A 61,216-nucleotide genomic window follows, 5' to 3' on the forward strand; every position below is an offset into this window, starting at 1 on the left:
TTAGACAAACAGCTCACTAATTCTTTTTTTAAAGGTATGAACTAATCATCTCCAGTTACCTCTTATGAAGCCATTGCTATTTAGGTTTTTTTAATATATCTATAAGTCTCAAATCTTTGAGTGTTGCACACCTGTCAGCTACCATTAATGCGATTCAAGGCTCTGTTCACGTCTGTTTGTTTGATAGGCTTTTTTAAAGTTTAAAGGAGTTAATTTCCTCTCGGCTTGCTCCTCCGTGTTAAGCCTAACATCAAAAAGAAAAACTCACTCCTTTCTTAAAAAATCCTTCATTAATTTCTTTGTCAGCAGAAAATATATTTCCTTTACACAAATATTTTTGCATATCGTCACTGTGACAGCCAGCTCCTGCAGCAGTAAAAATATGGTCCTTCTCCTCTTCCACTGCTTCATCCCTTCCTTTGGATCTTATGTGCACTAGACTGGAGCTCAACTTAAAGGCTCTTTTCCAAAACAGATCACCCCAGACAACTTTCCTGGGTAAAGCTGACTGGTTCAGATTAAAACCTCAGATTCAGATACACTCAGAAAATTGCTCTTGCTTGAGCCAACTCATCTCAGCCCCACACAGGCAGAAGAGGAAGCTGTTCTTGGCATATGAGAAGAGCTATTGCACCCTTGTTAAGAAATTTTGAGAACAAGGAAATATTCTATCAGAATGAACAGCTTATTCCTAAACCTTCAGCCTATGTGGATAACATAAAGAAGAAAACATTTCTTCTGGGTCAAAAGCAGATGCTGCTAAAGGCTGGCACAGCTGTAAGCACTGGTGCAGCAGAGTGCTTTTGACTTCAGATCTCTCTTCCTTTGTTAAAACAGCAAACTTGAGTAATTCAAAATACTGACAAAGCTGAGATGCAAAAGTTTACAAAACATGTCTAAAAGCAGCAAATTACCCTTCCAGGAGAGATCTCAAAAAGATGTCAGCAAAGGACACTACAGGCACTAACTTTGTTTTGTAAATATATTCCCATATTCATCTATGCAGACACTAAATCAGTCTGTGCACTTACTGTGTTGTCTGTGTTTGGTTGCAGTTTTACTTTAGAGTGAAGCATACTCAATAAACCAGATAAAAGGAAGCTATGACAAAAATGGGAAGATGCTAAACCAGGGTTGAAGTCAGCAAAGAATATAGGCCAGATTTAGAAATAAAACAGTATGGATTTATTTTGGGGAAACTGAGTATCATAGGATTAAATAATGCAGATGGATATAACACTTTAGTGTGTGGATCTCAGATTTTCAGTCCTTTCTGATCTTCAAAAGACATTAATTTACAGGATCTGCTCTGGTTTCCACTTTTTCATTCAAATATGACTTCCTAAGGCTGTGGGACCAGTCAATGTGAAAGCAGAAAAGTGGGAGATGAAAAGAGCCTTTACCCACTGCAGAGGCTAAATATTTGCTCAGAACTGGACTCTCTTTCCTTAAGGGACTTTGGAGGAAGAGACTGCAACCAAGATACAAGATTCATCTTGTTTGTTTCAGCCTCTTACACGGCTTCAAGACAGCACAAGTATGTGCAAAATGAGGGAAGACCTGTTGAGTCACCAGCTTTTGTGACCAGCACAGAATCAGTGTTAGATTTTTCTTTCTTTTCCCTTTGAGAGATGAGAGACAGAATTTGGCATCTGAGATCATTTTCTTGTGGTATGATTTTTTTAACTACTGCCTTTGCAATATACCAAAAAGAATGTGAGTGCCAATGTTTCCTGAGGTTTCTTCTGCATTTACCTTTCCTCATTAGAATTTATCTAAATAATCATACATCACTGCAGAGCAGCAAAAACGTGTCCTTGTTTCTGTCAGAAATATTGCACTTAGTATGCAAAATTGTTTTTAATTTTCAGATTGGTTTGCATACTTATAGATAGCGCCTTGCAGCATTGTTTTTGCAGCCTTAATGGGGAAAATGTACACATTGGGTCAAGTAATTGGATTTCAGCTGAGAAGCAGCATTTGAATGAAATCAATAAAGATTCTGTCATCTAATATTTTAAGTTTGGTACAATGTGTATACTGCAGGTCAGTGTAAATTCATTAAAAAGATCAATGCGATGAAATTTGTCTTGGGTGCCTTGAAATATCCTAGGGTGACTTGAGAAGAAGTTGCCAAGGAAACAAGAGATGCAACTCAGACAAACATTTAGGTGTTTGAAGTTGATGTCTGAATTCTACTGAGTTTCTAAGATAGTATAAAACAGTAAATTGTCATGGAAACAAAATTCAACAAGTGGTTAATGAATAGCCAAGCTGGGCAGTTACTGCAGGTGGCTGTGTCAAACAGTTTGGACTAGAAAACCCTTAAAAAATGAGAACACTCCACAGATCCTTGATTGTTGTTTTTAACAGCAGATAAAAAAATGAAATGGTGCTAGGCACCAAAATGGCAGATGCATTAGCAAAACTGCTAACAGACATGTTTGTAGGCAGGGTAATTCAGATAATATAAATCAAAACTCCTTAACTAGCATCTAGAAGCTCTTCAATAGGTAATAGACTTGCTTTGAATTTTGGATATACTTCTCTTGTATTATTTTTCATATTAAATGGAACATTGTAATTAGAAATACTTTTAATATTTGATTTGTGTCTTGATCGGTGTCTTTTCTTGGCCAAAGGCTTTCATTTGAAGGGATGTTTTTGTTTTGCTTTTTTACCATAGGTTTAGTCCCATGTCTACTTTTCTTCACCAACATAACATTGCTGAAGTTATTTTAATACCTGTAACAGAAGATAACAGTTATTTTCCAGGATCATGCAAGCATCAATGTTTTCCTACCTTTGTTACTCTGTTTCAACTCCTTAATTTTTTGTCTCATTAGGTCTAAGGCATTTCTTAGCATGTGTACAGTGCTTTAGGGTTTCAACACTAATGTGAAAACTCATAACTTTCTATCAAATTCAAAGGAGAAATCTAAGAACATATCCAGTACTATGCAATCCATATTGTTTTCTAATGCGTTGAGGAAACTATGGCATTGGCGCTCTCCAGGAGATTAGCTGATAGAGGCACCATAACTTGAGCATGCTGAAAGCACTTCATTCTGTTATATGCAGACATCTATATATCTACACACACATAAATACATACACATATATAAAGATCCACATATATATATACATGCACATATATGAAGACATATATATATACTTCGTTCTGTTATATACAGACTACATCTAACGTATGGATAAGATAGATAAGGTAACACTTCTGCATGAAAATTCCTTTCACAAAGCTACTCAAAATTCACAATAATTTTACTTCCCCAATGAAATCCTGGTTTTAGCCTCAAATACTTGTTCCTGGGAAGGATTCCCTATCTAGCATTCATACTAAGAACATCATGCTATTTAATTTGCTAAAAAACTTCCACCCATTGTTCTAGAATCAGCCTGTCACTTGTTAAAATAACAGCTCTTCAAAATGTTTCACAAACAGTTTTGTCTGCCCTTAATAGCAAGGAATTAAGATGCTGGATGACAGCATTTGCAGCTTACTCACCATTTTAAGTTATAGCTACAGTTATAAAATTTACATTTTGTCATTTCCCCCAGGTACACACAGACAAATTGTACATTTTGAAGTGCATCTGTGCTTGAACAGGAATGGAGGTAAAGAAAACTTGTATCCTTTACTTGGCCATTAGAAATGCTGTACACTTTTAATGAAAGTTAGGTTTTTCATGAACATACAAAACTCTTCCCTTTGATCCTTTCACACCCTCCTCACCACTGTACTCCAAGAGTGACAGAGGCTGGTGGAGTACCCACACACCCTGTGGTCCTGTCTGCCCTCTGCCTGCTGCCCCAGATTGTTTTTCATTCAGTGCAGCTGCAGTGATGTTGGACAAGAGAAAAAAGAGGAAATCCAGTCCAAAAATACAAAATTTCTAGCCCAGCAAGACCATGCCAATTTGCTGTGGAGTTGTTTGTTTGGAGGATTTTTGACCTAAAGAAAGGGAATACAACTTTTATATTTGTCTTCACAGCAGCTTCAAGGACCCAGATGGATGATGCGATAGAAGAAAAAGGAGAATCCAACTCGCACAATCTCCTTAAAAGTTTTGATCAGTACTTTCACGGAACTTTGAATAATGATTTCCAGGGGAATTTCAGCTTTTATGTAAGTTTCTAGACTTCATGGTCATGTAGAAAAGGTGCTTAAAAGGTTTAGAAAGAGAGGACAAAAGACTGAGCCATGTATAGGATTTTTGAATGATTTTTTTAATATCTACATATTTTTGAGAGGCTTAAATCATAATACATGAATGACTGGGACTGGTCAAGAATCAAGACTCTAAATGTGAACCATATTTAACATGAATGCATGTCCTTGGAAACCACACAATTTCTTTTTCCATCAATTCTCCTAGCAGAAAACTAAATAGAACTAGGATTTCACCAAGCACGAGATGCTGTCCCTGAGCTATGAAGGGTACAGTAAGATGAAGAGCAAAAATAATTCATTGTCATTCACAACATTGTAGTTAAACTTACCTTGCCCTTAAATGCATTTTGCAACCTGTATGATTTAGTTTTGTGGTAAAAATAATAAAATAACCTTGAGTTGTGCTTCATAGAAACACAATCAATTAGCTACTTACATATGGACAAACACTTGAATATATTGTATTGCGTCTGGATGCTGTGCTATATTTCTCTCATGGACTGCATTCAATTAACTCAAGGCTGTTGTTAGTTCTGAGCATGCTGCAGAATAAAGTCCTTCACAGAACGGGCATTTGCCTCTTGTGCATTAAGACATTAAAACTTTAAACTTGAATAAATCCTCTGGAAGTTTAATTTCAACACTATTTGTGCTAGAAAGCCTCTTTTTAAGGCCTGTTGCAGTTTAAGGCAGTTGAGGAAGCAAATCAGACTCTGGCTTATTGCTCACTGCCCAAGGATAGTGTAGTCAGATGGATAAAGGCAAAAAGGCATCTTTGTTTTCCAGGTATGCTACACAGTCAAATGCCAGAGCTTGTCTCGACAGTTTTATAGTATTTATAAAATGTATAGTTATTCACTTCCTGAGATCATAAGTAAATGCGCATGGGAAACCTTAGTTTTTTCTTTGTCTTCTCTACTATTTGTATTAGCTAACAAGAAAAAAAAATCAATTTTAACAACAATGTTTTCCCAGCAACTGATTTTTCTTAATGTTCTGCAAATATAAGCTAAAGAGATATTGAAGCTATGGAAATTTTGGGATACACAGTTACGCTACTTTACTGTCTGTCCTTAAATGCTCATATGGGTTAACATTTATGCAAGAATCAGTGGCATTCACTGGGTTTTCTTGCATACTTTGTAATGACCAGTGCTACTAGATTCCCTCAGGAGTAGCAAATTGTGCTTTACCTAACTAACACAACCATCATTTCAGATTTTGAAAATTCACAAAAGGCTATTTGCATCCTTTAAAAAATATTCAGGCTGAAATATGTACAGAAATTTAATGCTTGTACCTGTGAAATTTGCAGCAGTTCTATAAAGAAAATGGCAAAACTCCTCAAATGATTCTTTATGAGTGATCTTTCCAATGGTAAATGTGAAAATTGAACCTTAAAAAAATTCAGCAGTTCTTTGCCAATTAACATAACTTTCAAAATGAACAGGTTTGTGGCTTTTTATTCTTGAAAAATGCAGCTGAACCAAGGAGACAGCCAGAGCTATCTTCCCAGGAGAAGTCTGTTAAATAATAAATATAAACGCCAATAACTTTCAGGCATATTAAACCAAGCATAAAATACAGAAAACTCATAGTAGTTGGTCAGTACATCAGAACCAGGGATTCAAGCCATTTTTATTTACTTGTGCAACTCAAGGCAGCTTGTTTCTCACTGAAGTGCTGTTTACACAAAGCATCCACAGCAGAGAAACATTTTAAACACCTTGTGTATGGTACTTCCCATTACGAAACACAGACTGTGATATGGCAATTTAATGAAAATAAATTAAATCTGTACATGACCCTCTAAAAGGCAGAGTAAAGGAAGGCTTCCCAGTGCTTTGGGGAAAATTCTCCCATTCCTTACATTCTCTTTCAGAAGTTTTCAAGCCTCCTCTAATCTTGCAGACATCCCTGCATCTTCACAGTATGGACTCATTAATAAATTTAAGCCTATAGCCAAAAGGCCTAGCAGGGATTGAGCAAGGAAAGACTCATAAAAGGGTGAAGGTATAGCATTAAGACAACAGCTGCACACTGCAGGATGTGAGGGTGCACACACTTGAGCCAAGGTTCTGGCAAAGCCGGCATGGTCTGGTCTCGGTGAGCAGTGGAGGGAGCATAGAGGCAAGGCTTTAAATGCTGGTAGTCACTTGCTGGGGTGCTGCAGTGTCTGGGATGGACACTTCAAGCAGTGGCACCAGCTTCTCCTCCAACTGAGAAACCAGACTACCTAGCCTCAAACCCACCTGGTGCAGGGTCTGCTAACCCTGACTGTAGCATCCTTGATTCCAGGCAGAGGTCTTTCTTTCTCTCCCAGCACTTTTCAGCCATTCCCTGCCTTGGACTGGCAAGGCAGGCTGCATTGCTGAGTCAGACCACCTTTCAGCAGAGATCTTGACTTTAGACTGTGTCCGTCACTGGGCCAGCAGAAATCTGTTCAGAGCTCAAATAAGGCAAGGTGAAAAGTTTAAGTGCACTCCTGACAGAGAGATTTGTACTAAAATGAAGTTAGGAGCCTAAGTTAAGCTTCTGGTGAAGACATGCTCTCAGTCTAGATATTCCATCACAAGAGTGACAGACCCAACACGCATCAATTTGCACACATCCAATCACAATGTTGCTAGTGTCAGGAAAGAAAAACAAATAAAGCAGAGAGGTAAGGACAAAATATGAGTGAAAATACGTATGTGCATCCATAAGCACATGTGCCCTCCCCACACATACACTGCATACTGTAATTACATTTCCCATGATAACACCTTTAGGGAGATAGTTCAATTTCAGTCATAAAATACAGATCCAGTTTTTTGAGTATGTCATACATTTCAACTGGCAGTACACCACTTGATAGGTGGAGGCTGAAGGAAACACTTTCATTCATTTCACTGAGGGTAATCATGGTGTGCAAACCCACTGATTAAAATGATAACCTTAAAGAGGGCCAGAAGTGAGAGAAAATCTCTCTGCTCCCTCCTGCCTCTACTGACTTCCCATTACTCAGCTCTGGATTCCTTAACCTTTGCCACAACTTGCTGGTAAATAGTCTGGGCTAAAATTAGATATATAGCAAAGGGTAGGTGTTACCATCTGCTGCATGTTGTTAATTCTTGATGGCCTGATAACATCTATTTTTGATGTTCTTTATTAGCTTTCTTGGCAGGAGACTAGAGGGATAGGGCTCTAGTGCCACCATCAGTGGTTTTCAGTATTTGCTGTTTTTCTCTTCAGTTTACAAGAAGAACCTTTACCACAACAGAGGGGTTTTAGAAGAAAGTGCCAGGTAAGACAGGAGACCATGGATAAACACACAATAAAAGAACGGTCAGTGACCTCTGGATCTCCTTTCAGTCCATTCGGCATCCAGAACAACTTCTTTTATGCAACTGTGGATTGTTTTCTTTGCTGTGATCTTTTGCTGTTGTTGCAAGCTATAGTCAGAGCAGAACAGAATAATACTAGATTGTTCATTCACCTTGGTTCCCTGACAAGACCAAACCTCTCCCAAACACCGAGCACATTTAAAAACCTATACACAATGCAAATGTAAGCTTAGACTGGCACTTGAGTGACTGATGGCTGTTACCTGTTAAGCAAAATAATGTTCCCAACCAAAATAAGTATTATACTGTTCTATTAATTGGCTGGGAAAGTACCAACTGTACCTAGTAAACATTTTTATTGCTTAGAGCTAAAGAAATACACTACTCTTGTTTCAGTTGGATTCTCAAGACAACTATATTTTGTTACATTCAAAATCATGTGCCAGCATAAATAAATCTCAAGGAAGTCTAAGTGTGGCATGACATGAGGTCAATTGCGGTGAACACCACAACATATCACAGCACTGCCTAATATAACATTGTTAAATTACAATATTTTAGACATTATCCTTCACTGCAGTGCTTCTCCTTTTTCTCCTCTGGTTCTGAAGTATTGGGGTTGCCCTTTATTGAGGTAATGTAGACTCGTTTAGCGGTGGTCAGAGGAGGCAGAGACAACTCAGGCTGCAGTGTGATCAGAAGGCTCACCCAACACAAAGGACTTTATTTTTAGTAACAGCTTCACTTTTATCTACTCCTATATATAACATGCCAGTACATTATTGGTCAGTAGTTCATCTAACATATATGGAAAGATTCTACTGGTTACACGGCATCCACGTTCTACAGGTGGTTCTCTGGTCCTTAAGGATGCATTCATTAATCACCTCAGACCTTAAGAGATACACACACACATTGTCACCCCCACATGAACCCTCCATTTCTATTCTCCACCTACCACTGTGCTCCTGAAGATGGAGTAAACAAACCAGAAAAGTGACTTAGCGTACATGACTCTCAGCTTCTTATTTTCATCATAGGTCAAATTTTTCAAGAAATAAATTAAAAGCTCATATTTTACAGATTAGTAGTGGAGGGTATCCTTTTTAATACCAGCTTGGCATGCATTACAAGTTTGCACCAGGAAACCTAACCTTCATACAGGCCCTTATTTTTTTTTAAATTCAGACTGTATGTAGATTTCTTACGTTTATCTTGGAAATTCTCATAAAAGTTCTCTCATTGTATGCTACCAGTCATCTCTTCCTAGAGTTCATATTGGTCATACTCAACAATGCTTTCTTCTAGGTGCTAGAGATTCGGTCTGACACCAGCCACAAAAATTAAGTGCTTCCTCCTCTACTGAACCAGAGGATGCAGCAGTCCAGCTCTCACTCCTGTTGAGCTGCTGTCCTGGTTGTGTCCCTCTGCCATCCTGGCCAATCTGCCCAAAGCACCTTCCTGAGAAGGCTTAGTTGTGTTCTTCCACCTACATGAAAGAGACGACCAACCAAGCACTGCTATTGGGACTGGCAAGTATATTTGTTTTTAGTTTCTCTGTGGTGAGTCAGTGAGACAGATGTACTGTCGAGGGCTAGAAAAGTCACATTGCCTTTTTTATGAATAGCTGAGATATTCAAAACTGCAAAACAGCTTCCCAAAGGAGGCGAATGTGCCCCAGCCTGAGACAACGCAGGCCCTCCTGGAAGGCTCACTATGTGAAAACCTTAGGAGGTAAGAAATATCAACAGCAACTGTAAATGTCAAAGAAGAGAGTTACTATTCACAAGTGATACATTAAAGATCCTCATCCACTGGGAAAACTGTATCTGATATTAAGCTCTCCCCAGACACAGAGCTCTGCTAGGTAGAGATGGAATACATGTAACTGAAGTAGATAAATGCTTTGGCTGCTTTTAGAAAGCCTCCTGAATTATTTGCCTTCTTCAATCTAAAGAGATTTGTATCTCAACATGAGCAAGCTATACCAGGACAAGCAGAAAAAGAGGACTGTCTGCCAGTGAAAGTGTTACCATAAAAGAAAAGCATAGCTCCAACACACCATATGACCTAGAAGCAAGAACTGCTATTTAGCTCAGTATTTCTAAAACTGTAGTCTGTGATGTTTCTAAGGGTCAATAAAAGATACAAAAGATGTTAAAATGTTACATAACAGGAGCAGCTGTAGTTCACTTTTAAATGAGGTGGGTTATGAATGTGGATTATAACATGAGGCTGCTACATTCACAAGATGGGGAACTGCAAATACCCTTAACTGATAACAGCAGCTAAACTCCTTCAAGGCAAAGGATTAATTAAAAACCCATGTACCTGGCAATTATGGTTTGGTTTGGTTTGATGCCCCTGTAAGACATGGAAGGAGCTATGTCTGATATAGTGATTAAAAATGCTGGGTTACATGGAAAAAATTAGTGAAAAAATAGCCACAGATGGTTTGGAAAATACTATGCCAGCCTTATGGGGTTTTGTTTTCTACAGTCTGAATAAGCTGATAAATTCACAGAAGGCATCATCAGAGATGAGGAAAGTGGACACCAGAAACTGTCAGGCTAAGGGCTAAGACTTTGCTCATGTAATCTTGCACAATTTCAACAACTTCCCTGAAACTTCCCACATTCATACCAGCTGAGGACCATTATGTCTACCTCCTGCTATGAAGAAAGGTAAGAAAGAATAAAGGTCTTGCAAAAATGAAATCAACACCAACAGTACCCATTCAGAGAAAGAAAATACTTGTATCTCTAAATCTCACTCACATACTCCCTTCTCTCACAAACACACAGACACATAGAATATGCAGAAGGATAAGGACTGTTTGCTAATCCCTGGCTATTGCAAAGGAAGATAAGTAATTCTCTGTAATCAAATCTGTATGAAGCTTTCCTTTTTTCATAATAAAACATTCATGTTACAGATGCCCTGACAGATTTTACCATCTTGCCATTTTATTGATTCTTAAATAGGAAAGCTATCATACTTCTGACTGCTTCTCATGAGGAGACTAATTAGATTATTTCATCATCTGGTTCATCAAAGCAGGAAATACTTAAGTGTCACAGCTGGTCTCAGACTAAATATCTAGTACCAAGATTTTAAATGAAAACTATTACATCTTCACTGGGTAAGAATTTCATAAATGGCTAGACACTAAAAAAAATTATGAAGATAACAGATATCATCACACATCCCTGGGCTGCAAAGGGAGTCTTAACTCTACCAGTGCATTTGGATTTATTTTCTTTGGCTTTTGCTACTACTGTCATCAAACAGGCTTTGCATAATGAACAAATCTGGAAAACTGCGAGAGCTATGTAGATTTCTGGCAAAGATTTATGACTGAGAATTGAAAATTCTAAGGCAACATCCTTATTTTAAGTGAATTCCTTGTTATTGATGCAATCTTACCAAGTAGAGTACTCACTACCATGGAGGGATCAACTATAAGGATCCCCCGTGAAAAGGACCCCCATCGTACAATCGCTATTCACTGTCCAACAATCCTTTCTGAATTTGTAAGAGATCTTCTTCTTTTGCACACACGACTGTGTACAGTAAGCAAATCCTTCTGTAAAGAAACAGAGGACAAGAATAAACCGCTACTTATCTGAAAGAAGAGCTTGTTCACCATGGGGATTTGTAGTGAAATTGCCACCTATCACCAGCAGACGGTTAGCAAAAAACCTAGGCTTTGGCGGTCTATTTAAGACCTCAAAAAGAGCAGCTTGATAATGAGTAAATAATTTCCTTTAAAGAGCGTTCTCATGAAAATCATATGTAAAAGCAGAGTCTCTGTATAATACCAAAACCTCAGTAACTTTGTTATGAAATAATATAATCCTATTTCTCGTACAGACCTATAATGTCATTATGTAAATGGCTATACAAAGCCATGATTATATCAACAAAATGAAATTGTTGTGTAAGACAGTTCCCAGTCCCTGTAAATGAGGCTTTTCAGCACTGTAGAACCAGAAAGTTTCCTCCTATAATGCTAGCAGTAATGTTAACATTGTTGATTCCTGTTGCATTTTTAAATTTGAGGGTTATCACATTCTGGAAGAACACGGGACAAAAAAAGTAATACATATGTGGAAGTTGCATCATGCAGTGAAAATTGTAATAATATTTAGATTCCTCTTATGTTCTGCACTTCCTTGACCTTACTAGAAACTTAGAAATCCTTGTAACTTTGCCTGTCAGTTAGCTGGTCAGAAATAGATCTCTGTAATCTAAACCCTCTTGGTTTTTATCAATAAGTTAGGCTGTAGGCCTCATAAAATTTTAGATGGAAGTTTTGACTGGGTCACTTTGATGTGGAAAATTGTAATTTTTATGTCAGAGCTATCTTTTTGAAGTTATATGAAACAATAGATGAACCATGAACCTCATAAAAGGACACATACTTTCTTTCTGAATGCAGCCTAACTTTTGGAGTGCACAGAGTAATGAAAGATACAAAGGTCACATATTTTAAACCACACGTGGAAGAGTTTGAGGGCAGCAACACTGTCATAAAAATGTTTTCAATAAGCTGTCTCCTGAATTAATAGAATACAGCAGTTACAAGACAATGCTATTAAACAAACTAGTAAAATTTAGCTGCAAACTTCAGTTAATGATCCTGTAAAATCATGACCCATGATGCTGCTGTTTTTAGCTTATTACATTATTAGCTATTCTTTCAATTTCTAACTCATATACAATAATTTCTGATTTTGTGCAAGTTTTATCTGGGATGCAGTTCACTTTCTTCATAATAGCTGATATGGGGTTATGTTTTGCATTTGAGCTGAAATAAAGGTCAGAAATGAAACTCAGATTTTTCTACCATTCTGCAACAGATCTGTAACCAGCAGTGTGCAAAGTCCACTGTGCCAGCAATGCTGGCTGGGGGAACTGCACTCACTCTTCTGTTTTGAAAAATGCTTCCATCTCCAAAACAGCAAAAAAATGAAACTTTACAGATTCTAAAGTCTCAAATGTCTGTATGAGCTTGTGCATAAAGAGGTGATTTAGAGAACCATGAGCACCAGCTGTGAAGTGTACAATTCTCATTATTCCATTGCATTTTGGGCACCGGTTTCCACTTTATCTGTTATTTCCTCTTTACAGTCCTTCATTTTCTTACATATTAAAGGTTAAAGAAATTCTGTTTATGGAAGGAAAGAGAATGGAAAAAAGAGGAGGTCTAACACAGGCCAAGATGAGGAGAGTCCCATCAGTTCTGGATGCTTAGAGGACTGCAGGCTCCACAATGTGAAGCAAATAGAGGCAATGTTACAGTCAAAACAATAATGTCTGACCTTCTTCCTTGGGAGAAGGTATTGTTTGGTTTTTACACAAGAAAAGGAAAACTGAATATAGCTGCTCAATATTCCAACTAGAAATAAGCAATGCTGCTATTTTATTTTAAGACAATTTACTCACTGACAGGGGAAAAAAGAAGACATGCCATTGCATATTGAATGTCAGGGGCAAAACTCTTATTCAAATATTTGCCTTCATAGAATTTTATTAGTAGTATTTTAACCATGAATACTATCTCTCTAGATGACCTGGAAAAAGTCATGTATATTCAGAGCCAGGGTTATCCATCTGATGATCCTTTCCATTAAGGTCATCAAATGAGGTCTCACGTTGTTCTTTTGTTATCAAACAGGTAGCACCAGGGAACATATAAATAAAATTCCTCTTGTGCAAAACAGTCCTGCTACAGTAATGTTGTTCTATTTAACTTATTTACTGCTGATTCTTTTCTATCCTCATTCCCACAAATTAGGCAACACAAAGATCAGCAGATAAATCACACCTTTCTCTCATGTGGCTTGCACATTTTTATACCCCTGTGGCAGCAGCCAGTTTCACTATTGCCACAATTTCCCATCCTCAGCTCCGAGTGTGGCCACATGGCACTTCAGGTGCCTCAGGACAGCCACCCTTGCACATTCAATGATGCTGTTGCTAACAGTAAGCAGCCCCTCTCTCTTGCCTCACCTCCAGCTACTGGGGTTTACAATTCCAGGCTACACTCTGTTATGTACAGTTGTTTGTACAAACAGGTAATAAATCAATTCAAACCACACAATTTTACAGCCAAGCTTTCACAACAGTTAAAAGAAATCTAAAACAATTCCAGTAACACCAGTGAGACTATGAAGTTACTGATTTGTAGGGGAATCTTAGATTGAAACAAATCAGTTGAGAAATAAATGGAAAAGGTGAAATTAAGAAGAACTAAACAGCAATAACCAGAGCTTATGGAAAGGCAGATTTATTTTGTTGAAAGTAAATGACAAACTACCAACTGAAATATGAAAATGCTTTGAAAAAAGTATTGGAAATTTCAGATTTTCCCATCACACAGAAAAGATTAAAAATCCCACATTTCTTAAGAAAACACAGAGTCCAGCGCCAACACCCCACCTGGCCTCCCAGCCCTTTTTTATATAAGACTGATAGGGAGCTAAAAAGACAAAAAGCCAGAAGAGAGGACCACTGCAGAACTCTGCCTGCTGTTTGGCAGCCAGAGTGCTTCCAAGAATGCTGGGATATCTGGAGATGAGGAACATCTTGGATCTCAGCCCCACAGAGCCAGCCCCGTAACTCTTTAATCCCAGGACTGCCCATGTGGCAGGTTCAGACTCAATGCTGAAAGCCCAGGCTCTGCAGCACATCAACAGAGTTCAGCAAGTTTAATAAAAAATGTATGCAAGTGAAAAGCAACTTTCTTCAGAAAATTTTCAATCTGCTCAAAGAACAACCCTGATGAGGTGATACCTCACTTCCTTTATGCCAGCAATAAAAGACCCCATAGCTAGACTACAAGGCAAGGTGACATAGCCTCATTAGAGCCGCTGAAGCCACCGAAGGACCAGTGAAACCATGCACTTCCTCAACCCTCTGCCTGCTTCCTATGCTTTTGAGATGTGGCCAAGGGTCATGGGAATCCACCTTGGCAGCTACTATGCTTTCCACTTATCAGTGTTAATGTCATGCTTTTGGAAAAACATCAAGCAAAAATGTATCCATCACGCAGTCTCCAGACAAGCTTTTAAACCACGTATGTTATTGGGGCATCTCTAACCAAATAAAGAGTACTTTTCCCCTATAAATTAATAACATTAAGACACTGACAAATAAAAATATGATCTTTCTAGCAATGCACATTGTAGAATTTCTTAGAGAGAATGGAAATGTGAGCAATCCTGCCTGTTTGCATTCTCTGAAGCTGGTGGAGAGATAAACCAAAGCAGGACACCTGCAGTTAGAGATGAGAAAGAAGTAGGCTAAACAACTCCCAGATGCCTTTGGGGGGTTTAATGTACACATTGTATTCATGGATTTTCGATGTAACCAATGACAAGTGTTATTCTGTCCCATGAACATACTCATATAGCCAGTCTGCATAAGAAAGGGGGCACATGGACAATGTTTTGGGTTATAATAGGCACTTGTGCGAGCTGAAAAAATGGCATTCACCTGATCATATTGGTTGTCATGTGGTGTCCATTTCATCATCCACAACAGCACATCTCATAATTCAAAGGACTGTATACCATGGATTCACACTACTCTAACAGACCAGCTTTGCATGCAGATGCACATGCTCAATTTCCTCTACACCATACTGGCAGGCCAGTCACTCTCCCAGTACTGCCTGATCACAGCCTTACAAATGTTCTTCTCTCAAGGCAGACTGTAAACTCAGCAGATGTTGCCATACCCTCCCACATCTGAACACTGGACCATAAACAGAGTATACCTGTTTTATTCTGAGGGGATCACCATTTAGTTCAGAGTACCCGAGGTACCTTCCCCAGCAGCAAAGAGCACTTGTGGCTGAGTCACAGAAACAGCTTTCCAGACAGTCCTTAGGAACAACTTTTAAGATCCAGTTTAGGAGCACTGTCTTTCAGGAACTTCCAAAAGTCTCTGGTTAAGACTGGTCCATGCAAGTTGCTTCTGACAATCAAAATCTCCATTCACTCCTACCCGCATGGTGGTGTGCAACTGTCGGCTCAAGCTTTGTCATTGTAGGAAAGCAGATTTTGTCCCCAACAAGACATATGTCCCTCACAAGACAAAGACCATGGCTTTGTTTTATGTGTACCAGCCAGTTTCTCCCACTGGTTGTTTTTTTCTAACTTCACACTATTCCTGAAGTAACATCAGCATTCAGTTACCACCACTAATGGAAAATACCTCATCATTTTAGAGAAGGGATTTCATGATACACACTAGGGAACAGAATGTACCTCTTTTACCAGTACAGCTCTGACCAAAGCACCGTGGGTCTCCTCCTGGTCCTGGAAGTCTTTCCCAGAGCCAGGATGGATCCAAGGCACACAGCTAGGTCACAGAAAGAGTTTTTAAGTCTTGCAGTTTAGGCATTGGCAGCTGCTTTCCATTGCTGTGTTCTCTGCAAAAAGCAATGCCCACACAGGTAGGGACTGAAGAAAATGGGACAGCAATGTGCTGCTGCACTAGGGTACTCCTAATCATTACAACCCAAACATGTTACTGTAGCAAAAGTTGTAAAGTCAAGCAAGACCCACTAAACTGTCAGACCACTGAAAAAATGTTTAATAGCACTGTTTAATATCTTCATTACTGACACAGTGGGATTGAATACACCCTCAGCAACTTTGCAGTGACATCAAGCTGTGTGGTGCAGCTGACGTGCCCAATTGACATGATGCCTTCCAGAGGGACCTGGACAAGCTCAAGAATTAGGCCCATGGGAACCTCATGAAGTTCAACAAGTGCAAGGTGCTGCACCTGGATTGGGGCAATCCCCGGTAACAGTACAAGGGATGAACAGATCGAGACCAGCCCTGCCAAGAAGGACTTGAGGCTGTTGGTGGATGAGAGGCTGGACGTGACTCAACAATCTCTTCTTGAAGCCCATATGCACAACCACATCTTAGCCAGCTGGTCACTTCTCCCCCTCTACTCTGCTCTCATGAGACTCCACCTGGAGTGCTGAATCCTGCTCTGGGTTCACTACCATGGGAAAGATGTGGACTTGTTGGAGCAAGTCCAGAGGAAGCCACGAAGACAATTAGGATGGAGTATCTGTCCTGTAAGGAATGGCTGAGAGACTTGGGGTTGCTCAATGAGAAGAAAAAGCTCCAGGGAGACCTATTGCAGCCTTCTAGTACTTAGATGAGTACAGACTCTTTTAGCGGGGCCTGTTGCAATAGGACAAGAGGTAACGGTTTAAACTAAAACAGAGTAGATTTAGATTAGATACAAGGAACAAATTTTTTACAATGAGGGTGGTGAAACACAGGAACAGGTTGCCAAGAGAAGTGGTAGATGTCTCATCCCTGGAAACATTCAAGAGGTGGTAGATGTCTCATCCCTGGAAACATTCAAGATCAGCTTGGATGGGGCTCTGAGCAACCTGATATATTTGAAGATATCCCTGCTCATTGCTGGGAGGGTTGGACTAGACCTGCAAAGATCCCTTCCAAATCAAACTGTGCTCTGATTCTATGAAAATACCTGACAGCTGGGACACCACAAGACTTCTCTCAGCAGCTTGACCATTTCTGAAACCTTGGCTATTCTCCAGGCACCTTCCATTCCCTTTCTGTTATGTCCCAAAATAAGCAGTCTTAAACAGCATCTTGAGGTTAATGAACATAATTCTCAGGGCATAATGGTATTTACCTCCTGTAATTTTATAGCTTTAATTTTATGTATTTTGGAAATCTATTTTCAAAGTCAACTCTTTACTGCTGCTGACACCTATCTGAGCTGAATACTATAAAGAGGTAAGAACTACTCACTTAATTCACTTTTTTAGTAATATTTACTCTTGCAAATAAATTTTGCTGTTTTCACAGGAGTTCATGCCTAGCAATCACTATTCCAAAAATACTTCTTACTGGTATAATTCTTTTTGCTTCACTGAAGTTTAAAAATACAAGTAAAGGTCATATGCTAATTTGACATTTCAAAATCATACTCAAACCTTCAAACCTGAAGTTTCATAAAAGTAAATTTGATTATGACACTTGATGTACTCTACATATAGGAGCAGCTTAAAATCACTATTTTGCTTTATGAACTGAAATTGTTTTGCAGTAAGACATAATTTTAAAAGGCTTTTAGTAGTGGAGAACACCTAGCCAAAGAAACTTCTATCATTGTCCTGTTAAATAACAACAGATGTACCAAATAACATACTTTCTGAAAATTCTTGAGCAATCGCAATTGTAACTTCACCAAGCTGCCACAAAAAGAATTTACAGATGAAAAAAACTTCTATTTCATCAATGTTGTTAGTAAAATACAAGCTTTATCTATTTTTCCATGGAATATGTGATACCAGAATAGAAAAGCAGAAAATCTCTTTTAAATTAGAGAGAAACCCCCTGTAATTTCTTAGGAACAGTGAAGTTGTATGGAATACAAAGGCTGCTACTTATCACATACACCTTAGCATCTCATTGCTATCCTGTATTCCCCCATGCCTACCCGCCGTCATAGAGTTGTAGCAGACGAAGGAGCACAGGGGTCACAGGTGTCAAAACTAAGCTTACATTCTGGCGGCACAAGCCATACTTAAGAGGCTGGATTCCCAGCTGCTCAGCTTCTCGTTTAGTGGTGAACATGGTGATGCCAGGTTAACAGTTGGACTCGGTGATCTCAGAGGTCTCTTCCAAACCTAATGATTCTAGAAAGCCACAATTTGCAATGACTCCACAGAAAAGACAGATAAATAAGATCACTAATTCTTACACAGCTTGAAGGTCATTCCCTTAAAAGGATTCTGCTGCTTAGCTCAAAGCAGAAAGGGGGTTTCCTGCTCTAAGACCGTTCATCTTTCTTTTATTTGCAATTAAAAGGTAATCTAGAGCCGTTCATAGCAGCGGATGTGGAACAGACAATATTGCCATTTCTTGTGCTGTTTACCGAGTACAAAGGAAAAACAAGATATAAACAAGTTATGATTTATTCCATGCTTGAGTCTCATATACTCATCTAGTACTAGATGAGAACACCTTGGGAGGGCAAGGGAATTCTGACTGGAAATACAGAAGTGGCAGGTAAGGAATATCTTGTAAAGCTGAAAGCAAATAAAGCATCTTCTATCCCTTGTAGCTGTAAGGTAAGGCTGCTTAGGTACTAAATATGTAAAATGCAGACTAAATAAAATCATGCAGCAAGAAAAGTTTTCCCTGGTAACTACCTTCACTGTTATATTATTTACTTATTTTGAGTATATGTTTAACTGTTGGGGGAGGGAGAAAAGAAGTACTTGCTTTGTTAATTCCACTGCTCCAATAGGTAAAACATGAAATTGAACAGCAGTACAGAAATTTGGTCTGCAAATAACACACAAGTTTTTATTTACATTTTTATTACAAAATTATCAAAAAATAAACTACTAACACTTAAATTTAAAGAAAAAATCTTCACAGGTCATCAGACTACCAAAAAGGAAATGAAGGTAAGGAGGTATGCGATGCATTTTGTTCCCAGTGATAGACAGCCAGAACTCAGGAGCTTGCCATCAGGAAAATCAGCTTGTCCAGCACCTCTGCCTCTAGTGCTGCAAATGAGTAAGCAACAAAGGCTTCATTACGTTTTCTTTTTATTTTTCAAAGCATATCTAACCACAGCAAAGGACACACAAAGTGTACCATTCTTTAAAGAAAAAAAGAGTATCATCTTTATGTTAGCTGAAAACTACAACTCACTGTCATGGCTTTTTAATGTTCCAAGAAAATAGGGAAGGAGAATTTTAAAAACATACATATAATCTGTTAAAATTTCAGAATTTGTAAGATTTTGAGACTGATCATTTACAATGTATTCAAAGAATTAACACCCTTTATAGAAAGATATAATTGCCCACTGTTTTAAAAGTATAATTTTACATAGAATGTAGTCAGACAAAAATTCATGTGTAAATTAACACAAGTACTGTTCCTCTTATTTCCTCTGAGGTACATAGATACTAACACATAGGAGGATAACCTGTCTTCATAGCTATTTTAGTTCAAAATCCATTGTTTTGCAAAAAACAATCTTCTTTAAGAAAATATGCGTAATTCAGAACTGTTTACTTCCATTGACACTTTAAAGACTCACTGTCACTCTTTAAAAAACCACAAGTGTTACAATGTAGCACTTCTGATATGTTATTAGCTCAAATTTAATAACTACAGTGAGAATACTTTAAGATATAGTTCTTTTCTTGAGGTTTAAAAAAAAAACAAGGATGAACTTACACTCCAACACCAGTATTTAAATATGTTCAGGTCATCAAAATAAGAGATGAACTTGTACAAACAGAGATACCATTAAACAGATATCCTGTTACTTCAAGAATTTTATCTGAAATGCAATTAGTTTCATTACCTTTAAGGGAACCATCAGTAATAAAGACAAGTTCAAGAGTCCCCCTGGGAAGGCACAGAATTTCAGATAATATAGATATGTGAGGCACAGCTCAGTTTTCATTCTGCAGAAGACTGAAATAGTCAATGTGCTGAAACTTCAGGACCTCGTTTCCCCAGCTGGTCCAGCCAGGCTGTAGGTTGCGAGCAAACAACTCCAAGCATTCCGCATCTGGCTTGATAAACTCTGCCAGAACTGCTGTGTGTGTAAGAAAAAAACACAAAGAACAGTGAAAATGGTGCAAATAACAATAGAAAACAAATAAAACCACCCCTGTGATGCTAGTGGATGAAAAAACAAATATTTCATTAAAAAAGGGAGAGACAGCAAATTAACTTCAGGGGCTTCATCAAACAGCTGGACTATTTATAGTGAGAAAGTAATTTTAAATAAGTGCCCTTGAGATTCTGAACAATACTGTCAAGGCCTTCAATAGCCCTGATTTATTGGTTTTCATTTAGAGAAAGGGAATGAGGATTTATTGCAGCCTCTACATAGATGAGTTCTGAATTTTTTACTAATATCAACCAAACATCTCCTAAAGACTAACTTCACTCCTATAACAAAGGGGTAACATTTCTAAAAATAAATAAAAAACTCTTTTCTTAATTAAGACCACGCTATTTTCCTTTGCACCTTAAAGGGAATAAAAGCATTTTTGTGATGACTGTTAGGAGGTAAAATAAGGAACACTAGTTAAATAAGCATAACACTAAAGGGCTATAAAAATGCAGGCACTACTTCTTCCCCAATACCAATTTGGCAACTGAAGAGATATTTATATAACTCTGTTCTTTTATTCAGTAACATAAATCTCAAATTTCTTTTACAGTTAGGCATTTTTACTGCTTCAATCCAAATAAACAGATGTCTGTCATTAACATCAATGATATTAATGTCACTGGTTATGACTAGCATTCTCAGAGTGACAAAAAAAGATCTCACATTTTGCTTGAAAAGTATTATTTCAAAGTTTATTGCTAAATGTGTTACTTGTCATACAGAGCCATTTAGTCTGTGGCTGGTTCAAAAAAACCCATAAGTAGGTATCATGAAACAGCTACCAAGTTCTTGTGTATAAAAACATGCATGAGAAAAGCCAAGGTTTAAGGAGTACCCAATACAGTGAAGACAGGAAGACCAAAAAAGCCTTATCTATACTAAAAATTCCATATTAAGTTTTTGGTTTTGTTACTGAGAGCAAAAGAAGAAAAATTATGAAAACATCTCTCTTAATTTAGATTTTGGGAGACTGTTTTAAAGCTGTGTGGGGTCAATGTGGGATCTCACACTGGCCACAGTGGGAGATGCCCGGGGTCTTTTTCAGAATTTAAACCTTGACATTGTGTGTAACCTCATGGATTTCATATGACTATTTTTTTAAAGAATCTTTTTTTTCCTGATGTTTGATCTTGTCACAGACCCAATGAAAAGTGGCATTCAGTGCCCCCATTTTGAGAGGTGTTTAGGCACAGAAAGACACCTCAAGAGGGTTTTCAGAAGCGCTTCATATTTGGAGTGTATTCCCACACCTTTGTGCCCCATGAAACATTCCCTGCTGAGAGAAAGGAGATGCATTCAGGTGCTGTAAGCAGCAACTCTCCCTCTTCAGCTGCAAGTTTGGAGGCTGTTGGAACTTGTTCTCAGGTTCAGCTCAGTCAGTGTTTGCTTCCCCTCTCTCCAGGATCCTGAGCAGGAGGCACAGAATATGTCTGTAATTTGAGTACCACTCTCTAGTTCTACTCTTTTTATCAAGGCTGACAAGCAAACTGCTTTAGATCACAGAGGAGCTCCCAGATTCATGCAGGGATACTCCCTGACTTTATTTAACAGCACTTGGAGTTTCTGAGCACCAAAATAAATGATTGGCAGGGAAAAAATGACATCTGTCTGTGATAAATGTGAACCTGAGTTATGTTTAGAATGACGAGGGGCCATTTTTTATCAGATCTCCCAGTGATTTCTGAATCTCTGTCAACTAAAGGTAGAACTCATAAATTACACATTATGCTGCTTGACTCAGTCTCTTCAGATTTGATCACCGCATAAAGCACAAAAACATCCAATCAGCATACACTAAAGTATGAGAAGGAATGCCTTTTCTGGGTTTTTTTGTGCAATCCAGGTTCTGACTCTCTGTAGCAAGTTTGTCAGTCACAGACTGCCTGTGTGAAACTCCAGCTGACCAAGTCATGGGTTACTCCTTTTGCAGACAAGATGAGCATCCACTTTGCTTTCCAGTGTTAGCCAGCCCCAGATGCAATGTCATGCTTTTTGAAAAACATCAACCAAAAATGTATCCAGCATGCAGTCCCCAGACAAGCTTTTAAACCCCGTATTTTATTGGGTATGTTATTTCCTACCTATATGATCACCTCTTAAAAAGCTTCAAGATATTCAAAACTTTTTCATAAATATTTTGTAATTCTTGTTTCCAGGCTTTCTTCTATTGTGGCTTCACATAAAAATCTCTTCTCCTCTCCCAATTTTTAACAAATGTCACGTGAATGTCTCAGATGGGTTAGCATGAAGGCAGCTTTTAATCTAAAAAATACTGCTACCACCAGGAATCTTATTCCAAAAACCTGCTTTTTTTAGAGACAAGTTAAAACGCTTAAACAAATCTAACATTTGTGAAGAAGTCTGGGAAGTTTAGAGGAAAATGTACATTCTGACAGAAGACTTGCTGTACTGTTTGCTGTCATGTGAGTACATCAAATTAGACATCACTAGGAGTACCTGTTTTTATACCATTTTTCAAACCCAGTATAATTTTTTTAAAAAAGTGGTAAAATTAATTGTTCTTCTTCCAGCTCCAGTTAGATAAGGATTCCTTGTGCATCATTTGCTGCCAAGGCAATCAGAGGGCTGAAGCACCTCTTCTAGGAGGACAAGCTGAGAGGGTTGGGATTGTTTATCCTGGAGAAGGCTCCGGGGAGACCTTATTGTGGCCTTTCAATGCTTAGAGAGGGCCTCTAAGAAAGATGAGGACAAACTTTTTAACAGGGCGTGCAGCAATAGGGTAAAGAGTAATTGTTTTAAACTAAAATAGGATCAATTCAGACTAGATATAAGGAAGAAATTGTTTACAATGAGGATGCTGAAATACTGTAACAGGTTGCTAGATCTTAAAACACATAGGTTAAAAATACCATCATGGCACTAAGTTCAGCAATCAAGAACTTCCATGCCTAGAAGGGCAGAAACCACACTTCAATGACTCAACCAACTTCAAAGACTGGTTCATCAAAAAGCATAAAAGAGGTAGCCAAAAAACTGATAGGTTCAGCAGAAGCACAGGGCACGTGACAGTCCTTCTATCAATTCAGTTATAGAATTTAAAAGTAAGTCCCAGGGATGATCTGCTTTCCTACTGCCAGAGATGATCTTTAAGTTGGAGGCTTTTTTCCAAAAGAGAGGCATACTACATATAATTCGAGAACACGTTATAGTATGATTTTTCATTGCAAGGTTATAGGCATTTACATAATCACATCAGGCAGTAACTTGGACTGCAATGTAAATTACCATATCAAGAAGACTGCATTTTGTTGGCTTAACATCTCATTACATTGGCTTCCTTAAAATAGGAGAAGTCAATGATCAAGTTACAAATTATGGCTTTTGGGTTAGATGTTTTTAATCACCAGAAGGCTATCTTAACACACAGGGATCTGACTTGCAGCCTTCAAGCAAACCCTGGAGTTTTTTAACTCTGAAAACAGGTTAGAGGAGCTACATCAGTAGAAAGATTAAATACTAAGTTCTTCTACCACAGGAATAAATTGAAAAACAAAACCCACCACACAATTACTTCTATCCACTTACAGATACCACTGACAAGAAACAACAGCTTAAATAAAGTATAAACAGCCTATTCTTTGTCACTTGAAGGTGTCACAAACACTATGAGAGCAACCCAGGCACTTATATTTGGGCACCTGATGCCCTAGGACACATGATGTTAGCACAAAGCCAGCTGGTAGACATAACATTGGTCTTCCAGAAAACCCACTTCACTCTGAAGCACAGTCCACCAGACACCTGCCACACCTGCTTACTCTTAATCCCAAACATGTAATGAAGATGCATGCTGCTAAAAGGGTTTAAATAAGCAAAAAGAGGAATTATTTTTGAAACAAGCAACAGTTTCCCCTTACCTTTTGAACATCCATTGCCTAAAAAGCAAGTTCTGCATTGACAAATTGGATATGTAAAGTGAAAATTACTGTCTGCTTTTCACTGCCTGATCAGTGAGCCATGCAAAGCACAAAGCACACAGCTGATCTCAGTATAGAATGACCCTTCAAAAGAGTTTGCAATGTAGAGGTCCTTATTGCGCAGTTTGTCTAATCCCTAAACAGAGAAGGACCAGAAAAAGAACTGAAACTCAGCACAAAGATGGCTCCACACCTCTGCATCTTTCCTGAGCTTCAAGTTAAACCCAGATGTTGATGCACCTATCAATTAGTTTAACAGTAATGGCTGACAAGGCACATAAGGAAAAAAAAGGCATTTACTTTTTAGTTCCAAGAAAAACCTTTCTTATATGGCCTGACAAGCCAGGCTTGCTCCAGGAGGAAGGAGTTCCCATGACTTCCCATTGCATTATTCTGCTGAGCGTATGCAGAGTGGCTAGAACACAGTCAAGAGTTAATTCCAGTGTTTTTAGGCATACTCCCACATGACAATATTATTCTCTAACAATTAATGTACACTTAAAAACTTGAGGAGAAATGACTATAACAAGAACAATCTATAATACAGGAAAAGGAAACATGGTGATGTGAAGTTATGTAAAACTTCATACATCCGCATAACAGAATATCTTTTATGTCTTCTAAGAGTAATACTGGATTGAATTAGGAAGAAAACCTGCCGTTATTTGAATCAAAACCTGGAGTAATAAATTTGATTTTAAACATTTGCATAGAGAAGCTTAAGCACATTTACAATGACTTATTAAAGCTCTAAGCATTGAACACAGCACATGCATCACCAAAAACCCCTACAGTTGTAATTTCATGGTTAAATGCACTGTAGGAACACAAACATCTCTTTTTGATGGCTTACTTTAATTTACATCTTTCTCTTCCCCCAGAGAGATAAACTGCTATAATCAGTCATTAAGTGGCTACATATGTACCAACATACAACTTTTATTATTGTAATAAGAAACAAATTGCCAGACAGTATCAGTAAATACTAATATTTTTGCCTTTGTTACTACTTAAACAAAGCATAAAGAATGCAGTTGACTCATCAAGTGTCCTTCTGCCTCTTGCCAAATCTCTGCTTCTGTTCAAATTCCTTCTGAAACCCTCTAGGATGTAGCTCAACTGCTCTCTACTGGCCACTCCAGAATATTGTCCAGTCGTGAAAGCAGTACCTTGGACAGCACTTAAGTCAAAGCATCAGCAACTAATTTTTGCCTTATGATCTACCTTTTCATGACATAACCATATTCTGAACGGAGATGCCAAAACCCTGTAGGATACACATGGAATTTTATAAAAAACCTTGTAAATCACTGATATGTACTCCACAGTAAATTCCTTTTTTCAGAGAGAAACATAAATGCTGCATAATGGTATCAAATCCCAGCATTCAAATAAAGATTCAAGAAACACACAAAAAATCAGCAGTTTCTTTCAAAATCTATTCAGGATCATAATTTAAAAAGGATTCCCCTATACAGCTTCTAGCTTCTGCCCTACAAAAGAAGTGTTCCAAGGACCATTCTGGCACTAGAATTTCTATAATACATACAAACTGCTAGAATTGCCTTCCTTTTTTGTTATTTTTAGCCAACCAAAGTATGTTCCTTCTACTAGCTTTTGAAGAGGTATATATATATATATATGTATATGTTAATTTAACAAAACAAGCCCCCAAACACAAATTTTAGAGTGTCCCTGAACAAAAAACAATTTTACAGATCAGCTTCCAAATTGAAGCTGTTTTATTCTTTGGGAATAAAAAAAAGAAACCACGTCTGTAAAGCAAACTGTGACACCTCTCCTGTCCACCAACATGAAACTTTTCTTCTACCTGCCCTTTCTGATATGACTACATAACACCATGTGCACCTGGAATATTTGCAGATTCATTGTGAGCTTCCCCCTTGCGGGAGGATGAAACCATTTTTGTGAGAGGCACTAAATACATTTCTTACCATAGCTTTGCAAGGTTCTAAGGGGCTATAATAATGAAAGAAATACAACTTCCTATTGACAAAAATTAGTCAGAGTGCTCCAGAACAACATGCAAAAGGTAGCAACATATCACATAGAAACCTTCAAATTCTTTGGATTAAAGTCCAAAAAGTTGGATTTATACTCACAATAACTGGCTGGCTGGAGTTACTGCATCAATTTCAGTTAATTAAATACATCTCCTCAGACATAAACAGGAGGCCTTAAAATAGGCCTTATTTGTTGCCTATTACTAGCAGTTCTAAAATAATTAAGTTTTTGGATTTAAAGCCATAATTTTATTGCAGGCAATTAATGCAGAAACAAAAACTTTTCCTTCAAGATGACATAATAAAGAAATAGTTTTCTGGTTTTATTAACTAAGTAGAAGATATCCTATTTTATATACCCCCAAAGTTCTCTCCTGACAATACACTTAAAGTCATTCATCATAACTTCATACATTAAATATGTGTAAACTGTTTGTGTGGTATTTAAAAGACAGATTTTGAAAAAGGCAACCTTTTTTACATGTCTAGCCAAAATATTCATACAATAATGCTCAAGGTTCTAGTTTCCACGTTCATTTTTAGACCAAGACCTATGTGCCTCACAACACTTTTAGAAATGCTGAGGAACCACAACTTCTATTGAGCAAAACTGCTTCTCATATGGGAAATTAAGGCACTTCAAGGTATATACTAGAATGAGACATCAAAGTCCACTGCATTACAGAAACATTATGCAACAAAACCAAAACATACCTGTAAGAGGTGGTTTATGTGAATGCAGAGTGCAGGGTATGCTGACAATTAACTTATGCTCTGGAATTGGAAGTACACCTTCAGATTTCCTGTTGTATAAATAAGAACAAGAAAAGAAGTATGAGAATGAATGCCACTCAGTGATGCTGTAGCTCTCACACAGCTACTTCAGATGAGAGATAATACACAGAATCCTCATTTGCAGTCAAACTTCAGGTAAGTCCAAGGAAAGTTAAATGTTGCTCAGACATATAAAAGGACTGTTTATGAAATCACTGAGGCTTTAGACAAAACTTGCTTAACAACAGCCATACAAAAATATTGAGATCAAATAACATAATCCTGTATCTTTTCCTGTGTAGAAAAACAGCAGCATCCCCAAAATGGCATCAGCCTGTGCCAAGGACTCACAGTCCAAGTGAATATCTCAGCAAAGGAAGCCCTGTCCACGGGACTTTCATCTAAGCCAGTTCCCCAGCACAGAGAAATGTAAGGAACAGGCAAAGGTTTCCATTCTTTAATCTCACTAAGGCCCATCCTTACCCCAAAGTTAAAAAGGCCACAATCAGCCAAGAAATAATGCCATGAGATTTTGGGACATTTTATTGTATTACGATTAAGTGACATATACAAAGAGGATCCTCACATCCTCAAAAAGACATTTAACATTGTCCTGACATACCTTAAGGCTTCCTTTGCATCTCCTTGAACTCTTCCCAATACAAGAACTTCATAGGGTTTTTTGTGCGAAGAATCCAAAGGGAATACAAATTCACCAGCTCTAGTAATCTGACACAAAAATGTTAAAAATACACAGTGGAAGACTTTGATATTCATTTTTGTCCAAGACATTTTCTTTTATAAAATGGAGGATAGTGATGACACCATACCTTTCAAACACAAAAGCACAGGGTGCTACATCAACAAATTATAAGACTATAAGGTGTTATAGTACAAGTCCTCTCAGTCTCCAAGAAAGCAACAAAACAAATTGAGAACTTACTTTCACCCAGTGCCACTCAGCAAGTGGCTTCACCAACCAATGAGGATAAAGTTCATCCTTAACAAAACGTAAATGCTTCTGTCTATTAGTCACCCATGTGACTACAAGACAATTTGGAGCAGCTAGTGCTGGTACAGGAAGCTGCTTCATTTGCCATGAAGACAAGTGGTTGTACCTATACAGAAATGCAGTAAGAAACCAAGTTAGCATATATGAAATTTAAAAATTGCAAAGCAACATAAAGTGGTAAAGAAATTACACAGAGATATTTCAAAAATTATCTCCTGACAACTGAAGTCATAAAAATAGTTCAAGACTGACACCCAGTGGCCAAATACGATGGATTTTTTTATCAAATCATTAGTGTATATACTTAAGTTTTACTGAGAACCTTTAACTACATATTTCCACTATTCCCCCAAATAAAGCATTATGAGTTGTGACTCTGATGAAGTCCAAAAGCCCATGTTTCATTTAAGAACTATCATGTGTAATTGAATGTTCTCATCTTTACGACTTAACAAAGAGATTTTGTTGAAAGTAGCTTCTCATAGTAAGTTCTCTTCCAAATGAAAATGACAAGTGAGTCCTTTGCAAGTGCAAGGGCAACACTAATTTAACTAGCAAGTTAAAAGATCATAGAGGATAAGAATTTCTTCAATTACTTTCAGATTTTATTCCTTTTTTAAAATTGCCAGTTATGGCAGAAATTCTCTAGATTATACAAAATCATTGTGCACTTTTCTGAGCTAAGTGAATGTTACAGCAGTGAATTCAGTATGCTTTCCAGATTCAGCTCTGTTCTACCATTTTTGTCATGACGCTATTCTACACTATTAGCAAGTTGTAATTCATAGAACCTACACACTGCAGCACCAGAATACCGGCACACTGCTTAGTGGAAATCAACAGCCACCATTTGGGTACCTGGGACCCTGTACAATGCCACAGTGAGAAACAGTAAACATGCATAAAATCCAAAATACCTCCTGGACCAGACTGTCTAGAGAAAAAAGATTCACCCAGATGTGAAATGCTTCCCTGTGATTAGCTGTCAACAAGGTCATTAAGGGCAGTGATGGCTCCTCCACTGTGCTGGCTAATTTATGCTTGTGAATAACTGCAATTTTCCTCTAAGTATCACACACAGTCAAGAAAGACACTTGAATGAGTTCAACTGGGAGTTTCTATAGGTTTCTGTAGGGCTTTCACGTAAAGCCTACTAATCAGTCTCTGCATCTTCACACCATGTCTTCATTAAAAGCTTCTGCCCTGGGTTGAGCTGGCAAAACGCCAACTTGTCCAGGACAGAGTGAAAAGGGTCCCTCCTCCCCCCCAACCAGCTAAGGGAAAAACAAGAGGGAGAGAGGGGAAAAAAATTCTAAAGCAGGTTTATGCTGAAACTAACTACATGTATTTATACAGAAAAGAGAAAATTAAGAGGAAACTACAATATAACACACACTTACACAAGTTACATATATATAACAGGGAATAACTTCCCACTCCCAAATTAATACAAAGCAAAGTCTATTACACTAGATCTCTAAGTACTCTAAGAGACACATAGCAAGAAACAGAAAGAGTAACAACAAAAATGTTTCTACTTCCCTGAATGCAAACAAATTGCAAGTAGCGGCAGCAGGAGCAGGGCCTAACAGATGAGCGCAACTGTGGCACATCTTCTCTGTACTCTAGCCATGGTGGAACTGACCAAGCCACTCCCACACACTGGATTTTACACCCTTTGAGATGATGCAGCATGGTATGGAATACAATATTATTGGCTGGAAGAAGTCAGCTGTTAGCTAGCTCAGCCCAGCTCAAGTCATCTGACAATTTCAGGCCTAATCTGAACTTCAAAGCCTAACTTCTTGGCCTACTTGGCTAAACCCATAACAGCTTCAAAAGCTACAGTAGACATTACTCTAGAAAGCTGTAAGGGCCTATTTCCTGTCTGGCCTTCTTTCACATGGATACAATTTATGATAATCCATAGGGGCTCCTATCCTATGAAAGGTAATCCAAGAGGGCTCCACTGGCATAAGCCTGATGTTACTCAGTGGTGAAGGAAGCCCATAAAAATTTAAGTTAATGACTTCATAAACTACAGTACTCAAAAAGTTCCTATTGCACTCGAGAATTTTACTGCTGCATTATAACTTTTTTCTTCCCATTAGGCTGAAGCTCAAGCTGCAGCACAAATTAAATAAAAAAAAACAAAAACAAAAACCAAAACCAAAATTCCCCAACAACAAAAAAAACACACACACACAAATATGGAAAAACAAAGATCTACCACCATCAAAACTTTTGAATTAGATTTCAGTTCTGGAAATACACATTAATCTAGCTTTATGCCCACTGAAGTAACCCTATTAATTATAAATTAATATCTGCATGATCTTGGCCTTACAAAACAGTTGACTCTAGACTTCCTTTATAATTCTGAAGAACTAACATTCTCTCACCAGCCATGTAATTTAAGATCTACTCTTGAAAATATTTTGTATGTCAGGTATCCAAGCCCTTTCAGTGAAATCCCCAAGACATTTCATAGACTTGAAGGTAAGCATATGCCAAAATATTTGCAAGTTTAAGCTGCAGTTTCAGTTATATTGGTCTTAGATTGCATCAGTACATTAAAATGTTAATTACCCTTTGCAAGCTACAATAACAAAGTTTGTTTGATTTTACTATAAAATGTACCTGTTGCTCCTTTTAACAGACTTGTTCTCCCATGGTGGATCGATCACAATTACATCGTATTTTTTCTTGTCTGGCAAGTGAAATTTAAAAAAAAGGCAGTAAATTAGTTTTTTAAAAGTCTGTGAGTTGAAACTGATACACAGCAAACCCACACATTTCTTCTATTCTTTACAAATAAGAAGTTAGAAGACTTTTGGCATACTTTTAAAAATTCAGATAGTCATATCCTTCAGAGATTTTTAGGCTGATTACCCAAGGCACGGATATTTATGTGGTCTGTCTCATATCCCTCCAAGAAATTATGAACATCTTAAGGATTTTCAGAAAAAAAAATTATAGAGTGCAAGTCTCAAAACTGAAAATTTCTCCAAGTTTCCCAACAGAAACTACATAATAAGGAACTCAACTGAGTGAAAAGCTGAAGCCCTGAACACAAGATTCCTGTCCTGTTTGATCTTTCAGCAGGCCCACAGGAACACACAGAGCTTCAAGACAGCCCTCAAAAATTGTTTTGCATTACTGGAGGTAGAAAGACAAGATTTTAAACGTGATGTTTAAAATGGAAACAACGGACAAAAAGAACTGAGAATTTTCATGGGAGAAGCTGAGTTTACTTCAGTTGGAGGAGAGAAAATATAGGACACGTTCATGAAAAAAAAAAGTCTCTAATTTTATTTTTCTAGTTAACGTATTTGTCCTTCCTTGAGTCTGATGGTATGAACTACAGCTCAATGTTTGATGTTCATTAAATGTGCTTACTATACCTTTTTCCTTTAATATTGAAGGTGTTACCCTTACAGTAGATTGACCAGCAAGAATTACTTCTCTTTTGGCAGGTGAAAGGGAAGAAGAAAAATAGTACATGAAGTAGACAGGAGACGTAAAAAAACCCAAACAAACCAAAGTTATGGCATTATAACATTCATTGTTGCTAATTTCAAAACAATTTGCTCACATTTCCTGGGCTGCTCTCTGACCTCTTGGAGAATCTAAACATACTTTCTTATATGCATATTTATATAGCTTTGCATAGTGATAACAGAGCAATTATAATCTTCCCTCTTTCCTACAGCTGAAAACAGCTAAATAGCTAAATTCTTGACTTCTTGGATAGTAAGATTCTACCTGCTGCATGTCTTCCTATTTAAAAAAAAAACACCAAAACTAAAAACACCAAGAAAAAACCCACACAAAACAAAACCAATGAACATCTAAGTTACACATTTCCTCCCTTATCATATGCAACTTTACAAAAATTTAAAATTACTGATTAGAAGGCAGAGCAGTAATCCTCAGGTCTTGGTCACAGGCAACACTTTTGCTGTAAGACTGCTTGACAAAGCTTAGCTGCTGCTAATAATAAGAGTAATAATAATAATGAAAATCAATTTGAAAGCTAATGAAATGGTGAAATACAGTGAAGACTGGTGCATGCTGTCAGCTTAAAGCTTTTGATTTACTTTTACAGAGTTTATTCTAAAATCCCACCATTTCTCTGTCACTGATTCTGGCATAAGCCAAAACTCTCAGATGTGAAATGTAGCAGCTGAGGCATCAAGTCATGCTTGCTCCTCACCGTGTTGCTAAAGTGGTGTTTGTCTCCAGCTGGGTGCAGCAGCTCCTCCAACAGTTATCATCTTCCCTAGGGGATACTGCACTTTGTTCCACAATCAGTTTATGCCAATATAAAAAAGACTCTGCCACTGAACACGATGAGTCTGTAAGGGAACCCTCACTTTAAGGTGCATAATCACATCCCTCTGCCATGGTCTAATCGAGCTAGAAAACAAGAGAGCAGGACTGCCACCCCAGCAGCAGAACGGACTTAAGCTATATTAAGCTGCATCCTGTGGGATAAGGATCCAGCCACACAGCTGGTCCCAATCTAATGCGTTTACATAACCACTATGCTGACAGTGACTCAGAGCACGGTCAACAAACTACTGATTTTTAAAGGAGTCTCCTGGAGAGAAATAATCCCTTGACATGACCTCCTAACCAATCAAGATTCTTTTGAAAACCCTCACCTATTTGCACAAAAGTTAGAAATACCACTCTAAAAGCCTGCAGCAGCATTTCCTGTCAGTGTGATGCTGTATATTTAAATCTGTCCACTGAGTTCCTATTCATCTTGACCTTAACTCTCTTTTCAGGCAGCAGAGAAGAGGTAAATTCTAACACCTAAAGATACTTACAGTTCAGCAGGGGCTGTAAACATGAAATATCAGACAAAAGGAAGCTGCTTTTTGGTGGCACCAAGTACTTCTGCCCCATTAACACAATTATCTTTGCACAATCTGAGTTGTTTTCTGTAACACATGAAAGCAGGTCCTGCTCTGGACTGGAGTTTTCACCCTCAAGCACATGTACAGCCTGATGGTCACCTTCATTCACAGCTGAAAACTGCTTTGCCATTTCACATAATTCAGCCAACCCACAGACAACAGGAACATTGCTCTTCCTGCAACTGAGTTCTGCAGTACTTTGCTGAAGAAAACCACTTTTGAGTCCTTCCTGGACTAAATGCAAAGCGCCTTCCCAAATCAGCTTCCTGACCTGTATAGCCATAAAGATACAAGGAAAAAAGAAATGATCTTTCAAGTATCAAGTTGATCAGGAAATGAAATTGACATCAAAACATTTTTCAATTTGCACGCAGGGAAAAGGATCCTTGCCTGTTGCAGAGATCACTAGCTCAAAAGCTACAAGGACATGAAAATAAGGCCATGGGTCACAGTCTAGCCCCAGCCGGCAAGCAAGTACCACTTCAGCTGTTCACTCACACCCCATGCCCCTCACTCCCTGGTGGGTAGGAGAAACAAGGGGAAAAAACCCCATCAGTTTAATAACTGAAACAAAATAAATTATCATTATTATTAAAAAGAGGGAGAGAGAAATACCATACAAAAGAAACAACTGATGTACAATAAGACAGCTCACCACCCACTGACCCATGTCCAGCCCATCCTGCAGTACCAATCCATGGCTCCCGGCCAACTTCCCCGGTTTATACAGTGAACGTGACATCCTAGGGAATGGAATATCCCTTTGGCCAGTTTGGGTCACCTGTCCTGGCTGTGTTCCCTCCCAGCTTCTTGTGCACCTGCTCGCTGGTAGAGTGCAGGAAACCGAAAACTCCTTGACTTAGGGTAAGCACTACTCGATACACTGATGTTTAAGTCATTGTTATCAATATTCTCCTCATACTCAATCCAAAACACAGCACTGTCCAGCTACCAAGAAGAAAACTAACTATCCTGTCCAAAACCAGGACATCAAGCTAACTTCTGTTTTTTGTTTTTTGGTAAAGCAATTATCTGAAGTTTAATTTAAAATTCTAATCTCATTTCAAGTTACTATTCCCACTAATAAAACAAGCTACAAGAACAGAACTTGTTTGTAACTATGCCCTGCACTCTGTACACGCTCAAAGTCAGGTATCATGTACTTGCAAAATATACTTTTGTTCCAACTTACCTTTGAATGGTATTCCAAAGCATCGAGTTCACCTTGGTTGAACACACATTTCCTTTTCCGTTTCTGCTGAATGAGCAATGAAAAAAAGAAAATCCATATTACTCCACGAGGAAAGGAAAAAAATACTCAAGCATAGCCAGGCTGCTGTAGCTATTCTCAAGGTACATAGACTTAAAGCTGTAGTATGTTACTCATGACACTGGGACCTGAGGATACATAGTGCCTGCTACAGCTGGTGCTCATGCCTCCTTTGGGCCCACACTACAAGTTTAGGCTGCCACATGCAGTTTACCAATAAAGTTAACTATGTCGTCATAATTACATTTGTTGCTTTGGACCTGTGACTCTTATATCCTTTTGTCCATACAGAACAGAACTGAACAATAGTGAAAGTTCATTCCTATTCTTCTTCACAATTGCTAATACGGACAGTCTTGACAGCAACCACAGTTTGAGCTCAAGTGCCTGACTACCACCAATGTCTAGTAACCTAATGCTCCTGAGTCACAAGATCCACATTACTGACATAACAGACACAAGAATAGCCTTGTAAGTGCTTGCAGCTTCTCTGCATCTTGAAATACATCGTGGAAAAGTTCCTGCTCTTCTGCACAACCTCAGAAGACTCAGGTATGCAAAACAATGCTTCTCATGGGGTTACTAGAGTTGACTGTATCACAGAGAACATACCTTCCCAGCACTGGCAACAGAATCTTCAATGCCGCTCTTTGTTTCTTCTTGGTGTCCCTCTCTGCTGCTGTTGGCCTTGATTTCTGTCACACTCACCTCGGGGCACCCCTGACAGAGCTGCTCCTCAGCAGGTGCAACTATATGGGGCTTTGAAATGTCAAACAACTCCCCTCGAAACACATACCTCATTTTTGCTGGTTTACCTTCTGTTTCTAGGGCATTTTCAGGGCTGTAAGTAGGACCATTGCTTGAGGAAGAGGTGACAACAAAGGTAGAAGTACTGTGACAGTTTGCAGTAGATGTGACAGCAGCATCAAGAGTGACACCATCAGGGCACGAAAAAGAATCACAGATCTCATAGCCACACTGGTTGATGAAAGAGAGATGATCCACGAGCCATCCTGCTGTCAGACAGTGTACCACCGACATCCTAACTTCCCTTTTTAGGAAGAAAAAAATCAACTTCCTGAAACCGTAGCTTTCATCCACCACACTCGCTTCCTGGAGCAAACTCGACCTGTGCGTATTTTTGTAAGAAAATGCTTTTCAGAACGATCATTGCTTTAAGAAAGTAGCACCCACCTTCATTCAGACAGACATTTCCAAGAGCACAGGACACACTGGAGAAACTTCTGCCTTCAGTTGTTTTCCCCACTACGTTCACCCTTATTTTAGCTTCATCCCTCTAACACTTTACTTGAACAGTAAGCAAGTTCTACATAACTTTTTATACTTTTATGCAGTTCTTTTACTCTAAGACAAGACTTTTAACAGGTTGGAAACTAGTATGTGATCGTGTCTATGCCTATACGACAAGTGCATATATACATACACATGGATGCATGGCCAGGCTTCAGGAACGAAGATTTGGGAAGGGCTCTCCCCACGTGGGTGAGCCCTTCCAGCCTGTGCAGTGGATTTTTTAGGTGAGCCACAGCCTGCGTGGAACTGGCCCCGCCGTTTAACTCTTAAGGTTCATCTGCCACGGCCGAGCGAGCTTGGACGGTGACAGGGAAGTCCTCAGGACTAGAACGTACAGCCCCCGGTCGGTATTTCCAGGAGGTCTCCTATCCAAGTACTAACCGGGGCTGACCCTGCTGAGCTTCTGAGATCTGACGGGATCGGGTGTCGGGGAGGCATTTAACTGCCTATACGCATGCTATATATACGCGTATACGCTACCTATATACATGCACTATGCTTATAAATACATGCACTATATACGTATACACACACACACATACATGCAGACACCGATGACTGTGACAGCGCTCAGGAGCAGTAACACGGCACAGGAGCAGCCGCGGCCCCAGCGCTCACGAGGCCAAACACTGGTGCCCGTCCCGCAGGCACAGAAAGCTCGGGGGTTTTCTCCACAAAATCTCCCTACAGCTGGAGGCAAACGCCAGGTCTGGCCCCGGCACAGCTCACACACTCGCCGCGGACGCCGCCACGTTGGTGTACTGCCATGGCGCTTCCCAGGGCCCGCCCTGTGCGCCCCTGCGCGCCTGATCCCTCCGCCCCGCCGTGACGCATTCTGGGTGACGCATTCTGGGTGACGCGCGGGCGGATTTGAAATTGAGCGGAGCAACGGAACGGCGGCGGCGCGTGCGGTAACGGACGGGGGACACGGGGGACACGGGGGACACGGGGGACACGGGGGACACGGGACACGGGACAGGCGGATTTGAAATTGAGAGGAGCGAGGGAACGGCAGTGGTGGCCCTGCGGTAACGGACGGGCCGCGACACGGGCCGGGTCGGGCGCTCCGGGACGCAGGTCTGTCCCGCCGAGGGCGGGAGGGGGAGGGGGCGGGGAGGGCACCAGCACCGCCGCCTCAGGGCCGGTGTCCGTGAGGCGGTGCCGAGTCCGGGCTGGCCGCGGACTCCGCCGGTGCCTTCGGAGCGGCTCAGACGCGCTGACAGGTCAAGGGAAGGGAGCTGCGCCCTGCCCTGCCGCGCCCCTACCCTTTTCCTCCTTGCTGGCTCTAGCAAACTCTGCTCTTAAATCTCTGCGCAAACTCTCCTCTTATGGCATCCTGGCTTGTATTGGGAATAGCGTGGCCCGCGGGACTAGGGAAATGGTTGTCCTTCGGTACTCGGCAGCGGCGAGGCCGCACCTCGAGTGGTGTGTCCCGTTCTGAGGCCCTCAGTTCAGGAAGGACACTGAGGCGCTGGAGTATGTTTAGAGAGGGGCAGCAGAGCAGGTGAAGGGTCTGGAACACAAGCCTCGAGAGAAGCGGCTGAGGGATTTGGGGTTGTTTAGCCTGGAGAAAAGGAGACTGAACTGAAAAATTTCTCCAGCCGTTTCGCTTATGGAACTTGTAGGTTAGAAATGACCAGCTATAAAGAAAGGCCAAATAGTAGGTTTGGAACAAGCAATGACACTTTAATCAGTAAAATGGTTGATTTAGAAGACTGTAGCTGCTCGTATGTATTTCTGCAGACTAATGTAATCACTTTTTTCTTTTTTTCTTTCTTTTTTTGGGGGGGGGGGATCCAGTATTTTTGAAAACTCCATCACATTGTTTGATCCAACGTACAGTTCTACTTATTCTGACCAATCAGAAAATCATTCTGGCATTTAAAAAAAGTACTCTTAGATCCTGGATTTTCTGCTATTGAGGGATTGATTTACAGTTCAGTCATAATGAGACGAAGCTCAAGTATCACTGGAAGCAGCGGTCGGCAGTCTCTGATGGCACTAAGAGTACAGGACAACAATAAGATGAGTCTTCAAACACCTCAAAAGTAAGTGTTGCTGATCTTCTTGCTAAGAATAGGTACATGAAACTAATTCTAAAGAGATTTACTGCAATGTGCTTGAGTGTGTGAACAGTAACTAGGGGGAAAAATGGGAAACAGTGAGAAGAAAGTTCCTTGCAGCCAAGGATGTTTGCACAAGTGCTCCAGTTCTACAAAAAGACTTCCTTTACTATTTCTACGTACCTGTGACACATATCAAATGGTAACACATTTCCTTACATTTCTGGGGGGGTGGTGGCTGGGTGCACCTGTATAGAAGATGTGTGCTTATAACTCTTCTTGCAGAAGTAGTTTTGATAATGGACAAATAATGCGCTACAGTTGGTCAACTTTCCCAAGATGCTGCTGTGATGAAGGCTTATACAAGTGTGTTTATAGTTCTTGCATGAGCAAAAGATGAAATGGTAGAAATAATTTCTTGAATCCTTCTCCTTGTCCCTCAGGACAGACAAAGGCACCTTTGGAAAGCTGAGCATGAGCAAACCTACACCTACCTTTGGGAAGCTGAGCATGAGCAAACCTACACCTGGAACTTCAGAAAGAAAAATGAGCATTTTGGGGAAGAGGTATTGATAACTTTCTATAATCTTTCTGCTGAGTTCAGTTTTCTGTGTTTTGATCTCTTGCAGGTATCTTCTTTCATAGGACCTCACTGTTGCAGGGGTCAATTCCTTTTAAATATTTCTTAAATATTTTAGTCTATTTTCAGTCACCTACATAATTTTATCTTCATCTTTTGGGGTATTTCTCTGCTCCATAAAAGCTTATTTCTTTCAATAAAATGAAGAAAGTATTTATCTAGGATGCAGTGATCCCTTTGTTGTACATGTGCATTGTGTTTTCCCAGTTGATGTTGTTTTTCAATCACCTTAAATAAAGAGAGAACTTCAGCTATCTTTGTGCATAGCAAGTGCAAAGAAAACATAAAAATAAAAATTGTAGTGACTTAAACATTTAGAGAGTTCTTCTTTGTATGTATGGTCACAACACCTGTATTTACTGTTTGTCCTTAGAGTTAGTGGGGCTGAAGGGTCACGCAACAGTCAGTATGGTGTGTTTGGTCCAGCAAAGATGAAGGATCCCAGGCCACTCCAAGACAAGGCATTCATCCAACAATGTATCAAGCAGCTTTGTGAGGTAACATGAGCTTACTCTGAATGTTTAGGCATAGAATATATTAATAAAAATATTTAGTTTCTTGGTTTCAAATTCAGGTTTTATTTAGTGACTAATATGGCTTTTTTTTCCCTGCAGTTTCTGGTTGAGAATGGTTATGCCTACAATGTTTCCGTGAAATCGCTACAGTCCCCATCAGTTAAGGACTTCTTAAAAATCTTCACCTTTATCTATGGGTTTCTCTGCCCTTCTTATGAACTGCCTGACTCCAAATTTGAAGAGGAAATTCCCAAAATTTTTAAAGAGCTTGGGTAAGATAATTATTGTTAGTCTGTTGTGCTAAATATATAAGATTCTGCCTGACAGCTGGGGAGAATGGATAGGCTTCTTTATTCAGATGAGACTCTGAAAGTACAATGTTGTGATTATTTTTACTCGTGTTTAGCTGTGGGTTTACTCTCCCATTTTCAGACTCTACTATGCATTTTAGGTTTGAACCTGCATAACTATAAGCTCTTGGAAGCTTGCTTTGTAATGGAAAATTTAATTGATTATTTGTAGGAAACTTTGAAAGACAGTTTTCTTTTACAGGCCATTCTGTTCATGTTCTCAGAATCCCAGAACTAAAAATTCCAAAATGCTGGATCTAGTTAATTTAGGTTAAGATGTTTTTCCTTGTAATTTCTCTCATTCTGCTTTGAAAGCAGAGTGTGCCAATAACAAAAATACCTGTCGAGATGAAAAAAACCACAAAGTAGCGGAGTGGTTTACTTCTGAATTTGTTCAGTAAGTGTTTGGAATCAGTAATGCCCCACACAATGCTTTACAAGAAAGAAAATTCTCTGCCTCTTGATAATGGAGAATTTTCAGTATCATTACAAAACACCAATGAAGTTTATTTTATTTCTGTAGATTTGAGCTCCTTAGATGCAGGTGTAAATCTGTATTTGTTCACTTCACGATATTGTCATAAAATTTGGTTTAAATCTGCAACATTTGAAACAGCTGATGTAGCTTGAAATATTGACAAGGATTACATTTCTGCTGCACCAAGAGTGTAATCCTGGGTAAAAGACTTATTCTAAGAACTTACTCTAAATTGTGGTTTTGGGAGTTTAAGGAACACTTGGATGACACTTAATCATATGGTTTAGTTTTAGGCAATCCTATGAAGAACAGGGAGTTGTACTTGATCGTCCTTATGGGTCCCTTTCAAATCAAGATATTCCATGAATAACAAAGTGGGAAACCCGTGATAATTGAATAAAATAATGCTATTAGAACTCAACTTTTTTTTTTGATATGCAGTGTAAACTACAATTGAGTTTTTTGTTCTTTCTCTGCCTTGATCTACTTATAAAAATGTGCTACTTTCTTTGGAAAATGTGCTGGTTTGTTTTCATCACTGTTTACCCCATCTATTAAAAATGTATTTTCTTTGGCCTTGCAGGTACCCCTTTCCTCTGTCGAAAAGCTCCCTGTACACAGTGGGAGCACCACACACATGGCCTCAGATGGTGGCAGCTTTGGTTTGGTTAGTTGATTGTGTCAAGGTAACAACACTTGTCTTCCTTAAGCCAAATATTCCCACTTCTTGGGCTGGAATGTTAGTTTCCATACAAATCTCAAAAATATTTTCTACAAATCTCCTTAACTGACATTTATGTCAAGAAAAACGTAGGTGTTCTTACCTGTCATATGGGAACTAACCCTAAGCCTTACTTTTTAGTAACTTTTAAACTGAGCTTTTAATGTTGTAATTTTTTTAAATGTATGTGCTGGACAAATTCATGTATAAAAATGGGGGAAGTGCTGGCTTATACACAGAATGTGAGAACTTACTGGGTATCATCACTGAAGATTCACGTTATCTTTAGTGCAGATCTTGTGACATTTTCCACTAAATTTGAAGTCTAAGGATGAAATTTTCAATTGCAAATGTTCAAATGTCCTGTGATTGTTATAAAGTGGAGAGTTTTGGGCTTGGGTGGGAGTTTTTTGTTAGGGTTGTGGGGTTTTCTGTTTGATTATGTGGGGGGGGGGGGGTTGGGTGGGGGTGGAGCGGCTGGTTTGGATTGTTTTTTAGTATTGATAACTCTTATTGCTGCCAGCTCAAGTCTGAATAAAATTTGGAAACTGTAACAGAAGCTCATGACTGCTGAATTGGGCACACATGAAAATCCCATATTTTGTGCTGAAAAGACAAATTTGGCTTAGCAAGACAACTTGGCAGTGATGAATGTCCAGTACCTGCCTCTTCACCTGTGTGCGTAGCCAAGGAAATACAGGCTCATTACAACTTGCTTGCTGAAATCCTAGTCCAGTGCTACTCTGGTTCTCATAACGAGCATGAAATGAATATGAAAACAAAAGGAGATCTTCACCCTTGCTCTTTGTATGTACACTTGTGCCTTTCAGTTGTATGCTGCCATGAGGGAAAATGCACCATCCTTTGATGATGGACAGAGCTGGGGAGAAGAGACAGATGATGGCATTGTGCATAGTAAGGTATAGTAAAATGTAAATTATAAATCAGAATTGTTCGAGTGATTTTGGCCATAGGCTGTAACAATACAATTTAAATTTGACACAACAATTGAAACTGTATTTATAGATTCTGTTCCATTTTATATTCATGGGATTCTTTAGGAAGTAGAATAGCCTTACATAAAAGGCCTGATCAGCTAGTTTTCTGAGCAGGCATCATGGGCAGTCTATTAGTGAAGACTGGTTATTAAACTAAAATGGCTTCTTCTCCAAGCAGCTACTCTGTCTATTCTCCTCTGTGGGGAAAGGGAATCATTATGCTGTCTGTTTAGTAGGGTTTCTAGTACATTTTGCTTTAACACTGAATCTTCTGAGATTAACAGCAGTACAGCGTAAAGACAGTGACTTCATTATAATTGCAGTGGCTTCTGCCAATATCTACTCAGTTTACTATATAAAACTTGGTTGTAATGTTTCATTTCTGAGCCACAAAATAGGGTGGCAATGTCATTCAGGTGCTTAAAAATGCCACAGCTTCCTTTCTTTCTAATTTATCATAAATTATTAGAACTACTCAGATTTAACTCAGTAAGTGCTTCTACAGTGATACATATACATATACATTGATTCAAAATTTATAGCATTGAAATGTTAAAGAGACCTACAGTTTCCATAAACTAGCCTGAGAGATTCATATCCTTCAAGATTAAAAAGCTTTAAATACTGTACCTACTATCCTTGTTAAATGTCCCAGAAAAATATAGCAAGTGTGTCCAGACTTTTCTTAATGTGAGTTATAGATGCCTCCTCTGGCCTAAATATAATCTGTTGGCATTCTATGTTTAAAGAGAGGAAAAAGTTGAATTTTATACAAGTGCAATCAAACCAGTGAAAGATACAGGTTGTCTGTTTAATTCCATTGATCTGAATCTAGATGTTTAATACATATTATATCTGTCTAGCTATTTGATTCTAGCTCCTCGGTTCTACCTATTTGTATTGCTGGAATGAAAGCTTTTAAAATTTTTTTCAGCTTTTCATGGACTATACTCTGAAGTGCTATGAGCTCTTCATGCAAGGGAGAGATACTTTTGAAGAATTGGATGCAGAAGTGCAGTCAAAACTCAGTAAGTTTTCAAGTTTTAATTAACTATGTAATTTTGTTACTGGCTTCTCCTAGCATCAGTTTCTCATTTTACAAGTGAAAGTAATCTGAGATAAGGGAACCTGAAATTTCCAAGTACAACTCAATTACTTCAACTTTTTTTATATACATTGTTGCTAATACAGAGGGAGAGTCAAAAGCTCCTGTCAGCTGTACCTATGTCACCTGTGTTTTTTTAATGGCTCTGTAACAAAATCAATATGCAGTTCTTCGGAAGCAAATTCCATGCAGATGACTCATTTCTGTCCGACAAGGTTAACAATTAAAAAGAAAAGAACACTATTTTCAGAGTATGCATTTCTGATAAGTAAGAAAGTTCAACTTTTGAAAGCTCTGAAGACAGTCTGCAAGAGTTCCAAACTCTTGTTGGGGTTCCCAAGAGTGATTCAGCATGCACTTGTTTTTGTCTTCAGGGAGGTAGGGAGCCTACTTGTTCATTTCACCAGCTATAGAAATACAAACAGAATTGGAGAAGGAGGAAGAAAAACACTTCTTACTTTCTGTGCCCTCCTATGAAAAACCAGACTAAGAACACTTAGCTTGCAAGATGGAGACATCAGTTGGAGATGAAACAAGCTACCAGACTGTTACTAGATATTAGGAAAAAATAATCATCCCATTGTTTGGCAAAGACTAAGAGGGAAGCAGTGGAAAAGATGCCTCAAGAGACAAGGAATTACATGGATGAGAAAGGAGTATACAAGTCAGACTACCTTGTGAAGCTGGAACAGATGAAGCTTCTTTAACAACCTCTGTCCTGTAGTGTGGTCTGCATGAGAATCTGGAAACTCTCACCTCATGGGAATAACTTGGAGCTCTTTTATTACATGAGAATGGAGAAACTCATTTCTCTCAGTTTGGGGATTTTTCTTTATTTGCTTTGTAATGAAAGGGGTTTTTTGAATGGGTTCGTGATAGCAAAAATGCAGCAAAAAAACTGCTAAGAGAAAATTTGAATTCCATTAGCAGCAGGTTTTTATTTTTGCGCAGGGAACTGAGTAAGTTTGCACTTCAGAAACTCACTTCCAAGCACGGGTGCAAAAGCAGGTTAATTTATACATCTGAATCTAGGTGATTACAACATCTTATACATTATTCCTGTAATTGTGACATCTCATTACATATTGATGATAAGGCAGAGTCTGGGCGATGTCTTCTCTTGGCTTCAGTTTTGGTTGGGTAGTTCTGTTGTTCATCTTCACTTATAGGGGCTTTTTGTAGGTCTTCCTCAGACTGACCTGACTAATTCCCTTTCATAAGTGACCCAGCCAAATTTTGTGCAAAAGGTCTTGGCTTGTTACCATCTCGCCTTATTCATATGTCTACTTCTACCTGATTTAGAGCTTCTAGTGAATGGTACAGCAAACTTAAATCCATAGCCTAGCTCTGGGTAAAAGAACAGAGCACGCTATGTTTTAGATTGGTAATTTTGCCTACAATGTTTCCATAAAAACTTAAGATTTTAGGGGCCTTTTTGGAAATTTAGGCCTTACTCCTTTTTGGTTGACAGTTGGTCGATTTCTTTTTTAGTGTACAATAGTTGTCCAGATAATGGGTATTTACTGTGCTGAAGCTATAGGTCAGATTAGGTGGTGATATTCAGTGAGAGTAATTTATAACCCCACTCTTTTTCTCTTCTCCCCCAGAGGATTTATTTAATATAGATGAATACCAGATAGAAGTTTTAGCAGCTGACAACAAAAGACTTCATGAAGAGATTGCGAGACTACAAAAAGAAAAGGAAAATGAGCCGGTTAGTAAATTATCTGTTTACATGCTGGAGTTGAATTTGATTTTGTTGACCATTCTTGTCATTATTAAATGAAGATACTTATGGTACATAACAACAAATACAAAATAATTTTCAGTGCTTTGAGATTTTAAATAGGCCAGGTTATTACAGACTCTGTACCATTATAGTACAAGGCATTTTCGTTGGAGTCTTGAGTCACTATTTTTTTGATAATGTGCAGATATTTCCAGGTAATAAGGTCTTGTATTGATTGAAATAGTAATAAGGTACTTGAACCACTTTTTTTTTTCTCCTGAACTTCAACATTACCTTTTCCAAATATGTTGGTGTGAGGCATGGGATTCAGTGGTAACAATACATTTTAGGGAAAATACTTTGCTTGAAAAGATGGATTCTGCTTTTAGCAGATCACGAGTTTAAAAATGGGTTAGTGTTGTTACAGTAAAATCAAAAGTGAGCAATTCAGATCTATAGAAAACTCTGTGAGACTGAGCTATCAGCCAGAAGCAGCAGAGCTCAGCTGCTGCTGGCTGATAGGGAGGTGGTTTACTCCCCAAGAATTCACATAGTAGGAATTCACAAGACTGCAGGGGTACAAAAACAGCCAGGATGAAATAATATAAACATGGGATTTGTGAGAGATAGGCTTTAACCAATTGAAGTATCTAGCGTGGTGGTGTGTAACTCTTTTAGCCAATAAGCTGTAGTCCTAACCCTATATAAACTGTGTGCTTTGTGTAATAAAATGTCTTCACTATGAATCTCATAGATTGTGTGGAGTCCAGTTCCTCTGCTGTTTATTTTTAGTTTACTTTAGGTTAGTGGCTGTGCAGCTGGCAAAGGAAGACTCCTGCCTACTGTGCAAAATGTGCTGTTCATATTCCCAGCTTTCCTTGCCCTAGTTTTAACTGCTCTTTGTGTATTATTATACTGAAGTTGTGAAATACCTGTAGGAAGAACTTTCTCAATGCAGTGCTTGATGCAAATCAGAGACTGAATGATGAAATGCAAGAATCTTTTCAGCCTTTTTTAAAGATGCTTAACTTGACTCAGCTGTCACAGAGATAAAAATTTGTTAAAGTCCTTTCATTTTCTATTTATGCTCTTGTTATGACTAATTACTCTATTGTATGTCTGGAAACTGAAGTCATTATTTTAGATTAATCTAACAGTGGTTGTTCTTTACCCCCATTTACTAGGATCGTAGAGTAACACTACGAAATGTGAAATTGGCTCTTCAAGCAGATGTCCAGAAATACCAGGCGTATTTGGCTAGTCTGGAATCTCATATAGCTACACTTGATCAAAAAATAGAAAGTATTAATGATGAAGTTGAGTCAGCAGGTAAGAAGGCCTTGCTCACAACTGGGGTAGTGAAGCTAGAAATAGTTTTAAAAGAGTTGTGATGCTCAGTTTCAGGATGGAGGGAGATACTTGGTGTATGATGATGCTATAAATAAACTTTCCAAAATGCATTGCAAAGAAAGAGATTTTTTTTGGCTAATATCTGTTTGTACACTAGAGTAATGAAATAGAGATATCATTTACTCATAAAATACAAAGGCTAGGTTTTAATTTCATAGGCTGGTATTTTACATCTCTTTCACAAATGTTTTATGAACTTAGAATTGGAAGTAAAAGCAATGAAGAAGGAGAACAGCCGGCTCCAGAACACCTTTGACAACCAGAAGTACTCAGTTGCGGACATTGAGAGAATGAACCATGAGACAAAGGAGTTGCAGCAAGCCATTAACAAGCTGACTAAGGAAGTGGAAGCAGAACAACATCAGCTGTGGAATGAAGAGCTCAAATATGCGAGGAATAAAGAGGCGGTATGTGAAAACCCCAGACCACTGAGGGATGGCTCTCAGTTTTCATCACGCAGGCTGAAACTTGGGACTTGAACTATGGTTAACTTCTTTCCTAAAGAATCTAGAAACAGCATAGATATATCTTAACAGGCTAAGGTGAGAAGAGTGGTCTCTGTTTACAATATCTCTGAAAAATGGTTCTCTTTTTTTTTTTTTCTTTTCTGCATCATAAGATACAGCTAGAATATGCACCACTGTCAGTAGTATAGCTCATTGCTATAGCATTATGAGCTTTGCTAACACAACAAATTTCAGGCCAATGTTAAGATTTCATAGGAAGAAGTAGTGCTTTGAATCAGTATTTTTGCATGCGTTGGGGCCAGACTAGTCACTTATGCACAAGTTCTACCATCTTTTAAAGGCCAAATGCAATTCCTACAAACAAAATAAAAAGGTGTAGTCCTGTAAGTGATGGGCTTTAAAAGCTTCTGCTTTGCCACATGGAGAACTAAATAAAAAGATTTCAAATTTATTTTGCATTTCACAGGCTTGGTCTTTGTCAAGCACTTGGTATTAACTTGAATTTGTCATATGCAAGTATGAAGCACATAAAACTGGAGAAAATATACTAAAGTTTGTTAGTGTTTGCTTATAAATAGCACTCGTTAATTAGAAATTAGAGCATTTAATAATCTTTGTTTAGAGGTATGCTCAAGTTTGTTTGTTATAAGGATGTGTGGCTATGTGGCATTTCCTGTCAAAACCAAAGAGAGAAGGTGTATCAACATGATGACTGAACTTTGGTTTAGTATTATTTTCAAGCATGTTTTTACTTCTCTATCAGCTAATCCTGAAAAAAAACAAGGCAGTAAAAAATATGGCAGATGAACATAGAAAAACCCATGTGAAACCATTCAGTGTCAGCCATACACGCTAAGAAACCTTGATGAGCAGATTCTGAAAGAATCCTAAAACAGCATTTAATCCAGCAAACTGCTGGACTGCCATTACATACAGCTCTTGAGTAACATGGAACATGAGTAACATGTGGTGTAACATGGAATCACGACTGTACAGAGCAACTTGGGAACCTGTTTAAAGTACTATATGAACACTTTTTGCAAAGCTTTTCCCTTCTCTCTCTCCTAAGATTTTTGCCCTCTTCTCTGAACAGATTGAAGTGCAACTGGCAGAATATCATAAACTGGCTCGAAAGCTGAAACTGATTCCAGTGAGTGCTGAGAATTCCAAAGGCTATGATTTTGAGATTCAGTTCAATCCTGAGGAAGGACCAAATTGCCTGGCTAGATACAGAAGTAAGATCAAGGTAAGTAGAGACAACACTGAAGGCTTTGGTTACTACTCACAAAAAGATGTTTTTCTTTGGACATGTTAGAAAGGCCTCTCAATCTCGCAGTAAAAGTTCTTGGAAAAGCTTGTGCTGTGTGATAAGTTGTGTAACTACATTGTAGTATGTGAAAGAAATTTGGTGTCGGACAGTACAGCTGCCTAAAGAAAAACAGAGAAGAAAAAGGTGTACTGGGGTGCACCTTAGTTCAAACTAACGAGTTGCATTAACCAGATCTTCGTGTATGCATATTACAGGCTCCACTTACAGAGATAATAAACCAGACAGAGGAAGAAATTAGGAATGCTACTGAGCAGAAAATGAGCTTGGAAGATACTTTGGAACAGGTGTGTTCGTTAATGAAGATTAGGACTAAGATACTAAACATAGGATCTGCTGGTCCCATTTGACCTTTTTTTGCATGGGTGAAGTGTGGTGTGGGGGGCTGGGTTTTGTGGGTTTTCTTTTTTTTTTTGAGGGCAACTAAAGGGAGGGAGGAAACTGTGAGAAAATTGCTAGAGTTATGAGGGAACCTAAAAGTTTTTCTAGGAACTGGGGTCTTTTTCTCTTGGTTGAAATATTGTGTTCCCTGCATTGAAGTTTATGCAGTTCATTTACATTGGATTATAAACACTGGTAATACTTGTTTTTAGTAAGTTGCCCATTTGAGTCTGTTGTGTGGCTTACCATCACTGGCAAATTGTCATCAACAAGATTTTTAGCAATATTAGGTTCAGGGTGGATTGGTAGGAGAATTTATTACTGAGCATGATGGTAGATAGTATAGAATATCCTTCTGGCCAGCTGGCCTGGCTGTGTGTCTTTTCAACCTCCTGCCTTTCCCTACCCCACTCAGTGAGAGGGGTCCTGGAAGGATTAGAAACATTTGGATTGGTGTGCAAGCACTATTCAGAAATAGCCAAAACATTGGTGTGTTACCAATGCTGTTTTAGCCCCTTATCCAAAACAAAGCACGATCCAGGCCTCTGGAGTTAATGCTGTCCCAGCCTGGCCTAGATTAATTTTGTTCTGGGCCTACCAGGTGTTGTGATGGCTTGGATTTATATCTTGGAATTCTTTTGAATTGTATTTACTTGGTTATGTTTTCATTCTAGGTGAATGTAATGACAGCGGACACGAAACGCAGAGTGAAAAGGCTGACAGAAGAAGCTGAAAAGCTGGATGATCTTTACCATCAGAAGCTTAAGGTAGAACTTTTTATAGGTTGATGACAATTTATCCTTAATTATATCCTTAATCTTTGTATTTATCTATAAGGTTTTGGTTGCATTTCTGTTTGTTTTGACCTCTGCCCTTCTTCCATTCCTCTTCCAGGATATTTTCATTCTTTTCAGAAGTATTTGCTTGCTACCTTAAGTGAGTCAGTTTTCACTGTCTTGTAAGAGAATCTGGCATTGTACTTTAGCAGATGCCATAAATCATTAAGTACTACATCCAGGAAAAACAGCAGCAGCAATCATCTGCTGACCTCAGGATGTCTCAGAGCACGTGCTTGAAGATTTTAGGATTAACAGAATCTGCCTTGCCTAATGACTTTGTATATAATAAATACATTGACAGGTTTTAGTAAACATGTTTAATTAGTTTCCTTAAAAACTAAGGAATATATTGATTGACCAGAAATGTTTTAATGATCTGAAACTGCTGCGCTTTAGCTTTCTTCCCCAGCACAAAGGCAGTTCTAAATCCCTTTCCTCACTTAGAATTTAGGAACAAAACAGCCTTCTCGGTTAACAACTAAGTGGCTGCTTCGGTGCCTCCCAGCTTCTCTGGCGGCACGGCTTTGGTGGGGCCGTGCTGCCCTAGAGAAAAGCACTGCATGAACTAAGCGAGTATTTAGCACATATGCTCTTGTAAACCCCAACTTCTGTGCTATAGCCATGAAACAGCTATTTTACCACTCGTAACCACTGAGGTGGCTAAAGGCAGTTAATTTAGCTTACTGTTTTCAAAAACACCTGAAACTTAGCTTTTGATCTATACTGTTACATATAATTTTCTCGAAAGGTAAGCTCATAAAATACACAGTTGCAACTAATAAGACATAGTCATGTGATTTTTAAAATGTTGTCCATTAAGACATAAGTATTAAAATTATTTTTGAAGAATGTTGTTTCAGAATCTACCAGAACTGCATGTTGAGTTGATGGCAAAATTCTTGTATGGTTTTGTGGATTTAATTGTATTAAATACAGTGTCAACAGTGTCATTCTCCTAGAAGAGACGAATGATTACTTAGAATTTGTACTTTTTTTCAGACACAAAAGGGAAAAGCTATTTTCTTACTCAAATGGGATTTTGGTTTTTTAACCTAGAAACAGTTGTTCATTATATGCCACTTCTAAGCTATTTAGAGGATGTAAATAACACTTTTGGAGATTAACTTTGAAGGGAAGTGTGAGGGTTAAAAGGTAAACCAGCAGGAGAAATGAACCTCTCTCAAAAAGAGATTACAAGTCAGAGTAAAAATTTAATGAAAAGGTTACAATAAATACAATGATAAAGAATAAAAATTGGTTTAAGCCCACAAAATCCAGATGTACAACCCAGCACCCTGGGAAACAGAGTGGTGCTTGTTAGCCCCTGTGCTGAGCACCAGATGGTCCCCCTGAGTACAAAGTAAAAGGAAAGGAAAACCTGTTGGTGAGGATGATGGTCACAGTTTGGTCAAGAGTGGCTGCTGCAGTCCGGTCGAGGTTCTGGTCCACCTCTGGATCCAACAAGTGGTACCAGAAGTCCCCAAACCCCAAGATTATATATGCTTAGGTTCAGATGGGAATGCCCAGTACCTCCCTCAGGGCCAGGAATTTCACAATGCATGATTTACTCTGTGAGTGATGGGGTATTTTTGGAATCCTTGATGGCCCATTGGCAGATATGACCCCTCAGGCTGAGTGTGAAGGTGCTAATGCCTTCCCAGAGGGGAGTTAACACACCTGAGTCACTGGTGTGAAGACCCTGTCTCGGAGAGTTCTCCAGCACCCAGCTTGTAGCCTGAGGGGTCAGGTCTGCCCTGGGCAATAGTTTGTTAGAAATTATGTAGAGGGTTTAGAATAAACTGTTTTGGTTACACCCACACAGTAATAAGCTGGTCCCAGCCACTCTAACTAGGAAAGGAAGACAGCTACAACACAGACCTTTAACTGTGATTAATGGAACAAAGAGAAAGTTAGGCTGATTCTGAGAGGAGTATGATCTAGAAAATACCCGAAACTTTATGTTCAGGAGGGATGTCCTTGGGGTTTTTTTTGTTCTGAACTTGGAGTTACATTTCTGAATTCCAAATTCAAGCATCAGGATGTAATCAGGTAATAGAAATGAGAAAAAAATCCTTATTATTCCCAAGCTATGAAATTTTTTTCTTCTCTTTCCTTATTACAGGAGGTAGAAGAGGAAGAGCAAAAATGTGCAAATGAGCTGGAATTGTTAAAGAAGCATAAACAATTACTTGAGAGTGGTGTCAATGAAGGTCTCAGTGAAGCCACAAATGAATTGCATGAAGTCCAACGACAGTAAGACCTATAACTTCAATGGTTGTGTAGTTTCTTTTGATTTTGACTGATGCTCTCTTGAATCCTAACATAAAATTGTTTCAGCATTTATCCATCTCAATATGTAGCAATTTCACAAGTTAACAACTGAAAGATGCTTCTCCTCAACAGTATTTGGCTAGAATATTTGTCTGCTCTATCACAACTCCTGTTTTCTCTGTAATGTTTTTCACAGATATGGTTGTAATAAGGTAATGAATTTGTTTCCTAACTTATGTGGCAACTACATTTTATACCTTAACGTTAGATAAGATTCTTCTGACTTTAAGGTACATTATTTCTTACCAGTTAGCACAATACAGTCTTCCTTCTTCTATGCTAAGTATTAATACATAAATCTAACTTGGTTCAAGTTACTACTAAAAGGAAGAAATATGGCTAAACATGACAGTAAATCAGATTTGATAATTATTTTATAATTGCAGACATGACTTTCTGAGTATCTTTACTTTTTAGATACCAAGTTGTTGTACAAACAACAACAGAAGAGAGCAGAAAAGCTGGGGATAAATTGAGTCGTCTTTTGGAACTGATTGGTGATCATGTAGAATCTGTAGGGGTAAGTAAATCTGTACATTTGATATTCAGAATTAAATCTCTCCAGGGACATGTGCAACTGCGGTGAAACACATGGAAGTTAGAACTTACTGTTTCCAACAAAGTATTAGTTATTTAGCTGCTGCACTGAGTCCATAGATTCTAGTTAACTTTGTTGACAAAAAACTTTGGTATAAATAGTCAGGATTGATCATTAAATTTCAGCAGTTACATCCTGTCAGGCTTAACCTGCTTCTAGTAGATGTCTTTCAGACAAGTGTTTAACTGAAATCACTTAACCTGTGCAGTAACTGCTTAAAGTGCTTTAGCAGAATCAGTACAGGAGAGACCATGATAGATCTAATAAACCTTCTGTTATTCTTTTCTAGAAATACCTTGCTGAACAGAATGCGAAAATTGAGAGACACTATGAAGAATTCATGTCCGAAGATCTACTGGCAGACTTGAGAAGAATTCTAGACAGTTATAAAAAGAAGGCTGAAGGTCTGTAATTACCAAAAGGTGAAGATCAACATTTTGCATTTATGAATAGTATGGTGCCTTCTCAAAAGGAAGGGGACTTTTGGTGTTTAGCAGTGAAACTGGTTTTAAGTTTAAGGAAGTATTTATGAACTTCCTTTGTTTTGCTGACACAAATACGTTAAAGAATTAAAATATTTGTATGTTGTGTTTATTAGCATTGGCAGGTTCCTTGCCACCTGGAGTAGTTGGTTGACTGAGTAACTGAAAGCAAAATAAAGGGCATTTCCAAGGACTTGTATTAACCCAATGGTAATGGGGTAAAGAACTGAGGTCACAACAACCTTCCTTCATGCCTAACATAATATTCTGAAATTAAAGTAGTGTGAGTGATAACTCTACATTTGTAAGGTTAGCAACACTTTTTTGTTATTGGGCTGAACTATTTGTCCGTACATAAGTAAAGCTAAATTGACTTTAGAACCAGCTCAGGTTGTGTAAAATACTACAGGGATTTTTGATGTAATCTAACACGTAAACATGGGCCAAGGTTTACTGGACAGTATCTTTTCACAATTTTAAAATTGGTGAAATTCTTTAATCCTTGAACATGGCTCCTCTGTGATATTGGAAGTAATAGAGTTATTTTTTGTGTTCTGGAATATGGCTTTTAAATTCAGACAATAGGCATTAGAACATAAGTACTGCCCTTGCTTTTTGCTTTAGTTTCTTTTTTTAATCAGAATGTAAGGTCTTAATCAGAATGTACCATGGCACCTGCACATTTCACTGGTATGAATAATTTGTAATTTTTTGTGCTTTTTATGAATACAGTTGCTTCATTTATTGCTATTGTACTTCTTTTGTACAGTTTACTTAACGTGTCTTAATTTTATGAATTCTCAATAAAATTCCTTAAGCCTGTTTCTATGATAGATAAGTTCTTAATGCAAGTATAGAAATGTTGATCCCAGTGTTTGAAAGTCCCTCCACCCAATGCCTTCAAAGTGGTTTTCAACAGTCCATTACACCGTTCAACTTTTCCGGCAGGTGGTGCATGGTAGGGGATGTGATACACCCACTCAATGCCATGCTCTCTCGCCCAGGTGGCAACCAAGCTGTTCTTGAAATGAGTTCCATTATCTGACTCAATTCGCTCTGGGGTGCCATGTCACCACAGGACTTGTTTTTCCAGGCCTAGGATGGTGTTCCGGGCAGTGGCGTGAGGCACTGGGTGTGTCTCCAGCCACCCTGTGGTTGCTTCCACCATGGTGAGCACATAGCGCTTGCCTTGGTGGGTCTGTGGCAGTGTGATGTAGTCAACGTGCCTGTCCTCCCCGTACTTATACTTATCCCAGCGTCCACCATACCACAGGGTCTTCACTCTCTTAGCCTGCTTAGTAGCAGCATGTATCTCTGTCATGGATAACCTGAGAGATAATGTCCATGGTTAAATTCACCCCTTGGTCTTGTGCCCATTTATAAGTGGCATTTCTGCCCTGATGGCCTGAGGCCCATCGAGCCAAGAACAGCTCTCCCTTGTGCTGCCAGTCCAGATCTGTCTGTGATACTTTCACTTGTGCAGCTCGGTCTGCCTGTTGGTTGTTGCAATGTTCCTCATTGGCTTGACTTTTGGGCACGTGTGCGTCTACGTGGCGGACTCTCACAATCAGCTTCTCTACTTGGGTGGCGATATCTTGCCATATATCGGCAGCCCAGATGGGTTTCCCTCTGCGTTTCCAATTGGCTTTCTTCCATCGGTCTAACCATCCCCAGAGAGCATTGGCCACCATCCATGAGTCAGTGTAGAGGTAATGCTTTGGCCATTTCTCTCGTTCAGCAATGTCCAGGGCCAACTGCACGGCTTTGAGCTCTGCAAACTGACTTGACCCACCTTCTCCTTCAGTAGCTTCTGCAACTTGTCGGGTGGGACTCCATACAGCTGCTTTCCATTTGTGATTAGTCCCTACAATGCGACAGGAGCCATCAGTGAAGAGGGTGTAGCATATTTCCTCTTTTGGCAATTGATTGTATGGTGGAGCTTCTTCCACAAGTGTCATCTGCTCTTCTTCCTCTTCATTCAGACCGAAATTGTCACCTTCAGGCCAGTTTATGATGATTTCTAGGATCCCAGGGCAATTTGGTTTTCCCATACAGGCGTGCTGCATAATCAGAGCAATCCACTTGCTCCAGGAAGCATCATTGGCATGATGTGCAGAGCCAGCCTGTCCTGCCAACATCCACTTCAGCACTGGTAGTCGGGGTGCCAGGAAGAGCTGTGCTTCCGTGCCAATCACCTCTGAGGCGGCTTGAACTCCTTCATAGGCGGCTAGGATCTCTTTCTCTGTTGGGGTATATCTGGTTTCAGATCCTCTGTAGCCTCGGCTCCAGAATCCAAGTGGTCAGCCTGGAGTCTCACCAGGCACTTTCTGCCAAAGGCTCCAGGAGAGGCCATTATTCCCAGCAGCTGAGTAGAGCATGTTCCGTATGTCTGGTCCTGTCCTGACTGGTCCAAGGGCTACAGCCTGAGCAATCTCCTGCTTGATCTGGTCAAAGACTTGTTGCTGTTCAGGGTCCCAGTGGAAATCATTCTTCTTACAGGTTACCAAGGAGAGAGGGCTTACGATCTGACTGTATGCTGGGATATGCATCCTCCAGAACCCTATGGCACCCAGGAAGGCTTGTGTTTCCTTTTTGCTGGTAGGTGGGGACATTGCTGTGATCTTATTGATGACTTCTGTTGGAATCTGATGGCATCCATCCTGCCACTTCACTCCCAGGAACTGGATCTCTTGGGCTGGTCCCTTAACCTTACTCTGTTTGATGGCAAAGCCAGCTCCCAGAAGGATCTGGATGATTTTCTTTCCTTTTTTACAAACCTCTTCTACTGTGTCCCCCCACACAATGATGTCATCAATGTATTGCAGGTGTTCTGGAGCCTCACCCTTTTCCAGTGCAGTCTGGATCAGTCCATGACAGATGGTGGGACTGTGTTTTCACCCCTGGGGTAGTCAGTTCCAGGTGTACTGCACGCCTCTCCAGGTGAAGGTGAACTGTGGCCTTCACTCTGCTGCCAAGGGAATGAAGAAGAATCCATTAGCAATGTCAATAGTGGCATACCACTTCGCTGCCTTGGACTCCAGCTCATACTGGGGCCTCCAGCATGTCTGGCACAGCGGTGGGGTAATTTCATTCAAGCCATGATAGTCCACAGTCAATCTCCATTCTCCATCAGACTTATGTACAGGTGATCTTGCTGACCACCCCTTGGCTCTCCAGTTCATAGATCATCTTATGGATGGGAATCACAGTGTCACGATTCGTTTGGTATTGTTGACGGTTCACTGTTGTAGTGGCAATTGGCACCTGCTGTTCCTCAATTTTCAACAGTCTACCAGCAGAGGAACTCTGAGAGACCTGGCAATGAGTTCAACTGTTCAATCTCTTCTCTCTACAGTGGCTATTCCAAAAGCCCATTTATGTCCCTTTGGGTCCTTAAAATATCCATTCCTGAGACAGTCAATGCCCAGGAAACATGGGGCGGCTGGACCAGTCACAATGGGGTGTTTCTGCCAGTCTCTCCCTGTCAAGCTCACTTCAGCTTCTAGCACAGTCAACTCTTGAGATCCCCCTGTCACCCCAGAAATAGAAATAGTTTCTGAGCCCACATGCCCTGATGACATTAGTTTGCATTGAGCGCCAGTATCAACCAAAGCTTTATACTTTTGTGGGTCCGTAGTGCCAGGCCATCGAATACACACAGTCCAATACACGGTTGTCCCGTGCCTCTACCTGGCTAGAAGCAGGGGCCCCCTAACACTGGTCTTGGTCATAGCGGTCAGAACCTTTTCTCGATGAATACATCAGTGCCCTCCAGTGGGTCAGATTCTTGCCCTTGGGAAACTGGTACTGCACTTACTCTCACTGACCACCTTCCATTCTCCTTCAGTTCTTGCACTCGGGCTGCAGAGGCACGGGTGGGTTTCCCATCCCACCGTCCCATGTCTTCTTCATGTTTGACTAGGAAGTACCACATCTCGGTTTGTGAGGTCTGTCCGCTTCCTCTGGTTGGGGGGTGTCTGGCTCTGACTTCAGAGGTTCTGATTCACACTGGTGCCACTTGGAGACTTTCCCTAATCTCCAATCTAATCTCTCTCATCTCCTCTCCATGTTTCTTCTGCTCATTCTTTACCTCTGTAGGTAATGTCTTGAGACTCAACCAATGTCTACAGTAGAAATACGGGCCTGCTGTGGGTCATGCCTTCATATATCCGGAATTTATTTGCTACAGAGCCCACTGTTTCTTGGTTCCCTTCCCTATACACGGATGCTGGGAAATCGGTGTATTCAGTTGGCCCCTGGTGTGAAAGGGTCCACCACATATGTGGTGTGCATCTGATATTGTCAGGGTCATTATTGGTTTGCCTGTCCCTTCCAAAAAGCACTTCCATCATTGCCATCTCCCTCAGACGTAGAATTCCTTCTTCCATGGTCTTCCAAGTCTTAATGTGATGTTCCTGCAGGGTTTCTCTACAAACAAATTTCTCTCTTACACTCAGAAGTCGTGCCCAGAGTGAAAGGGGCTTTGTTTCCCTTGCAAACACCTGTTCAATTTCTACATCCTGGGCCAGAGCCCCCAAAAACCTGGCTTCAGCACCAGCTGGATAGCTGTAAGGTTTCACCCATAAGGTCCCAAACTTAGATCAACCAAGTCAGGATGGGCTCACCCGTGTGCCGGGCAATGTCTTTCTGCAAACCACGGAAGTTATCAAATGACAATGACTCAGTGATGACCTCTGGCTCTAGGTCTGCTGGCTGTGAAGGTGCTGCTACCCCCTCATCGTCCACTGGACAGACTGATTTAGTCTTATATTTCCTTTTCTGGACAGAGGCAATTTCCATAGGCTTGGATTGTTCTCCTGGTTTAGCCTCGTCCTGCGTCACTGTGATATCAGGGGTTTGACTCTCTTCCTTTTCCCCCTTCACTGTGATGTCAGGGGTTTTACTCTTTTCCCCCTTCACTGTGATGTCAGGGGTTTGACTCTTCCTTTTTCTCCCTCACTGTGACGTCAGGGGTTTGACACTCTTCCTTTTCCCCGTGCACTGGGCTGGACTTCTGAATGCATTTTTTTCAAAAAACCCTGGCCCTACCTTCAAATGTAATGTATGTTACAGCTGAGCGAGCTTGGACGGTGACAGGGAAGTCCTCAGGACTAGAACGTACAGCCCCTGGTCGGTATTTCCAGGAGGTCTCCTATCCAAGTACTAACCGGGGCTGACCCTGCTGAGCTTCTGAGATCTGACGGGATCGGGTGTCGGGGAGGCATTTAACTGCCTATACACATACTGTATATACGTGTATACGCTACCTATATACATGCACTATGCTTATAAATACATGCACTATATACGTATACACACACACACATACATGCAGACACCGATGACTGTGACAGCGCTCGGGAGCAGTAACACGGCACAGGAGCAGCTGCGGCCCCAGCTGCTTCCCAGGGCTCGCCCTGTGTACCCCTTCTCACAGGAGATGGCCTCTTCTCACAGGCAACAAGTGACAGGACAAGAGGACGTAGCCTCAAGATGTGCCAGGGGTAGTTCAAGTTTGATATCAGGAAGGATTTCTTCACTGAATGGGTGGTTAAGCATTGGAAAAAGTTGCCCAGGGAAGTGATGGAATCACAATCCTTGGATGTGTTCAAAATGCATGTGGATGCGGCACTTGGAGACATGGTTTAGTGGTGAAGATGGCAGTGTTAGGTTAAAGGTTGGACTTAATGATCTTAGAGGTCTTTTCCAGCCTTAATGGTGCTATGATTCTATGCCTGAATCTCAAGTTCTTGCATGACAGGAGTTTTTTTGTCACTCATTGGTCACTTCCACTATTTTACAGCCCTCCCCTACATGCCATTACAATACTTTACTCACAGTTAAGAGTCCTTAAAAAAATGCAGCTGCACTCTTGTGGGGATTTCCATTTGTACATTCTCTAGACAAGCAGGAAAGACGACATGGAAGGATAACTGTGTTCCTTTGCATAGTTTTCACTTTCATTTTCTATTTCTATCCAAAGAAAACTACACACCCTACATACCCTTTGAGCACTGCAAAATGAGAGCTCAGTGATTAATTTACAGCTCAGGGCAGGATATAATCTTTTCAGAGGGCCTGAAGGTCAAAAATCAAAATGTTCAGACATGTACGTCTTCTAGAGCTCCATTTGTAGAAGTAGCTGTATCAGACAGTGAAAATGTCACCCTCAAATTAAAGAGTGATTATGAATAAAAATGTTGATACTTCCAACATTTATGTATTTGCGACCAGATACCCCTCTCAGAAATGCGAGCAAATACTGGGGAAACTCCTTAGAAGTGTTATCTCAATTGGCAGTACTGAAAGGCTATGCAGAAACTTGGAATGCAAGAACACCACGGAAACAGCATGGAAGAATGAACTGCAAGTAAAATGAACTTCAAGTAAAATGACAGCAGACAAAACTCTGAGCACATTCAGTTTCTCTGAGTTAACCCCATCTGGCACATAAGCTTCACCTTCAGGTAACCTAAATGCATAAACCATGATAATTGAATTTCTTTCTCTAAGCTAGCTAACGAAGTGTATCCCAACTATGACCCTATTGCTTATGATGGGGATAAGAGGCATTAGTCTACTATACAATCAATGACAAATCAAAAGCTCCAGACAGTTTTCTGACAAGTACATTTTGCTGGTTCTGTAAAGACTGTGAAGACCCTAAGATTAGCTTAGTTGGTTAAAATGTGGTTGTAATAATGCCAAGGTCATGGGTTCAATCCCCTATGTGGGCCATTGACTTCAGAGTTGGACTTGATGATCCTTGTGGGTCGCTTCCAACGCAGAATAGTCTGTGATTCTGAAAGATGGATTCCAAAAGACACTCTGTATTCTTGAACTTATTTCAAATGCATTTTGCAGCTACTCTAGTCTTACCATCTTACCATTATAATGGCACAACGCAAAAGTCATGAGCCTATACAAAACTCCAAGAACTTTCTAAATCTGGGGTTTTAATTAAGTTTCTATACAAATTTGATTTTTAAGACTGAAGACAGCAGCTCTTTCAGAGGAAGAATGGGTTGTTTTCGCTGTTTACACTTCAAAGAATAAACAACAAAAGTTAAGATTATGAATGTAGTGAGCAAGACTATGACCATGGACTTCATGAGAGCTAACTTTAGACTTTATGGATCTTCTTGGAAGAATCCCTAAGAGCAGGCCCTGCAGGTAAGATGCATCCAAGAGCATTTGTCAGTATTCAAGGATCACTTTCTCCAGACTCAAGAATAATGCATCTCCATGAGGAAGAAATAGGGCCAAGGACACAAGAAATGTCCATGAATGAATAAAGAACTCATGTCATTTCGTAAGTATAAGGAGATGAAAGCAGGATGAGGCTACTTGGAGTGAATATAGAAAGGTGGTCAGAGTAAGTAGAAATGAGACTAGAAAGGCCAAGGTCCACCTAGAATTAAATCTGGTCAAGGATGTCAAGGATTAAAAAAAGGGCTTTTTCAAATAAATAAATAACAAAAGGAAAACAACTGATAATGTGGGCCCAATAATTAACACAGAGAGAACCCCGATAACAGAGGATGCAGAGAAGGCAGTTAGTGAATGCCTTCTTTGCATCAGGCTTCACTGATAAGATGGATCTCTGACTCAGGAGAGCAGGATAAATGACTATTGGGACGAAGACCTTCCCTTGGTCAAAGAGGACAGGGTAAGAGAACACCTAAACAAATTCAACATCTACAAGTCCACAATCTCTGACAGGATGCATGCATGAGTGCAAAGAGTGTTGATGAACACCACAGCCAGACCATTCATGATCATCTTTGAAAGGTCATGGAGAACAGAAGAGGTGCCTGAGAACTGGAAGAAACCAGATGTCACCCCAGTCTTCAAAACGGACGAGGAGGATCTAGGGAACTACCAGCCAGACAGTCTCACCCCAATCCCTGGAAAGGTGATGGAGTGCCTTGTTCTGGAGGCCATCCCTACCTACATGGAAGACAATGTGATCAGAAGTAGTCAACATGCACTCACTAAAGGTAAGTCATGTTTGACCAACCTGATGGCCTATGATGAAAAAACTTCCTGCATGGATGAGAGAGCAGTGGATATTGTATTACCTTGACGTCAGTAAGGCTTTCAACACTGTGTCTCACAATATCCTCATAGGCAAACTCAAGAAGTGTGAGTTGGATGAGTGGACAGTAAGGTGGATTGGAACCTGGATAAACAGCAGATCCCAGGGATCGTAATTGGTGGCACAGGGTGTAGTTGGAGGCCTGTCACTACTGGTGTCCCTCAAGATTCAATACTGGGCCCATTTTGTTGGACTTATTCATCAATTACTTGCATGAAGGCATAGAGTGCCTACTCAGTGAGTTTGCTGATGGCACAAAACAGAGAGCAGTCAATACCCCATAGTGGTGTGCAGCCCTTCAGAGGGCCCTCAACAGGTTGGAGAGATGGGCAAAGAACCTTCTTAAATTCTACAAAGGCAAGTGCAGGGCCCTACACCTCAGGAATAATAACCCCATGAAAAAGTACAGCCTGTGAGGCTGACCTGCTGGAAAGCAGCTCTGTAGAGGAACTGGGGGTCCTGATGGACAAAAAGCTGTCCATGAGCCACCAGTGTGTCCCTGTGGCCAAGAAAGTCAACAGAATCCTGCGATACACTAGAAAGACTATTGCCAGCTGTTTGAGTGAAGTGATCCTGCCCCTCCTCCTCAGCCGTGGTAAGGCCACATCTGGAGTGCTGTGTCCAGTTCAGGGCTCCTGAGTATAGCAGAGACATGGAGCTCCAGGAGCAGTTCCAGCAGTGGGCTACAAGGATGGTCAATGGACTGTAGCATCTCTGCTATGAGGAAAGGCTGAGGGAGCTGGGCCTGTTCAGTCTCAAAACGATGGCAGATGGGATGTCATCAATGTGTGCAAATATCTGAAGGGAGGATGCTGAGATGGAGCTAGGCTCTTCTCAGTCGTGCCAAGCAATAGGACTGGAGGTAACAGGCAGAAACTGATGCAGAAGTTCTTCCACTTGAATATGAGGAAGAACTTTACTGCGCAGATGATTGAGCCTTGGAACTAGATTGCCCAGAGAGATTGTGGAGAGTCCCTCACTGGAGATATTCAAGAACCGCCTGGATGCAATCCTGTGCCCTGTGCTCTGGGATGACCTTGCTTGAGCAGGGTCTCAGATGACTCACTACCGTCCCTTCCGACCTCAGCCATTCTGTGATTATGGAAGTAAGAGCGCTGGGATCAGAACTTACTTTAAGGCAGACGAAACAGGACTTGACGCCTCCGGTCTGAAGTAAAACAGCGGCACCAAC

The 61,216-nt window shown here is 39.8% G+C and overlaps 2 protein-coding genes across 8 annotated transcripts; one reads left to right on the top strand and one right to left on the bottom strand.

Moving 5' to 3' along the window:
- Positions 1 to 18,882: 18,882 nt before the first annotated feature.
- On the bottom strand, positions 18,883 to 36,266 carry METTL4 (methyltransferase 4, N6-adenosine). Of its 4 annotated transcripts, none has more exons than XM_071554729.1 (10): positions 36,035 to 36,266; positions 34,791 to 35,307; positions 34,101 to 34,163; positions 32,819 to 33,179; positions 30,624 to 30,693; positions 27,915 to 28,089; positions 27,594 to 27,700; positions 26,912 to 27,000; positions 19,915 to 20,151; positions 18,883 to 19,102 (listed from the first exon to the last, which is right to left on the bottom strand). In XM_071554729.1, coding segments are annotated over exons 1-9 (1,530 nt in total). In that variant the 5' UTR covers positions 36,037 to 36,266; the 3' UTR covers positions 18,883 to 19,102; positions 19,915 to 20,005. The 4 variants fall into 4 exon arrangements, with proteins under 4 accessions (XP_071410830.1, XP_071410831.1, XP_071410829.1 ...); XM_071554730.1 differs by having other exon boundaries at positions 19,915 to 20,148; positions 34,101 to 34,166; XM_071554728.1 differs by having other exon boundaries at positions 34,101 to 34,166.
- Positions 36,267 to 36,356: 90 nt separating this feature from the next.
- On the top strand, positions 36,357 to 52,748 carry NDC80 (NDC80 kinetochore complex component). Of its 4 annotated transcripts, none has more exons than XM_071554733.1 (17): positions 36,357 to 36,403; positions 37,293 to 37,540; positions 37,999 to 38,121; positions 38,569 to 38,692; positions 38,810 to 38,982; positions 40,122 to 40,224; positions 41,090 to 41,179; positions 42,192 to 42,285; positions 43,970 to 44,076; positions 45,276 to 45,420; positions 45,703 to 45,908; positions 47,062 to 47,214; positions 47,493 to 47,582; positions 48,351 to 48,443; positions 50,638 to 50,768; positions 51,264 to 51,366; positions 51,734 to 52,748. In XM_071554733.1, the coding sequence occupies exons 2-17, from the start codon at positions 37,440 to 37,442 to the stop codon at positions 51,854 to 51,856; spliced, it is 1,959 nt and encodes a 652-aa protein (XP_071410834.1). In that variant the 5' UTR covers positions 36,357 to 36,403; positions 37,293 to 37,439; the 3' UTR covers positions 51,857 to 52,748. The 4 variants fall into 4 exon arrangements, with proteins under 4 accessions (XP_071410834.1, XP_071410835.1, XP_071410837.1 ...); XM_071554734.1 differs by having other exon boundaries at positions 36,388 to 36,403; positions 37,430 to 37,540; XM_071554736.1 differs by lacking the exon at positions 36,357 to 36,403 and adding an exon at positions 36,493 to 36,569.
- Positions 52,749 to 61,216: the final 8,468 nt, after the last annotated feature.

The sequence above is a fragment of the Pithys albifrons genome, chromosome 4 (genome assembly GCF_047495875.1).
Source record: "Pithys albifrons albifrons isolate INPA30051 chromosome 4, PitAlb_v1, whole genome shotgun sequence".
Taxonomy (NCBI): Eukaryota; Metazoa; Chordata; class Aves; order Passeriformes; family Thamnophilidae; genus Pithys; species Pithys albifrons.

Coding starts and splice junctions, on each gene's coding strand:
- METTL4 (XM_071554728.1), bottom strand. Junction 34,167..34,790: donor CTGTTGCCAGTGCTGGGAAG/GTATGTTCTCTG, acceptor TTGCTCATTCAG/CAGAAACGGAAAAGGAAATG. Junction 30,694..32,818: donor TTTACAGCCCCTGCTGAACT/GTAAGTATCTTT, acceptor TTCACTTGCCAG/ACAAGAAAAAATACGATGTA.
- NDC80 (XM_071554733.1), top strand. CDS start 37,440: ATGAGACGAAGCTCAAGTATCACTGGAAGCAGCGGTCGGCAGTCTCTG. Junction 37,541..37,998: donor AGTCTTCAAACACCTCAAAA/GTAAGTGTTGCT, acceptor CTTGTCCCTCAG/GACAGACAAAGGCACCTTTG. Junction 41,180..42,191: donor ATGGCATTGTGCATAGTAAG/GTATAGTAAAAT, acceptor AATTTTTTTCAG/CTTTTCATGGACTATACTCT.